At 40.0% G+C, this 72,089-nt stretch overlaps 1 protein-coding gene across 2 annotated transcripts; it reads left to right on the top strand.

Annotated features, from left to right (window-relative positions):
* The first annotated feature begins 12,487 nt into the window (after window positions 1-12,487).
* On the top strand, window positions 12,488-53,195 carry Qpct (glutaminyl-peptide cyclotransferase). 2 transcript variants are annotated; one of them, XM_051177886.1, is made up of 7 exons: window positions 12,492-12,694; window positions 24,214-24,360; window positions 29,408-29,686; window positions 34,924-35,100; window positions 36,951-37,050; window positions 38,439-38,555; window positions 52,601-53,195. In XM_051177886.1, the coding sequence occupies exons 1-7, from the start codon at window positions 12,575-12,577 to the stop codon at window positions 52,744-52,746; spliced, it is 1,086 nt and encodes a 361-aa protein (XP_051033843.1). In that variant the 5' UTR covers window positions 12,492-12,574; the 3' UTR covers window positions 52,747-53,195. The 2 variants fall into 2 exon arrangements, with proteins under 2 accessions (XP_051033844.1, XP_051033843.1); XM_051177887.1 differs by lacking the exon at window positions 24,214-24,360 and having other exon boundaries at window positions 12,488-12,694.
* The last annotated feature ends 18,894 nt before the right edge of the window (window positions 53,196-72,089 follow it).

Here is a 72,089-nt window from a genome sequence, read left to right as displayed (position 1 = left end):
AACAACATGTTCAGGTTTTCGCAGCAATACCCCACTCCTGGCACTAATTTCTGGCTTACTTAGGATGACCATGGCTGCTATAAAACAGCTTGAGGAGGAAAGGGTTTATTTCACTCACTTCTATACTGAGAGCAATTAGGGAGAAACTCAAACAAGGCAGGAACTGGTGCAGAGATTATAAAAGAGAGCTGTTTACTGGCTTCCTCTTCATGATTTGCTCTCCCTTCTTTCTTATAGAACCCAGGACCTCCATACCAAGAGCCCTCCCACATTAATCACTAATGAAGAAAATGCCCTACAGGCTTGCCAACAGCTTGATTTATGGAGTCAGTTTCTCAACTGTGGGCCCCTCCTCTCAGATGACTTGAGTTTGTGTCACAATGACACAAACTATCCAGGACAATCACAAAATGATAACCATGAAAGGAGCAAAGACACATTTTTCGGGGAGAGGGAGAATGCCACTCACAGTGAGAAGACCATGGATGGAGAGAAAAGACAGAAGTTCCCAGAAGCTGTTGGGGTCATTTTATTCTGGGGGCATTTTCCTGTCTTTCTACTTCAACTCAGTTGCTTTTATCTCTACTTGGGAAACAGATATGAGTTTAGACTTTGTTTTGGATTTCTTAAGGTAATTATAATAGTCCTGGCAGAAACAAAGATGTTCTAAAGAGACACTTAAGTCTCTCAAGGTACCAGACTATTCAAACAATGGATCATGGATCCCAAAGAAATGAGAATTTCCCTGGGAATCTCACTATGGGAAAAGAAAAAGTGACAGCCATAGGGGTATTTTGACTCCTGGAAAGTCATAGTTCTAATGACTTGTCAGACTAAGTTACATGATGAGACCAAAGCCAATGGTAAAGAAGAACACACAGTGACCAGGACTGCGTAGATGCACAATGCCTTGGCCTTCTATTTAAACTTAGGACCCTTGAAGGAACTGTGTAATTTGTGGCATGATGGGGTAGAGGGAGTCATTAAGCCTCTTCCCAATGTAGCCAAATGGAATAAATCTTTTTCTGCTTATTCTTGAAAATAAGCAGATTCCTTGAATATTCCTACATATTCCTTGAAAAATTACTCAAAGGAAGAATGTTCCATTTTGAAAAGTTAGAAGGGGATAATTAACAATATCAGCAAAAATCATTCCAACAATATGAGACTGGGAGGAAGAGCAATTTTTTCCAGCGAAGACAGATTATATTCTTTGTAGTCTGATCAATAGAAAAACTTTGCAATTTCAGAGTGTTACAACACAGACAAATAGATTATAATTCCTTGAAAAGTTCATGAACAGTTCCAAAGCAGAAGATAACTGAGTGCCTCATCCATGACTTTAGATTAAGTTATATTTTGGTATGAATTAAAAATATTTTTTATCCCTCTTCTAACTGATACTAATAGATACTTGATCAAAAGAGGGAAAGCAATGCAAAAGCAAACATTCTGCTTAAAACCTGGAAATAAAATCATTTCAGAGATGTCTGGCAGTCAAAGTTGAATTTAACAAATTGAAGATTGTATTTTAAGGACCACTTCAATTTTCTCATTTGAAGTGATAACTGCTTATAGGATTGCTTTGTTTGGGATGTAATTTGTCCCCACAAGGACTCGTGTTGAAGATTTTCTGTCTGTGTGACATCAGGAGAGGGGATGAACATCTAAGAAATGGGCAAGTCCAAGGTAATTAAGGTTGGTGGGGGTAGTAGCCTGGGAAGAAATTGCTGTAGTCTTGGGTAAGTTTTTTGCTTTGTTTTTGTTTTGTGAGCAATGCTGGAGATGAAACACAAGGCCTTGTACATGTTGAGCAAGTATTCTACCATGAGCTACACTACTAGACCCTGGTACCCTGGTGAGTTATCAAGAGAGATGGGTGTAATAATTGGTATGCAAGGGTACGATCAAGCCCTTGCTATGCTCTGGGTTTCTGTCTTGATGTGTGACCTCTTCCTGAATTGGGCTCCTGTCATGATGTCATTTGTCATGTGATAGTCAAGATCTTTTCATTGGTACAGGAGACCACTTATTGAACATAACACCAGTAACACAGACACTGAGAAGTTTCTGTAAGGCAAAGGACACAGTCAACAAGGCAAAACAGCAACCCACAAAAAGGGAAAAGGTCTTTACCAACACCACATCTGACAGAGGGAAAATTTCCCAAATATACAAAGAACTCAAGAAGCTAGTTAACAAAACACCAAATAATCCAATTAAAAATTGGGGTACAGAACTAAAAAGAGAATTCTCAATAGAAGAATCTAAAATAGCTGAAAGCTCTTAAGAAAGTGCACAACATCCTTAGCCATCAGGGAAATGCAAATCAAAACAACTCTGAGATACCATCTTACTACTGTCAGAATGGCTAAAATTAGAAACACCACTGACAACTTATGCTGGAGAGGATGTGGAGAAAGAGGAACACTCCTCCACTGCTGATGGGATTGCAAACTTGTACAGCTACTTTGGAAATCAGTATGGTGGTTCCTCAGGAAAATGGGAATCAGTCTACCACAAGATCCAGCAATCCACTTTTAGGCATATACCCAAAGGATGCACACTCATATCACAAGGACATCTGTTCAACTATGTTGATAGCAGCATTATTTGTAATAACTAGAACTTGGAAGTAACCTAGATGTCCCTCAACTGAAGAATGGATAGAGAAAATGTGGTACATTTACACAATGGAGTACTACTCAGAAAAGGAAAAACAAACAAATAAACAAACAACAAAAAACCAATGAAATCTTGAAATTCACAAGCAAATTAATGGAACTAGAAGAAACCATCCTGAGTGAGGTAGCCCAGAAACTGCAAGGCAAACATAATTATGTACTCACTCATAAGTGGATATTAGACATAGAGCAAAGGATAACCAGCCTACAACCCACAACCCTAGAGAAGCTAGGAAACAAGGAGGACCCGAAGAGACACATACATGGTCCCCTGGAGAAGGGGAAAGGAACAAGAGCTCTTGAAGATATTGGAAGCATGGGAGGAGGGGAGTAGGGAGGGAGGTATGAGAAAGAGGAGGGGAAAAGGGAAATGGGGAGGAAAATATGAGGGGTTCAGGAAGATTGAGTTGGGGGGAAGAATAGAGGAGAGCAAGAAAAGAAACACCTTAATACAGTGAGTCATTATAGGTTTAAAGAGAAATCTAGGTTGGGCAGTGGTGGCACACACCTTTAATCCCAGCACTCTCAGGAGGCAGAGACAGGCAGATCTCTGTGAGTTTGAGACCAGCCTTGTCTACAAGAGCTAGTTCCAAGACAGGACAGCCTCTAAAGCCACAGAGAAACCCTGTCTCAAAAAATCAAGAGAGAGAGAGAGAGAGAGAGAGAGAGAGAGAGAGGGAGGGAGGGAGGGAGGGAGGGAGGGAGGGAGGGAGGGAGGGAGGGAGGGAGGGAGAGGGGAGAGAAAGAGATATCTGGCACTAGGGAAATGTCCAGAGATCCACAAAGGTGACCCCAACTAAGAATCTATGCAATAGTAGAGAGGTTACCTTAAATGCCCTTCCCCTATAATGAGATTGATGACTATCTTAAATGCCATCCTAAAGCCTTCATCTAGTATCTGATGGAAGAAGCAGACATCTACAGCTAAGCACCCAGCTGAACTCCTGGAATCCAGTTGTAGAGAGGGAGGAGTGAATGAGCAAAGGGGCCAAGACCATGTCGGGGAAACCCACAGAAACAGATGACCTGAACAAGGAGGAGCTCATGGATCCCAGTCTGACAGCTGGGGAACCAGCAAAGGATCGAACTAGGCCTCCTGAACGTGTCATTTGGGAGGCCTGGGACCTCTGGGAGTGGAACCAGTATTTATCCCTAGTGCACGACTGGACTTTGGGAGCCCATTTCCTATAGTGGGATACTTTCTCAGCCTAGATAAACGGGGGAGGGCCTAGGCCCTGTCCTAAATGATGTGACAGACTTTGATGATCCCTCATGGGAGGCCTCACCCTTCTTGGGGAGTGGATGTAGGATGGAATAGGGGTTGGTGGGGTGTGTGAGAACACGGGAGGGAGAAGGAACTGGGATTGTGGGATTGGTATGTAAAATAAGATTGTTTTTAATGTAAATAAAAAAAATATATATTTTTGTTTCAGAAAAAAAAAAAGGAATGGAAGACTCTAGGTTCTAACTCTCTCCTTCTTTGACAGAAGAATGGATGTTGTTCTAAGGGATTGGGAGGAGAGGACACCAAAAAAGCAGAGAAGAGCCTGTTGTCCTGACTTCAATTTCTGTCTTAACCTGATCTCTGAACATGTGAAAAGCATTGGGAAGATTCACATGAAACCTGGATACCTAAGATTTCTGAGGATCATTTAAAAAACTGACTGGATTGCAGGAGGAAATATTTTAATTCCCCTTTTATCACTGAAAGCCATTGTGGACAGACTTGGGTGGAGAAACGATATAGGCTTCTTTGATTCTCCATGACCATTACAAAGGGTGGCATGCTTCAGTTTGAGGTTTGATCAGGGTCCCCAAAAAGTGGGGAAATGGAGAAGCAAACTGTCCCAGGAATTTCAAATCTAAATTGCTTATTTCATAATTTGTCTATCTTTTTACTTTTACCCCCCCCAGGATCTTTACTAAATAACTACTATGTACTATGATTTCTAATGTTAATATTAATAGGATAAGATTTTTGCTAATGAATTTCTCAAATATGTGGCTCAATGCCAGGGATTCTTAGTCTTGGCTGCACATTAGAATCACCAAGGCGGTGGCTTTTCGACAAGCTCATGCCAAGACCACACACTAGAAACAACTCTAATGTGTGTGTACAGTTAGAACTTTTGGCTTAATGTATAATCTCTCCAAAGTAGAATAGCTTTGAGAACAATGTTTCTTAGATATTTTGGTCTCAAGAGCATCAATGTTAATAACAATTATAGAGGACCATAAGTAGCTTCTATTTATGTTCATGATGCCTGTCAATGATTGTTATATTGAAAAGTGAAACGAGCATTTCATAAATATTTCATTATGGATTTATTAAAAATAATGAAAAAGTTTCACATTACATAGAATTTTTTTATGAAAAAAATCCTCTAAATTTTCCAAAACAAAAAGATTTTTGCAAGAGCATGGCATTGTTGAATATGTTTTTTTTTTTTTTTTTTTTTTTAAATCTTGAATGTCCAGTTTCTTAGAAGTCAGCTAGAGTCTGGTATTCACATTCAACCTGTTATTGGTTGAAGTATGTAAAGAAAACTTGGCTCCACACACATGTGTAGTAAGAAGAGGGAAAAATTTTAATAGAATTTTCAGATAACTATTGTAAATCTGCATTATTCAACTGAAATATGACAAATATGGCCTAAAAGTCAGTTGTTATTTAGAATCTCAAACCAAATGGGTAAACTGCTTTACTTCATTAAAGATAATGCAACCTGGTCTCATTGACTTTGAATGTATCTTTTCTTTGTGATTTCATAACATGTTGATTGGGAATCTATTAAATATTGATTCTCTGAATTATGCAAATATTCTAAATATTGAACATTTCAAATTATAATTACACTTTTAAAAACACTGATTTCCTCAGGGAAAAATTGCTATGCAAAAGGAAACTATTGAGGTTATGCTGGCAAAAACAAAAGAAAAAGCTCTCAAAACACATTTTTGCATGAAAGGTCCAATGTTATCATTGGCAACAAATACTCTCAGTTTATTCATTTTAAAACAAATGCCTGCCAAATATCCAAGTATGAATACTCCTAATTTATCAGTCATTGTTCTAATACCACAATTAGAAAGTGGTATTTCACGAGAAAAAAAAAAAAAAAAGCAAAAGCAAAATGCATCTCAAACAATAGCATAACTGCTTTCCCTGAGATAACAGTTGCCCTTCAGGTGTAAGAGAATTACTTTATTTATACTTCCCTTTTGTCATGCCGCATACAAAAAGGCTGGATGTGACTGGATTGAATAAAATCTGTCCTGAAATGATGCTTAATGGAAAAAAACCGAATGAAGTGAGATGAACTGGATGCTTTCCCTAGCTGACTGTATTGAAACTTTCCAGGAGATTGTTTAGTTGGGGGATTCTAAACACAGCCAAAAGGTCTTCACAAAATGGAAAGACAGAGGTGAGCACATGGGAAGGTGTTAGATTTGCAGAAGAACATTTGGGAGAAGACAGTGTTGGGGACCATCTCCATCCTCACAACCTCAGGTCTCTGAGATAGAAAATAAGCAGAATGTTCAGCAGATCATTCCAAGATACGGGCTTGCAGTTTTACAACCAGTTAAAGAATAGCTCAGGATGCTTCTCCTTTATGGAAGTCAGCAAAAAGTGTTTTTCCCCACAAGGATCATCTGAGTGCTGACCAACAACACACACAAAGACACGACTCAAAGGAGGAAGAACTACAAAAATGGAGCAGGAAGAACAAACAAGTCCTGAGACACTGACAGAGTCAGGAATATTTCATGTTTTTGTCACTCAGCTGGAAAACCTCCAAAGATAAAGGATGAGTTAGAATGTTGAAAAGAACGCTGTCCCAGTGATGGATCAAATTAGCCCTGGATTGCTGCTTATGCTTCCATTGGCTAGCTAACGTTAAAAACAAAACAAACAAATAGAAAGTTAAAAGCAGTTCTCCAAAGGATTGAAATGTTTCCAACTTAATAACTGTGTTCTAGGACAAGGATGTAGACAACTTAAAAAAGTACAAAACCAGCATTAAAATTTTTTAATTTTACTATGTCTATTATGTATTAAAATTACTAGGTATGCAAAGGAATAGGCATATTCAATCCATGATAATTAGAAAAAACTGCCAATAGAAAAAGATACGAATGATAAGTGAGCAGAAAAGGATAAATAGTTCTTATAGCTAGATTCCATGGATCTAAGAAGGCAGAAGGATATGAACATACAAGGGAAGATATGATGGTATAAAAGAGGATCTGACCCCATTGTGTAAAGGAATGTCTGAGATTTAAAAAAAAAAAATTAATGAGGCTAGGAACAGATTATATACTACAAAAGAGTGGTAAACTTGAAGAGAAATAAAAGTGAAAGAAACAACAACAACAGCAACAACAAAAACCAAGTAGCAAATAATACCTAAGAACCCATTTGGAAAACTTTAAACAAATGACTGTGCAACTGGAGATCCCAAAGGAGTGTATTATATATTCAGGAACAGTGAGAGAACAGACATATTTGATGAGGCTATAGCTGAAAAAATTTCAAACTTTACAAAAACTTAAAATCCCCGACCAAAGAAACTTAGTATATCAGAAGCATAAGACCATAAAGAAAATTCTACTAATGAATTACACAATTAAATATAAGACTCATGATTAAAAGAAGACCATGGGTAGAGAGATGTCTTGTGGTTAAGAATGCTTGCTGCTCTTCCAGGATTCTGGAGTTAGGTTTTTAGTACCCACATAGGGTGCTACTAGTGGAATCTAGCACCCTCCTCTGACCTCCGTGGGCACCTACATCCTTCTGTATACGTGTGCAAGCTAACACACAGACATACATATGATAAACTTTAAAATATCTGTTTTAAAAACAGTGTTATAAGCCGGGCATGGTGGTGGATATGTTCTTTAATTCTAGAACTCAGGAGGTTGACACAGAGGGATTTTAGGAGTTCAAGGACAAACTGGTTTACAGAGAGAGTTCCGGGGTTCCAGGATCTATATAGGCATACTCTGTCACAACAATAAAAAAAAAAAAAAAAAAAAAAAAAAAAAAACCGAAAGAAAGAAAAAGAAAAAAAGGGGGAAATAAGAAAAAGAGAAAAAGAAAATAAAAAGGTAGAATGATGTTTGCATGGAGGTAAAAAGATGAGAATGATAGCAGACTTCTCAGAAGTAAAACTATCAAGACAACATATTTAAAGCACTGAAAAATATCAGCCAACATAGATATTATACTCAGAGAAAGTAACTAAAAATTGATAATGCTAAAAAAGACCTTTTCAGCATACAGAGATAGAGAGAACCCACTTATACCACACCTAAAACACAAGAAATAGTAAAGATACATTTCAGGCACAAAGATGAATCAGATGACTAAATGTGTCTACACAAAGAAAAGAAATTGTTAATATGTTTATAAGTTTTAGAGCATTCATTTTAATACTCTCTTTAAAATCATTGCTTAGTGAAAAGACAATCCACTGTGGGTCACCTAAAATATGACTCAAATAAAATAAAGACTCAAGAAAGGAACAATAGAAATCTTTGTAGTCCACACATGACCTGGTAAATTATGTGACCGAGGAAGATAGGGATTTGTCGATTTGTGAGAAGTTGTAAGAAAAGTTTTTCTTTTTTCTTTTTCTTTTTTTTTTATTTTTATATAACCAAGTCCATTTAAATGAAAACAAATATTTATATACAATATTTGGGAATTTGGGCGTCGTTCTTTCCAAACTACTTCCTGCTGGTAAGGGGTGCTGTCATGGGGGATTCTAAGAAGATAGAGAAATCTTGGTTGTAGTCTGCAAGGCTGCCTTGTTCAAGCTGTTTAGAATGTTGGATCACCTGGTACTCTATTTCAGGCAGTCTGGCTTGATCAAACCACATTAGTCTGAAAGGAATCCACAGCTTTTCATTTTCTGTGGAAATAAAAATAGAAATCCTTTTCCCCAGTAACTTGTCCTTGAACTTAAATATTGGAGTCAAAGCATTTTTTAAATTTAATTTATTATTTTACATGTCCATCCCAGTTCTCTCTCCCTCCTTTCTTCCTTCCCTCCCTCCCATCCTTTTACCCTCTCTGCCCTCTCACAAGCACCCTAACCACCCTCCCCTCCCATCCCCCACCCCAATTCCATATGTAGGGGAATGCTATCCAGTTGGGGTCATGTAGATCTGACAGGTCATGTGAAGTAGGGACTAGGGTTCTCTCCTGTCTCTAGATTAAGGCAATTATCCCTCCATGGGGGATATGTTCACAAGGTCCTTTTGTACACCAGGGATACATCCTGGCTCCACTGTCTGAGGTCCCTTAGACTGCTCAGTCCTTCTGGCTGAGACCCATATTCAGGGGGGTCCTGAGTCAGTCCCATGCTGGCTTCCCAGCTATCAGTCTGGGGGGCCGTTAGCTCCTCCTGGTTCAAGTAAGTTGTCTCTATGTGTTTCTGCAGCCTGGTCTTGTTCTCTCCATCTGCATCTGGGTTCTACTTCGACTCAGTGTTTATGTATGGGTGTTTGCTCCTGTTTCTAACAGGCATTAGATGAGGGCTCCATGGATAAGTTAGTTGTTAATCTCACTATCCGGGAAGGGCATTTATGGTAGCCTTTCCATGGATTGTTAGTTGGCAGCAGTCTTGTAGTTCTCTAGACCTTTCTTTGTGTTCAGTTTTATCTTCAAACCAATATTGGCTCCCTCTTTTATGTTCTCTCTCTCTCTCTCTCTCTCTCTCTCTCTCTCTCTCTCTCTCTCTCTCTCTCTCCTGTCTTCTGTTCCTAACCGGGCTCAATCTTCCTAGCTGCACGTATTTTCCTTTCCTCACCCTTGTTTTCTCCTACTTCTCTCTCCAATCGCTGCCCCCCCCCACTTCCCCTGTGCTCTGGGGGACATGTCCCTTCCCGGTTCTGTGAGGGACTTTATATGAATCTCTTAGAATACACCTTGTATCCTAGTTCCTCTGGTGGTGTGATCTGGGTCTAAAATCCATATATGAGTGAGGACATACTGTGTTCCTCTTTTTGTGACTGGGTTACCTCATTCAGGATGGTTTCTTCAAGTGCCATCCACTTGCCTGCGAATTTCAAGATACCATTATTTTTTTTTCTGCAGAGTAGTATTCCATTGTGTAGATGAGCCACATCTTCATTATCCATTCTCCAATTGAGGGGCATCTAGGTTGCTTCCAGGTTCTTGCAATTACAAATAGTGCTGCCATGAACATAGTTGAACAGATGTCTTTGTTGCATGGACGTGGATCCTTTGGGTATATGCCTAAGAGGGGGATTGCCGGGTCCTAAAAGTTTTTCAATGAGTAAAAACTCACAATTGATCCAAATCAGCCAGTACATGAGCATCTAAAGCAGGTACAAGTTCCAACATTTGCTTCCAATGCAGTTGAGTACATTTGGCTGTATAGACATGTACTGCTGGGATCTCCCTTCAGGGAAGGGCAGCTTCCTGTGGGTGCCAAACTTCAAGAGCTCTTTACTGAAAAATGTAACCAAAATCAGAGAACTCTAGGGAGAAGAAACCATTGCCAGGTGATGTGTTAACATTTTAGCTTAAGTAATTCCACAGTTTTATTTTGAACGGCTTTAACTTAGCATGCTATTGTGGTTCACTATTTCTTTCATATAGGCTTGGCATTTCTATCTTCTCTCTCCCAAAGGAGTCATATTATGAAAACATAAAAAGGCAATAAAGTAAGCAAGATAGGTTCTTCATTCTTTAACCATTCAGGAAAACCCATTTCAGGTTGGCTTAGTCATGGAGAGGAAGTATATTAGGAACTGTTGAGTACTGAACCAAAGAAAGCTTCTAAAGTGGTCTGATTATAAGAACTGTCCCTGGATGTCCTAAGGAAACCACCTACCATTAGTTAGGCCTAGGTATTTAAACTGCCATTCAAATCCCAGACTGGAATATAGGGAATGTAGTTTCAGCAATCTTGTAGACTAGCAAAGAGACACCTCCATTATGTTTTCCCTTGCAGCTCCAGAGGGTGGCAGGACAGTGTGTTCCTAGTTCTCCTTCTTCTTAAAAATACCCAGCAGCCAAGGAAGATGTGTGTGTGTGTGTGTGTGTGTGTGTGTGTGTGTGTGTGTGTGTGTGTGTGTGTGTGTCTGTGCTTGTGTCTGTGTGCATGTATTTGTGCCTCTGTGTGCATGTATATGTGCCTCTGTGTGTGTGTGTCTGTGCTTCTGGCAGATTTCATTACCATCAACTTTGATCCCTAGGAAGTACTTCCTCGTGTCTTTGTTTTGTTTTTTCTAGGAGTTCTGTGTGTAGCTGGGAGGCAGCCTGAGACAGAAGGAGCTGTTGACTTTACTATGGAAGAAGAAACCACCTTCACACTTTAGGCCAGAAACTTACAGACAGGATACACCCCACCCCACACCCATTTTTCTTTTCTGCAGTGCTGAGAGTTGTAGCCAGGGTTCAAAGTACTCTCCCACAAAACTACTCTGCCAGGCCTGGTTGTTCCCACTTCTACTGTGTGTTGTGTTGGGAACTGAACATAGGTACTTTACAGTGAAACCATAGCTAGACAGGTTTTTCATTTGTTTGTTTTTATTTTTAAGGCAGGATTATCTGTATAATTGTGATTTATGAAGCAGAATAAACATCACCCCTGCCCCAGTGTAAGCAAGAGATTGTTTCTATTATATATACTCTATATCATAATCCACAGATGTGCAATCCCTTATATAAAATAGGATGATATTTGCATATAAAACAGACACCCTTCCATAGACTTTAAATCATCCATAGCTTGCTTATTAATAGTCAATGCCACTCAAATAAGCATTATATTCTTTAAGGAATACGGGGGGGGGGTGTTTGTTAACATACAGCACAGATACAAATCCCCATTATTTGCTGTGCCATGGTGGCACATGTCTTTAATCCCAGGACTCAGGAGTGAGAGGCAGATGGATCTCTGAGTTTGAGGTCAGTCTGGTCTACAAAGTGACTTCCAGAACAGTCAGAGCTGTTGCAGAGAGAAACCTTGTCTCGAAAAATAAAAGCAAAACAACCCCACAACTCCTTCCTTCAACCTAACCCCCATTATTTTCTATAGAAAGAATTACCTTTGGAGTCACTATAATATTTTCAGTCTCATATATTTCAGTTGTTACTTCGACCTTACTTGTGGTCTGTCTCTTAAAGGAACGGCAACTATTTGCGAGAAAAGACCATCAAGATGGAAATGGTAGCTTCCAGAGGAAACACTTCTACTCCAGGCTTTTAAAAAGGAGGTCTTAGTTTCCACAAGGGTCAAAAGGGGTGAGCAGATTAGACAGGAGGGCCTAAAAGGGACCTGGGACAGTGTCTGGTACAGAGCACTGCACAAATGCTGTGTCTGAGTCTCATCCATGAAGAGGTGCCCCAAACCACTTACAGTCCCCAGGGCCTGTTAAATCCTTTTCCTTTCCATTACTCCTTATAGCGCTGGTGATCACAGAAAAGGTTTTCTCACGCCCGTCCTTCCTTCCTTCCTTCGTTCCTTCGTTCCTTCCTCCTTCCTTCGTTCCTTCCTTCCTTCCTTCCTTCCTTCCTTCCTTCCTTCCTTCCTTCCTCCCTCCCTCCCTCCCTCCCTCTCTCCCTCCCTCCTTCCTTCCTTCCTCTCCAAGATAAGGAAATGGCTTTCTTTGTTCCTTGGATTCGGAAGCTTGCACATGTCACACAGGGCGTCCCAGTCCTCTGGCTTGCTGGCGTCTGGGGGAGGAGGGCTGCTGGCTTCTGCTGGCGCAGCACAGCGGGAGGCCACTGGAGGAGATAGGGAGGCGGGCGCAATCAACCCAAGGGTGGAGAAGGGGGAAGGCGACAGAAGCGCGTTCCCGGGCTCGTGACCGCCGGCGGCCGGGGAATCTGTGCCCACACACTTGCAGAGATGGCAGGCGGTGACGGCTGGCGCATCGTGGGCACCCTCCACCTGCTGCTGCTGGCGACCGTCCTGTCCCTGATAGCCGGGAGTGGAAGCCCTGACACCACTGCCTGGACTCAGGAGAAGGTGAGGGGCCACTGCAGCATGCTGTACTTAAGTAGCTCTTGGAGGGTGACAAGACCCGGCTACCTCCTCCCGGTCTAGAGAGAGGCGGGTCAGGAAATCTGTCCCCCTACCCAGGCATCCCTTCCCCACCCAGTACCTGGGAACCAGCGCTCTCTTTCCCAAGCCTGGGCTCCAGGGGTGGTCTCGGGGCTGCACTGGAGACGCCTCCAGGCTGGGTGATGTCAGCCGCCCCTCTTTGGCAGTGCTCTGAAGGGGGTGCTGATAGACACAGGAAGTGTGTCTTGCTGGCTGTGTAAGAACAGGGGCATGGGGGCGCCATCGCCCACTGGAGGCCAGCGATCCCCGCGCTCCGGGGACTCCTGGGTACCTAGACGAGCTGGAATCCCTAACTACTGTTTTCAAGGATTGCACCGTGGGGATCGAGTTCCCTTGTGGATTCAGCGCCAACGTATTGTTAGATATTTAAATTTAAAAGGGGGCGAAGGGTGTTTTCAGATAAATGAAATGAGTTGTGGAAATCTCACTTAAGGAGTTTAGAATAAAAATGAGTTGCCAAGTAGCTCTGTGCGAAGAAAATAGAGTCACAATTATTTCCTTTTCTTGCTCAGCGGTTTTGAAATCACGAAATGCTAAGGGCAGTGCTAATGCTGATGGCTTGGGAGTAAAATGGGATGCCTTTAACGAAACTAAGAACAGCAGCAGTCTAGGGCTATTTTGACACTACTAAATGACTGTCTTAAAAGCTTTCAGTGTTTCTGAACGTCTGAAAAGTTCATTCCCAGTCAGTCTCATGAGCATGAGTATGAATGGCCCACTTCAGGGAAGCTTTGCCTTAGCCAGCTTCCCTTCAGGGCTCCCAATTGACTCCATTTACAGCGGGGTGGGGGTAGCATGCATGGGTGAGGAAAGTCAACTCCAGTCACTCCAGGATAGGTAAAACAATTTCCCTCCCACAGAGGTTCCAAAGTGCTGTGCAAGCAGTTGAGCAACACCCTTCTCTTCACTGTTTTGGGTACCTGGGAGGCCAAGCATTGGGAAGGGAATATTAAATCCAGAATATGGCATCAGGTTACATGTGTCTTTAGGGTAGTTCTAAATGGGTGAGACCATAGGGCCTGCCTGCGGGCACGTGTAGTAGGCAGACGTGTTTCTAGGTGGGAGAAAGAAGATTTTGTGATTCTTAAAATGGTTTAAACTAATGAGAAATGTCTTTTGAAATGTGAATTTCTATTTTCTTTATTTTAAGAAGCCTCTAGGGACAGTTTCACTGGGAAAGCAAACACTCTCAAATGGCACAAATGACAGTCATCCATGACAATTCTCAGTTAATAGCTCCTGCTTCCTTTCATTAAGTCTGCTGGGCTGCCAGCTTCACTTGGTAGCCTGGGAGATGATCAGTGTGCACTAAAGTACACGCCTTCCTGTCTTTTATGATGCTCGACTGTTTTAATCAGATGAGGTGAGCTCTTGGTGCACCGGTCTGCCAGCAGGAGAAGTGTGGTAATGAAAGCATCAGTTTTGAAATCCATTGCCTTTGTTTGGAAATAAAGGTGTGTCTCTTAGTTGCATCTAAGGGGCAAAAGCAGATCAACCCTCATTTATGGCTGTGTTTAGAACTGTGATTCAACGATTCGAAACCTAGAAACATTATAAATGATTACACTCCCAGATGGGCCCTCATATGTCTGTATATTAAAGACATTGACATATGGGTACCAGTTGTCAGGTGTATAAAACTATCTCACTTGAATTTCATGGTACCCCATGGAAGAGTAAGTTTATCTCATTTAGATACCAGGAAACAGTATTATTAAACTAGTGAATTGAGGCGCTAGAATTTGGCTTAAATTCTGTTCTTTCCTGATCTCTCTCTCTCTCTCTCTCTCTCTCTCTCTCTCTCTCTCTCTCTCTCTCTCTCTCAGGTAGACAAGTATTGACCAAGGAACAGTGTCTAGATAGCTCAGGTGTGTGTGTGTGTGTGTGTGTGTGTGTGTGTGTGTGTGTGTGTGTGTGTGTATGTGTGGTTTGGAGGACAGAGGAAGAACTTTCTTAATCCCAGCTTTAACCCTAACCCTACCTCTCTGGGCCAAGCAGACCCTAAGTGGCATTCCCAATAAGAAAGCATGTTTGGGGCATCTTTTCTTCCCCCACCCCTAGATTCTGGTTCCTTGACTTCCCTTCTCCAGTTTTAAAGTCATCATGATGCTGAGGGTTGATGCATATCTAGAAGGACTGTTCCTGAATTCCAGCCCTTCCCTACCCCTAGCCTGGGTTCATAATCACAAATTTAGTTGTTTAAAAAAAATAGTCTCATTGAATCAATTCTTCTTTAGAGGAAAGCTGCTGGCTGTTGAAAAGCTTCCTGTGTTTTAGAAGGAGTGTTAGGTTCAACAAGCTAAATGGGGCAGCTTCACCTAAAGTGTCCTAGCTGTGCATGAAGTATGACTCAGTCTAGAAAACTTCAAAAATACAAAAAATGCATTCACAGGGGTGAGTAACAATGGTTACATTTCAGGTTATTATAAGGATTGAATGAACTTGTGTAACAGCACAGAGGTTATCTTACCTTAAGTGCTCAATACATTTCAATCATTTAAAAAAAAACATACATAATCATTTTCCAGCTGAGTCCTCATTGTATGTATGATTTAGTATGAAATTGATAGCATGATGTGAATCTGAATGTAAGCTGATAAAATTCCCTGAAAGCATAACTGGGTGATTGCAAAACCATCACCTGTGGATAATTTATTTCTTTGCCTTGGATGTTGAGGTTGCTTTTAAATCTCTATCAACAAAGCTGAGATGCAATATAGTTTAACGGGAAGAAGCATTCTTTATTGTATTGTGACAGAGTTGAAGCAGGAAATCTCAGGTCACATTACAGGTGGAGAATAAAGACTTTGAGGTACCCAGAGCAGGCTCTTGAAAACTGTAAACTGCAATTGCTTCTGGACCACTGCTCTTTGCAGCTGTTCACAGGCATTTACTTCTGGAACACATCTTGTGCTAGAAGTCCTGGGATTTCCCTTTCTCCAGGGCTCTCCATGCATCCCCATCCACTTCTCTATCTGTGTGACTTTTCTGGAAGCAGAAGACTTCAAGGCAGGGACAGAGAGGTCAGTGAGGGCCTGGGTGTTAGTAGATGAGAAAGACCTACTGTCATCTTGGAGTCTTTATTGTCTGGTGGGTAAGAACCAGGATGTCCATTTTACAGGAAACTTTTCTTAGACATAACTGCTAAACAAGGAGCTAAGGAGCTGGAATTGGTCCCTCAGTTGCTCTGTTTGTTTTTCTGTTCGGATTTTAAGAAGCAAACCTGCTCCCATGGGACAAAGAAAGTAGTATCTCAGTTTCCAACTCCCTCCCCCTGCATTTGAACTGTCTGTGGCTCCCACACATTTCCTGAATGCTGGTCAAGTGGAACTTACAGGTAGCAAAAGTTTAATCTGATGGCCATCTGGAATGCTCATAAAAGATAGAAGCTTGAATTTGCCATATTTCTGCAATGCTCTCCCTTACATTTAGTGTTTTGGAACTGCAAGCAAGGTCACTTCTCCAAATTATGTAATGAAACCCTCTGGCTTGGGACCATGTGATTAGAGGGAGATGTTTCAGGCTATCTGGTTCACAGGTTTGTTTTAGTGGAAAGATTCTTGTCACCTAGAGCAGACTGCATTGTCCTTTCTGCCTGGATGAAAAGACAAGGCCAGGGCTGTAACAGAGCCTTGTTTCCTCTGAGAGTGTTTGCATCAATAGAAACTGCTGAAAAAACTACCTTTCAATTGAAATAAACTTAGAGTAATTTTGGGTCTTACATTTGCCATTGGGCTTAATGCCATTTACTTTTGTTAGTTTGGGGGCAGACAATCACTGTGCAGCTCTGTCACAGGAATTCACTGTGTTGACCTGGCTGGCTTCAAACTTGCAGTGATTCTCCTGTCTCTGGCATTGGAGTGCTGGGGTCACAGGTGTGTAGTCCACACTCACGTTTCATCATTGTGTTGGGTTCTGCCCCTGTCCTCTGAGTCTATCCTTTCTTCCCACTTTCACCTTCTTCCTCATTCTTGTTTCAAAACAAGTTTGTATAGCTAATGAGTTCTCAGAGCAAGGTTACTTTAGTCCAAATGCTGCGAACCTTTAATTTAGTTCCTAATGTGGTGCTGACCCCCAGCCATAAAATAATTTTTGTTGCTACTTCATAGCTGTAATTTTTGCTACTATTATGAATCATAATGTAAATATCTGTGTTTTCCAATGGTCTTGGGTGGCCCCTGTGAAAGGGTCATTCGACTCCCAAAGGTTGAGAACCACTGCTTTAGTTGAAGGTGTGCTGTTTAGCATGTACAAGCTATATGCTTTTCCTGTGGGGGGGGGGTGGGCTTTTTGGGAATGAAGGGGCTTGCTTAATTGACCGTAATTTTTTTGCTTTCAGTGCTCTTAAAGAGCTAAGAAGTTTGTCATTTCTGTGATGTTGCAGATGCATCTGCTCCCAGAAAAGTAGGGGGAAGGATCTCTTTATTGAAGCGCACTTCTGAAATCAGCCATTTTTGTGGTTTAGCTCAGGAGATTGAAGAGTAGGTACTTGAAAGTCTCATCATTCAGGAACATCCGTGGGTCTGTCTACCCAACTCACTGTCAGCTACTAGGAGTTACTTGCCCATCTAGCTTCTTACACAGTATCTTTAGCAGTTCACGGGTGTGATGCTTAAACACAGATCATCAATTTGACAGGATGTAGGACCACTTAGGAGACAAAGCTCTGGGTCTGTCTGTGCAGGAGTTCCTAGATTGGGTTAACTGCCATGGGAAGACTCATCCTAAATGTGGTTTCTATCAAGTGGTTTCTGTCAATCCACGTGCTAGAGTCCTAGACTTATGAAAAGATAAAAACAAGCAAAGTAGCAACACTCACCTTCCTCTGCTTTTTTTTTTTTTTTTTTTTTTTTTAATTTTTTTTTTTTGAGACAGGATTTCTCTGTGGTTTTGGAGGCTGTCCTGGAACTAGCTCTTGTAGACCAGGCTGGCCTCGAACTCACAAAGATTCTCCTGCTTGTGCCTCCGGAGTTCTGGGATTAAAGGCAAAAGCACCACCACCGCCCAGCTCACATCCCTCTGCTTTCTGACTGTGACCTGCTGTAATGTGACCTGCTGTCTCTTGCCGCCAGCTGCCATGTTTTCTCTGCATCAAGGGCCTTCAAACTGAGCAAGCAGAACCTTCATTTCTTTCTTTTTCTTTTTTTCTTTTTCTTTCTTTCTTTCTTTCTTTCTTTCTTTTCTTTTCTTTTCTTTTTTTGTTTTTGTTTTTGTTTTTCAAGACATGGTTTCTCTGTGGCTTTGGAACCTGTCCAGAACTCGCTCTGTAGATCAGGCTTGCCTTGAACTCCACAGAGATCTGCCTTCCTATGCCTCCCGAGTGCTGGGATTAAAGGTGTGAGCCACCAACGCCTGGCTCAATACCTTCATTTCTTAAATTGTGTTTGTTTGGATCATGCCACAGCAATGTGAAAAGGAACCAATATAGAGATGCTCCAGGAATATTTATTTAATCCTGTTTTTCTTGTCTTTTGAGATTTTTTTTCAAGCTTCTATGAAACATGTACTTAAGCATAACTTTGCTTTCTTTTCACTGTGGACATGAAGTGAAGAACTCTGGCCACAGTGACTGTGCTGGCTCTGGAGTGGAACAATGGATAATGAATAGAAAAAGAGCCACTGATAAAATAGGTGTGTAAATGTGTAAATAAGAATGTCTATTCATTTATATATATATATATATATATATATGTATATATATATATATATATATATATATATATATATATATATATATACATATATATATATATATATATATAGTGTGTGTGTGTGTGTGTGTGGTGCCGTCAAAGGACAACTTGCTAGAATCATTTCTCTCCTATAATCTAGAACATGGGAATTAGACTCAGTTCATCAGGCATGGCAGCAAACACCTTCAACCACTGAGACATCTTGCTGGGCCCTGAAACAGATTTTGACATGGGAGTTCTTATTTGTTACTGTGGCTGAATTCATCTGCCTTAGTATTTATGAAGACAGAGGTGTGAATTTTATTTTTCTATGATGGAAATATAGTTATAGCCAAGATAGTTTTAGAAACGTGCTTACTTTATATGTCCACTGCTTGAAATTACCCATAACTACTGGGTGCTCAATAAAACACACCCTAGTGACTCTAGGGAGAGACAGATAACTAGCCCTCCTAGAGCTCGTGACTTATATGAAATATAGACATTAAACACAACAGCTGAGAAGTGGCCTCCAGGCTGCAGTGTGAAGAAGGCAAGAATTTTGAAGGTGAAGAAGAAGGCAAACAGTCTGAAGAGCAGAGTGCATTGCTGGATTGCCAGGACCCTAAGAGATAGAACCTAAAAATACTTGGATGCTAGGTCTTGGATGTTAGGTACTGGATGCTAGGCACTAGATATTAGGTCCTGGATGCTAGATGGCCAAAGCATAATGAATGGGAGCCAGCAGCACACCATAGGGCCTGCAAGGCAGCTGGAGAGATAGACAGGTTTTTCTTGGGTAGTTAAGGAACAACCGTGGAGATCTCCTCTTCTCCCTCCATTTTCGTTGTTTCTCACTTCAAATTTCAATTGTTTTGTCTTTTACCTTCAGCTTTCTTCTTCAAGTGCTGTTTAAGGTCTAACATGAGGACTTAGACCCTGGAAGAATGTAAAGGCTTCAATAATAAATTTGTTTAGGAAATATACTTGTCTGTTGTGTAGGGCTACATAAGGCCATTTTCATCCAAGTGTGTAATGTACTTTAAACACATTCTATGTCCCATACTCTGCAACATCCCCTACTATATACATCAATTTATTTATTTATTTATCCCCTTTGTTCCCCAGTTTTGTTTCTATTTTCGTGTCATCATATGAGTTTATGAAGTCTCTAGTTGAATCTTTCATCCCTATGAATGACACAGGAAAGAAATATACTTCTTTTTTTAAAGAAAGATTTATTTATTAGATAAACAACATTCTGTCTCCATGTGTGCCTGCTGGCCAGAAAGTGATACCAGAGCTCATTACAGATACTTGTGAGCCACCATGTGGTTTCTGGGAATTAAACTCAGGACCTCTAGAAGAGTAGTGAGTGCTCTTAACCTGTGAGCCACCTCTCCAGACCAGAAATATGTTTTTTGACATGTGTGCCACTGTACCCGTGTGTAGGTTGCAGGACTACATGCAAGAGATTGTTTTCTTCTTCCACTGTGTGGTCAGGGGATTGAACTCAGGTTCCTGAGACTTGGCAGCAGGTGACTTTATCCATCTCCCTGCCTCCCAAATATACTTTAAAACGTGTTATTCCCAATAAAAAACCAGAAACCTTAACATATTCAGGCACAGTGTCAACATTCAAGGATAAAGGGAAAGTTCAGAGATGAGCAGAAGAAGGAGCACTGGTTGGAAACCCACCCACTAGGATACTTTTTGTGAATTCACCTATAGCTCTCCCTGTAGCTGTCTACAAATCTCAGTTTACACTGTTGGAGAACAGATTATCTCTAAGTGGCTTATCCTGGTCTTACTTTCTTTTTTTCTTTTGTCTTTCGAGACAGGGTTTCTCTGTGTATTTTTGGAGCCTGTCCTGGAAGTCTGTAGACCAGGCTGGCCTCGAGTGCTGGGATTAAAGGCATGTGCCACCACTGCCTGGCCCGGTCTAATATTCTAGGCTTTTTTAGTGTATGACAGAGAAAACTAGAACTTTGACTATTTACTAGGAAATTTATGTCTATATTATATTTATATCTATATTCAAATTCCCTTTGGGTATAGCCATTATTTCCATTTTTGCAGATGAAGAAATGGAGCCATAATGCAGTTAAGTAACACAGCCAAAGTTATAGCTAGTGGTGGGTGCTCCCTTAAGAGGATATAATCTGATCAATCAGCCTGTGCTCTTTGCATGATAACCACTGGAGAGCAACACTGGGCCATCTCAAAGTGTAGAGGGACATAAGTGATGAGGCAGCAAAGTCTTTAATTCTTCTGTGTCTTACTAGCTGCATGGGGATTCATATGCAGTGAATTACCTGCATGATTATTTGAATATATCCAGTTAACACTAGTCCTGGAAGGAACTGAAAGATGGGCAGAGTTCTCTCAATTTTTGTTTCGAATTCCAAAGGACTCAATGTTCTTATGTCACCCTCATCATTCTCATTAGGGAATAGATCATTTGATCAACAATTCATTTCCCTTTGAGGAGGAGAACCACTTCTGAGTTACTGATAAACTTGTGAAGAGTGACTGACTTGTCAGTTTTAGTGTCATAAGAAAATGCAGCATGTATAAGGTCATATTCAGGATATACATTTGCACATTAGGTTCATTAGCTTTTAAATATATAAGTGTACTGAAGAGTATTGTGGAAGATTAGTTGAAGCTGTGTTATATTTGTTTATGCTGTGGAATATTTGTTTAATGATGCCAAGTTGTTATATTTGTTTAACGCTATGAAGCTGTGTTACTTTGCCTGCCTAAAATGCCCTATTGGTTTAATAAAGAGCTGAATGGGCCAATAGCTGGGCTGGAGAAAGGATAGATAGGGCTGGCAGGCAGAGAGAATAAATAGAAAGGGAGAAGAGGAAGACACCTGCTGCCAGCCACCCAGCCACACAGCTTCACAGCTAGCCACAGAGCTAGAAGGAAAGAAAGGTATTTAGAATAGAGAAAGGTAAAAATCCCGGAGGCAAAATGTCACTGGGATAATTTAAGAAAAGCTGGCTAGAAACAAACCAAGCTAAATCCAGACATTCATAAATAAGAATGTATTTATCTGGGAGCTGAATGGCAGGCCTCTAAAGAGTAAAATTCAAGAGTATTATTAAACCGTAATAGAATATAAGATACTTTTACTGATGATTTAAAGGAGTTCTTATTTAGCTGGTTATACAGTTGTCAAACCCGGGTTGAGAGGAATGTCATCAATCCTGACTTTACGTTGATAGAAATAGATATTAAAGGCTAGGAAGAAGGCCCAGTGTATAAAGGTGCTTACTGTGCAAACAAGAGGTCATGAGTTTGAGTCACCAGAATCCATGTCGGCCAGAGAGCTAGTGTATGTAGTAGACAAAAACAGCAAAGACTTTTTTTGTTTGTTTGTTTCGTGTTTTTGTTTTCATGAGACAGGGTTTCTCTGTATTGCTTTGGAGCCTCTCCTGGAACTAGCTCTGTAGACCGGCTCTGGCCTCGAACTCACAGAGATCCGCCTGCCTCTGTCTCCCGATCAACACCTGAGGTCATCTTCTGACCTCCATATATACACTATGTCACACAATGCACATGAGAGAGAGAAGTAGAGAGAGAGAGAGAGAGAGAGAGAGAGAGAGAGAGAGAGAGAGAGAGAGAGAGATTTAAAATAAAATAGATTGCAGGCATATAGCTTTTAATTTTTTAAAAATATGTATGTATGTATGTATTTAATATTCTGGCTGCAGTTTCCCCTCCCTCTTCTCTTCCCAGCCCCTCCTCTGAATTGTTTCATTTTAAAGCCTTGTTCTTATTTTATTTTATGTGTGTTGTAGTTAGGTTTACTATTGCTCTGATAAAACACCATGACTAAAATAATACAGGGAGGCAAGGGTTTATTCAGCTTATGCTTCCAGGTAACAGTCCATCACTGAGGGAACGTTAGGGCAGGAAGCTGGTGGCAGGAGCTGATGTAGAGGCCATGGAGTGCTGCTTACTGGCTTGTTTCCCATGGCTTGTTCAGCTTGCTTTCTTATAGAATGCAGGGCCACCAATCCAGGGATGGCACTAATCAGCATGGGCTGGGCCCTCTTCCATTGATCACTAAATGAGAAAATGCCCTACAGGCTTTCCCACAGCTCAATCTTATGGAGGCATTTTCTCACTTGAGAGTCCCTCCTTTCAGATAACTCTAACTAATCTATGTCAAGTTGACACAAAGTTAGCTAGCACAATGTGTATATGTGTTTTGCCAGCATGTATGTCTGTGTATCATGTGTGTGCCTTTTGCACACAGAAACCAGAAGTGGGCATTGGATTCCCCTAGGACTAAAGTTTTATATGATTATGAGCCACTAAATAGGTGCTGGGAATTAAAACCAGGTCCTGCCAAAGAGCAGCCAGTGCTCTTAACCACTGAGCAAACTCTCCACCCCCAGGAATAAAATGTTCTAGTAACTATGTTAAAAGGTGAAATTAATTTAAGCAATTATTTCATGTATAGTATGTTAAAGATTGTTTTGGTATATAACCAGAAAATATGAATAATTTCTTTTTAAAATAAAAATGTCTTAAAAACTGTTATGTTTGCCAGGTGTGGTGGTGTACTACTTTAATCCCAGAGTTGGAAGCCAGCCAGGTCTACATTGTAAGTTCTAGATCAGCCAAGGATACATAGTGAGGCACTGTCACAAACCCAAACATAAAACAAATGAAAATAACAACAACAATACATCACCACCACCAACAAAAATGAAACAAAATACCACCACTACCAACAACAAAAATCCCAATCTCCCCAACCTGGTACATATGTAGCACTTAGATACATTTCAAGTCTTAATAGTCTTGTATGGCTAGTGGCTTCCTATACTGGATAGTGCAGCTCTACAGCAAACCTGTTTACTAGTGTTTTCTGGGGAGTGATTCATTAAGAGAATTGGCTGATGTGACAGAGTCTGTATAGATGGCAGGTGCAAGTCTTGCCTGCAACTTCTCTGACAGGCCATTCTGAATATCCATACTGCACTGCCTTTCATTGAACAGCACTAACAAAGTGTATTTCTTTATTGTCTGCAGCTTTTTAAGTACTAAATTTTCTTCAGATAATAGTCTGGATTGTTAGTTTTGTGTTTCTTGTGTTGGTGTTTTAACATAGGGTTCCTCCGTATAGCCCAGGCTGGCCTTGTGATCTTCATGCTTCTGTCTCCTAAGTGCTGATACTACATATAGTTGTTCTTAAAATGTTTTTTTAATTACAATTATTCATATGTGTGTGTACATGTATACCATAGTGTGTGTGTGTGTGTGTGTGTGTGTGTGTGTGTGTATAAACCATGGTGTGTAGTGGTATGTGTAGGTCAGAGGTCCACTTGCTGGAGTCAGCTCTTTTTTTCCCACCATGTGAGTCCCAGGGATAGAACTCAGGTCTCCAGGCTTGTTGGCAAGTGCTTATCCACTGAGCCATGTCATAAACCTGTAATTGCTATTTTAAAATCTTAGTTTTATAATGCATTGATTCAGAAAAATAATTTTAAATTACATGGGTTGTGTGGGAAATATTCTCACAGTGAAAACATACTGTCATGTCAGTGTTGCTTTTAAAACAACTTGCCAAAATCTAGAAGATTCAAGGGTCCAATTTTACAGTTGAGTCCTTAACATCCTATGACAAAAACCTTATTCCTTGTATTTTGAGGCTTTAGAGCTACCGATTGCAGAATGTAACATGTTTCTTATCACATAAAATTAGAGCTAAATAATTTTATTAAATTGCAGAACCACCATCAACCAGCACATCTGAATTCTTCATCTCTTCGGCAAGTTGCACAAGGCACCAGTATTTCTGAAATGTGGCAAAATGACTTGAGGCCATTGCTGATAGAACGCTATCCAGGGTCACCTGGAAGCTATTCTGCCCGTCAGGTGAGAACGCAGCACACACCTAGAGGCTGTAAGTGCTTTGCTTTACTGTGGGGCTTAAGATGATGGCTAGAGTTCTGAGTTGTGTAATATCTGGACACATCATCTCATTACTCACTATTAGGAATAACCAAGACAATCTAACACCTGAGAATAACTGTCTCTTCTGGATTGATTGATACCCATGTACTGAAAATCGGTTTGTGTGTGAAATTACAGTAATGGCTAGAGCAGCAACAATATAGGATACTAACTCCTCCACTCTTGGTCACTTTAATAACACACCTCTAGCTTGCTAACCAACTTTTGTGGGCTCTAAAAACCAAATTTCAACAGTTTTTATAGTGCTTGCTTAGCAGATCTGGGGCAAGGGCAGGAGTGAGTCACTGAGGTAGCCATCTTTCCTTTTGTGGGAAATTATGGTGTTTCTTTTTCTTTTTTCTTTTTTCTTTTTTTTTTTTTTTTGGAGGGGGCTATGGACAGTGTCTAGAGTTGAGCTTCTCAAACTTTGACCCACAGTAGAAACATTGGATATTTTGCAGACAAGGATATACAACAATGTATTTAGCTGTAACAGAAGTTTTTGGAAAACTATTCATGGTCATCACCTGTAATTTGCTTGGATATTATAAATCCTATTTTGTGAATTGAAGGAAATGCCCATGGTGACCCACTAAACTGATTTCTAGGTTTATTGACTTTACTACTGCTGTTCAGATGACACTGCTGGAAAGAGTAAATAAACCATAAGTTGGGCTAGACCTTGAACTTCTCAGTGTTGTGTCAGTCTGCCTGAGCAACATGAAATCTACCTCTTCATGTCTGCTTCTTCAGACTAATCCCATTCTGAGGACAGCTTTGGAAGGAACAAGACTGGCCTGTCAAAAGCCTCTTATTGAATATTCTCCTTGCTCAGCTTCTTAGACAAAAACCCTGCCAACTACTGCTGTGCCTGCATGTTTCATCAACCCAGCTCCCAGCTCTCCTTTATCTATGGTGTAGTTTCTGGGTAGCCTGGACAGACCTGTTTGTTGGCTTTTTGGCCTCCTACTTCCACTTGAATAGCTCCTGTAAATGAGACCCTAACAAACTTAGTTCTTTTAGCCTTTAGAAACACTGTGGAATGATGACTGACAATGACAATGATGGCTAATTTTCATCCTTTCCCTCACTTCCTTCATATGTGTGTGTGTGTGTGTGTGTGTGATACATACATATACACACACATATACATATATATATACATATACACATATATAGTCTATCTGCAATTGGGCTGTCCTAAAATCTACTGTGTAGCCCAGGCTCGACTTAAACTTGAGGTAATCCTTCTGCCTCACTCTTGCAGGATGTATTATTGGAAGTTAAGTGTACTAGCAATTTGAATTCAGATCTGCTTGATTTTTCTATCACTGGAAGTTTGGGAGAAATTAGATCAATGATAAATGAACCCCAATAGTGTCACCTGTGGAACACTGGAGAGTGATGTATACATCATTTACCTCACAGTCTTCTTAAGGCTCATGTCCTAAGAACTAACTTCCTTCCTTTTTCTTACACTCCCCCCTTTTTTTCTTTCTTTCTTTTTTTTTTTTTTTTTTTTTTTTTTTGATACAAGGTTTCTCTGTGTAGCCTTGGCTGTCCTGGAACTCACTCTATAAACCAGGCTGGCCTCAAACCTAGAGATCCACTTGCCTGTCTCCTGAGTGCTGAGATTAAAGGTGTGCAACACCATTGCCCAGCAAGAATTCTCTTAAAGGGTCTGAATCCTCAGTTCCTCATTAGGAAACAATCCACATCACTTTTCTGATTTTCTCACCCTATGAGTTCAGAATGCTACCTACACTCAGATATACATATGTATACCTGAGGCCCAAGCTCCTTTTTTGTGGACTCTGGAAGGTCATAAACATAGTGAACATCCTTGAGCTCTGTCTTCTATGGAATATGTAGCATAAGCAGCATGCACAGGTATTGTTATGATTTAAAAGATGCCCATTCAGGAGCTGGAGAACGGGCTTGGCATTTAAGAGAGCTTACTGCTCTTACAGGGATCAAAGCATGGCTCCTAACACCCACATTGAGGGGCTTACAACTGCTTAGAACTCCAGCTTTAAGAAACCCATCTCCTCTGGCCTTATGTGCACATACCCACACATAGATACATTCCTACACAAAATTAAAAATTAAAAAAGAATGTCCAAAAGTAAATATCCATCTAAAACTCTTGCATTCACAGTAGAGATGCACATGACTATGAGTTCTCTTAGAGATTAAAAGGTCTTGGAGAATTGTTTCTTAAAACTTGCATTTATTTAAAAATGTAACTTATTTACAAAACAAGTAAATCTAAGGCATTAAATTGGACACACTTCAGTAATTTCTAGTGTAGTCACAGAAAGTAAATTGAGTGACAAGGGTAGCAGATTCTCATGAGGGACAATCAAGATCCTTTTCTAAAAGAGACAAACCAAAGAAATCAGGGCTTCACAGTGAGTTGTGGGAAGTCAAAACTGAACTCAGTGAAAGGTATGCATATTGCCAGCGCATCGTCCTTAATGGGGTGCCCTGTATCTTCAGCTTGGATCCCAGAGCCTGTGTTGGGAATAATTCAGAGAAGTCTACTGTGACAGAGTCAGAGCCCTGACAATCACACATTTGCAGACTACTTCCTCTGAACAATCCTGGTCTACTGATGATGTCACAATTCCTCAGATACTTAAAATCAGAATTTTAGTTGGATTAAATTAGACCTAGGACCATTCACTAATGTTAACCTAGAACAACTTCTGCATTACCTCACCCAAAATCAGAATGCCAGATAATAGTTTATCCAACCCTTTCACCCCTCATCCTTCCTAGGGGGACAATCCCTTTGAGTCAGGGAGACATCGATGCCTAAGGAATATTGTGGTTTGGGGAATCCCCCTTTCAGAGACTTCTGTCTGAGACTTAGAGACTAAATAAATCTGAAAGCTGAAAACACTATGAGCCATGGTATCCTAATTTAATCTTAGTTACCAAGATAACTGAAAATATTTATGCTGCATGCAGAAAGGATCCTTCAGGGACAGCTATCTGAGGCTCTTTCTGACTTTTATTTTTTTGTGGATGTTGGTATGCATATAGCTGTTAGAAATCATGGCCAAGGGTGGAGAACTGGGATGAGAAACGAGGCCTTGGGTGAGGCTTCTGAACAATGCTCACAATTCATTTCCAAGGCTACTATCGGGTTCAAGAAGCCATTTTATGGAACAGTTTGTCATCTGAACACCAGATGTTCTGGAGTTAAACAAAGTCTAGGAATAATCCATTTTCATCTTCTTTGGAAAATCTCATCTTAGATGCACAGTGGTTTCTTTCTCTCTAATCAAACAACCCATGTTCTACATCATGTTATTTTTACATATTTTCATTACATTATCTCATGTTTACTGTTACAACCAGCTCCTATGCCCTGTGATAGACTTCTGGGAACAAAGCATAGTATAGGAATTGTAGGGCATAACAAAATCAGTGCGATAGAAAAGGTGGTTGTGAAAAGGCTTTAGATGTTTCTCTTTATGACTGGAACGAAGACAATATGTAGAATAGCAGGGAAAAGGAAGGTGAGGGATTCAAAGAGCTGTTTAGGACAAAGGCTAACTGAATAACTGCACAGGCCAAAGGGATTTGTCTGTTTGTTTGACTTTTTCAAGATCGATGGTGCATGTGTCAGAGCCTCCGCCCCTCTGTTTAAGTTCCCCTCTCCTTGGAACCTTCCTGCTCGTTTGTCCAAAGCTCTTTTTGCCTGTGTGTGATGTTACATCAGCAAGCCATAGGCCACACATGGTTTGGCCAGAGTAGAAAATCCTGTATTTCTTTTGGAGGAAAAAAAATCCATCCATTTGTTTCCAGTTATTGTGAGTTATTTGTTCATATTTGGGGCAAGTTGTCAGTTATGATAATGACTAATTTGTGTTTGATGTTGAAAAAAATTTTTTAATAAGGCACCTTACAAAGATGAATACAATACTAGAGGGGGAATAAGGAAATGTAAAGAGACAGAAGAGGCCAAGGAAAAATAAGGATGGGGGAAAGACAAAATGAAATAGCAATGAGCTCATTCCTAACTTCTCATACCAAAAATTTTAGATTTTAAGGAAGACTTTCAGTACCTGGCATGGTGTTTCTTCTCCACTTCCTGCTTCCTGCCTTGGCCATTGTGCTGCTCAGAAGGCCTGGAGTGGCCATGAGGTGGTGCTGAGTGATTCAGGTCTGGACCTACCTTGGATATAAAAGGAAAACTTGGGTCATAGTTGTTTATTGATTTAAACTTTAGGCAGGGTCTGACCATATCTCCAACCATCCGTTGCTATGGGAACTTTCTCTACAACCCTCAGTAGGTAGGTGCTTGTGTCTTCCACTAGTGTTCACTACACATGAACTGTTTGTAGGACTTGGAGCACATTCTGTGCATTACACACACACACACACACACACACACACACACACACACACACACAGAGCTGCCACTGAGAGCTTACAGTGGAGGCTTATAGATTTGATATGCTTAATTTCTCAGACTACCTCAGCTTTTTAAAAACGTTAATAGCAGTTTTTAGTAGTGCTGAGCTGGATTTGTCCCCTGACCATGATAGATTTTTAAATGTAAAGTATGTCATTTTCCCCACAAAAGACCCCCACCTTCAAATATGTGTGCCTGTATGCCGGTGAGGTTTGTTCAGTCAAGAAGTATGTAGAAAGATCTACATCAGATTGCTAGTGTTGGCAAATATTGACAACTGAATGGGATGGATAAGTTAGGACTGAGGGAGATAGGCCTCTTTTTTCCATGAGAAATTATTAATTAAAATAACAACTACTAGTAATGTTATTATTACCAGTAAGCATACAAAGCGTGTATGCCAGTAATCTTAGCATTTAGGTACTTAGTTTCAGTCCAGCCTGGGCTACAGAGTGAGACTCTGTTTCTAACAGCAACCAAAGATGGCATTACATATAATTTCAGAGACACAGATAATCAGTGAAAACCATTTGTTTTGATCAGCACATCATGCAGCGAATTCAAAGGCTTCAGGCTGAGTGGGTCGTGGAAGTGGACACCTTTTTGAGTCAAACACCCTATGGTTCCCGGTCCTTCTCAAATATCATCAGCACTCTTAACCCAGAAGCTAAACGACACTTGGTCCTTGCCTGCCACTATGACTCCAAATATTTACCTCAATGGGACGGCAGAGTGTTTGTGGGAGCCACCGATTCAGCTGTGCCATGTGCAATGATGTTGGAACTAGCTCGTGCCCTGGACAAGAAACTCCATTCCTTGAAGGTAACTGCTTTCTTTTTGTTGACTCCTAGGATTAAAAAAGTCAGCAGCAACTCTGTGAATTCTGGAATCCTTGGAGGGGAAGATCATTTGGGAATCAAAGTTTTGGGGTACATTTTAAAATAATTTGTTAAAAAATGTGAGATGGAAGGAGTGGTATTTGGAAGATTACATGCGTTGAAATGTCTACCATGGGCAGTTAGTCATTCACAGATAGATGACAGTGGGTTCATTAACTGACACTTGAAATCTCAGACTTGAATATATATTTAATTGAACACAGTGCTTCTTTGCAAATAATGAAGTAAAAGGAAGGATGGCACAGGCTAAAGTATGAGGTTTATATTTTGTAGTGAGCTGTGCTTGTTTCTCCTTATTTACACAGTCGTGAAACATCACAACCTTCTGTGTTCTGGAGTTGGGGGAGGGCTGTGGAAGACCTCCAGCCTGTGGGTAATTCAGACATACCAAGATGAAAGGCATAAGACAGAAATGTGTTCTTATTGTATCTGTGGATCAGGAGCTTAGTTTTACATAGCATAGATGCTATGCTATGCCGGAAGCTCAGAAAACTTCTGGGGAATCTCAGATTTTATTTCAGTCTCTGTGTTCATAAGGGTGTATTAGGAGAAAGTGCTACACTAGATGAAGACGTTTTATTCTGATACTGGTCATAACAGTAAACATGGCAAAGTGAATACAAAAACATTATTCATGGGCAGCAAATGCCTCTTGCTATCCTTGGCATTATAAAGTGTCCAGCTGATACAATGAGAGTAGAGAAATAAAAGGTTTATCTTGTAATGGAAGTAATAGAGATTTTTTTTTCTGTTTTTGCTGGATATGCAGAACTTGAAGAAAGCAATGATTGTTTATATCCCTTTCACATTTTGTTTTGTTTTCTGAGCCTTCTATAATGCCTTTGTTCTGCCTAGCCCTGCTTTGAACTGGTAAATGTCCCTAGCAATGGGTGAGGGAATCCATAAGGAGACATGCCATTTTAACTTTTTATACTTACATTTCTAACAGAAGGACATGGAATGGATGAGGTGTGACTTAAAGGCATAGTTCTTCTTGGCACAAATGTTCCTCTTAGTGACCCACTTTGCCTTCTTTCCAAGTAGCACACACCTGCTTTCAGTATGAGAAATAGGAAGGGTTATGGTGGGTGTTGTGGTATATTCCTGTAATCCCAGCTCTTGTGAGGCTGAGGTAAAAGGATTGCCATTTGGAGACCATCCTGGACTACACAGTAAGTTCCAGGTGAGCTAGGGCTACATAGTGAGATCCTGTCCGACAAAAGTAATAACAATAGAATCAGTAATAGCAAAAAGAAAGGAAATAGAAGGGACTGGATTGCTGAATGGGGATCCTCAGCAAATTATTTGAGTCGATGTATGCCTTCTCTGAATTACCTTTTCTATCAGAGTTAAGTGGTGATATGAGCAACTTTTAGAATGGGCTATTTTCGAATGCAAACTGTATCAGATTTATTCACAGCTGATTTTAACTTAATTATCACCAATTAGGCAAGTGGTGGAGGGAAGTACTCTGAATAGTAGATGCCATTACTGTTCCAGTTCCCTGCAGCCCTTCCCACCCACATCCAGCTGTATGGCAGCAATCACATATTGTCATCTTGTACCTTGTACCTTTGCTGTGGCCTCCCACTGTAGCCAGTGACACATCCATGTCCCTTGGCTGAGGACATCTTTATTGATTTGTCTCGGATAATGAGATGGTAGGAATATGAGGTGTCCTCGGGGAGCTCAAGGAGATTAGGTAAACATCATGCTCAACAGTGAGATCTTCAGGTGTTCCTCCATTCCTAGCACCAGAAGGCCAGCAGCAGACAGAGGACTGCAGGATCTTTCTCCAGAAAATGCAGATGCCACAGAAAAGGATGCCAAGGGGGCACATGTGGCAATCTTAAATGAGAACATTTAACAGACACCAGATTGCTCTTAAGTGACTGCAGTAGAGCCAACCAATTTGTGTCTCCAGTGAACAATTTAGTACCGTGTTCTTCAATACAAATGAACACCAGGTGTGGCCAGATACTGGCAAACAGTTTCCACTGTAGAAGAAAGCAAGAAAAACTAAGAATGCAAATTGAAACAGGGGGCAGAAGATGGTTTGACACTACTTAAAAACCATAGAGACCAGAGAATTTATATTCATAGAAGAAAATGGCGTATTCAATAGCAGAATAATTACATCATAGCAAAGACCTCTTGGAAATTTCAAATTAAAAATACTATTTTTTAAAAAATCCACATAGAATTCTGAAGTAGATGAAATTTTTTTTTCTAGAAAGAAGGAAAAAAAAAATAAAATGATGATGAACTCGTTTGTGGGATCATTCCAGGTCGTATAAAAATAGCAAGAATGAAAATGACACTGGACTTTTCAATAGCAATATTGGGAGCTAGAAAACAATGATGTTATGCCTTAAAAAAATCATTTGCCACATGAAATCATAGACTGAAAACTCTTTTTACACGTTTAAAATGTCAATAATTTTCACTATTATGCACTGTTTTATTTTAGAAGTGGTATCTAAATTTGCTCCAGCAAAATTAAGAGGAACAAAACCAGGAAACCACAGAAGATGAAATCCTGGGGTTGTAGGTACTGGAGAAGAGAGGCCCCAGGGTGGGGGTGAAAGGTGACCAGAGGAAGTGAGCAGTCAGTTCAGGCTGGAACAAGTAGAGAGAGAAGGCTCCAAGAAGTGTGCATCCATACAGAAAACACCAGTTTGACTGATGAGGATCAAAAATATCCAAGATGTTTGACAATGTATTGTTCTGGGAGTCTTTATGTAGAAACAAACAGGGAAGAGGGAGGGAGGAACCTCCCAGTGGCTTTTGGTCTGAGTAATTGCAAGGGGGCAGAGTTGCCATCTATTTACTTGGGGAAGAGTATTGATAATGTAATTTCAGGGGTATAAGCAGCTGACTTTTGACAATTCTGCCTGGGATGTCTGTTTTTAAAAGAAATTGGGGCATATGTTACATACATACATGCACACATGTTGTGAGGTGTCTAGTAAACACCTGTGTGGAGATGTTAATTTGCCATCTGGAGATTTGATGTGAGCATGCACGCATTCGCGCGCGCGCATGCGCGCGCGCACACACACACACACACACACACACACACACACAATTCAGAATAGGTACCAAAGGGATAGATGCTAGTAGAAATGAGAAGAGAACCAAGGAGAAAGTCTCAGGGCTCTTTGATATAAGAGAGGAGACATGAAGGAATCTACATTGTCTGGGTCCATTCACTCTCAGATTGAGTATTTCACACTCTTCCTTTTTCTAACCTGCAGTTCCTTATGTCACCCATCCTGACTCCCAAGGAGTGGCCTTGATTTCTTCTTGCCAGTCTCAGAAGATACTAGTCTCCCCACATATGCACTAAATTTCATCTCCTCTTGGGTGCTAGAGGGCATTGCTGTAGCAAACACTGTTTCTCTTACATCAAGATTTCTGTCTTTGCTGGATATTGTTTTCCCCTATTCACAGGAAAGCTTGCTGGGGGTGTTCCATATTTGCACTGTGTCAGAGTCACTGTATCAGAGAAAGAAATGAGGATGGGTGATGTAAGGAATTGTAGGTTAGGGAAAGGAAGAGTGTGAAATATTATGTGAGAGTGAATGAACCCAGAAAATACATATGACTTACAAAATGCTGTATCAAAATTTCTGGTCATGGATTTTTTTCCTGAGACAGGTTTCTCTATGTAATATCCCTGACTGTCCTGAAATTTGCTTTGTAGTCTAGGCTGATCTTGAACTCACAGAGATCCACCTGCCTCTGCCACCCAAGTGCTGGGATTAAAGGCGCGGAGCCACCACTACCTGGCTTCTGGTCATGGGTTTTAAGCTAGCAAGTGGCATGGCTATTTTGTTCTGGCCAGGTCCAGCATCTTGAGAATAATCACAGAATGGGTAGGGAATGGTACTCCATAATATTGTTATCTCATGAAAATGTGACTATGGAGAGGCAAAGGAATGATAGTATGTCTAAGGGAAGTACTGAAATGATTGCCAGGAATTTGGCCAAACATGGAATAAATAAGGTCAGTATAGGAGTATAGCTGTGAAAAGGTGATATTGAGTGGATTTGGGAATTCTGGTGAGATTGAAGGACTTCAGGGTGTGAATATCAAAAGGGCTGATCTCTATAGGAAAGTCACAGACAGACAATAAAAAAAAAAAAGTAAAACTTTTTAGTTTGCTCAAATACTGTCTCTCACAAAGCCTTGCTTGATGCCCCAAGGACTCCATCTCTCATTTCTCCCAGCCTTCAGCGGATGAATGAGCCTGTGGGCATGTTATGTACCATGCTTATGTCTGTATTTTATCTCTCCTAGCTCTCCAAATGTATAGGCTCTGAAGAAGACTACTGTAATTATTTTGTTTGTGTCCCTACATCATTCCTAGGGAAGACTCTTGAACTAAAATTCAGTAACACATTTCACACTTCAATGAGGTGAGAAGTTATTTAGATTGGGTACCAGGGAGGCTCACTCCAAGGTGGAGCATCATCTGATGGGCATTCAGGTCAGTGAGTAGGGATCAACAATAGCAGCAGGGAGAGGGATGGAACTGGATTAGGAGGCATGAGCAATGGTGTTGCAGGGCAGGTTTTACAGTAGCCTTGGCTACTCTGGGGAGTGGTGGAAGTGGTGGCCCTGGAGAGGCCCCAGTGCCTGAATGAGGTAGTCATGGGATATAGGACACTCCCAGGAGGTACAGACCAAGAAAGGCTGCAGCTGGAGGGACACAGTATCATGCCACTGTGTTCATTACAGCAGCTCCATGGACTAATGATTCGATAGAGAGTAAGATCAATTGTAAGACATCTAGTTTTAGAAGGGGTGGGATTTGCATGGTTTGATGATGTTAGAAGCACAAGTGGTGTGATGTAACTTTTGGCATATCTTCATTTGCTTGGATATCTTTATTTCATGGAACATCTTTTTGGCCATTTACTAGTAAAGAATGTGAGTTTTTAATTGACTGTAGTATTTTTGTCCCCCCACCCCCACTGGTGGTCACCATGAACCATCTTGATAAAGTATTCACAGCTATCTGTAAAGATAACCCCAGGTCAATATGTCCTCACCAAGTACTTTTTAATATAGTTTGGGAGTCCGTGATTGGTCAGAGTTGGAGTTTCTGTTGGTTTTGTTTTATTTTTAAAATTGCACTTTTGTTTTTTAACCAGGATGTCTCTGGTTCCAAGCCAGATCCCTCACTTCGGCTAATTTTCTTTGATGGAGAAGAGGCTTTTCTTCACTGGTCTCCTCGAGATTCTTTGTATGGATCTCGGCACTTATCCCAGAAGATGGCATCAACTCCACACCCTCCTGGCTCAAGAGGCACCAACCAACTGGATGGCATGGTTAGTCTGAGTTACCTTGGCTCTGTAGCTCAGTCCCTGTCTCCAGAGAAAAGGCTGTGAGGACCAAGTAAAGACCTAAGAGTGCCAAAAAATCCTCAGAGCATTGTTTATTGTAGAACATTCCTTGGGAAGCACTGGATTTTTGAGGAATTCCAGAGCTAAAAAGAATGACTCTGTGTTAGAAGCTGTGTTTGGCTGAGCTTAATTAAGATGATGTGAAAATCAGATTAAAGAGCCATTAAATTCAGTATAAGAGCACCGTCTCTCTGCCTCAAATGCTGTGTGGTATGGAGAGGGAAAGCCTTTCCCAGCCAGAGGAGGACGGGAACCCCAGGGAATGGAGCAAAGAGGAACGAGTGAGGAATTACCCAAGTGCTTAAAGCAGTATAGTGACTGTAGTATGGATGTTCAATTCCATGTGGTGGGTTGATTTGGTATTTTTGATGTGAGTGAGGGTAGAGACATTTAAGGATGTCTTAAAATCCTGCTGCTATTACTAAGTATCCAAGCTCAGTTTTTCCTTATTCTGTGCCCTGCCCATAAATCATATCCTATGACTCTCTTCCCATACGTGATCTTCATTTTGTCACTAAGTCCTCATCAACTCCAGCTTAAAACCTTGTACTATGCTTGGGACTTCCTTCCTCCCAGTGTTGCCCACATTATTCTTGACACTCTCCCTAACCCCTCCACTCTGTGTGCATGCATCCCATTGTTTCTCACATTACTGGCCTTCACCCTGTAAATCAAATGAACAATCACTGTCATCTATGAGTTTCCCAAACATCCTCATGTGAACATGACTCTCTCAGGTACATTGACAGCTTGTCATTGATCAATGACATATAGTTAGTACTCCACTCATTTACTTGTTCCTGAGTGGCTCAAAAGGGTCCAGGAAAGGAGGAGAGACCTAGATAATTAGTAGTTATTTATCAGTCCAGATATATGACCCACAGTGATGAAAGGACCATTTATTTCTCAGACAGAGATTTATCTAATCTCATGAAATGTTCCTATTTCAAATAAGCATTTTCCCAAATGAATGAATATGTGTATCAATTATTTATATATATATATATATATATGTGTGTGTGTGTGTGTGTGTGTGTGTGTGTGTGTGTATCATGTGTGTATAGAATCATGAATTCTGAAAACATTTATTCAATGTATGGCAGATTTCACTCTAGGTAGCTACCCGCACATTATTCCATTTACCTACATCAGGAGTACTTAATCTAGGGTGTGGTCTTCAGGGAATCCTCAAACCTGATTTTGTTTTATGTGTCAAATAAGCTAAGGAATGTTGGTTTAATATGGAAGGTTATAAATAGAAGATGTTACAGAGTAGCTGGACTGAGAGCCTTGCTTGCTACACAAGGAAATGGCAATCCATCAGCATGATGTATACATGCTTTAGAGGAATTTTTCTTGCATGCTGCATAAGTCATAGCTTCCATCCTTATGCACCCCTATTATTACTGATTAAAGTTTAAATGCCTAATTATAATGGCATAGGAGACCAGGGATGTTTGAACCATCTGAAAACAAAGCAAATCTATTCTTTTCAATTCATGAAATATGCATCAAATCTGCCTTTCTAATCTATCTTTGGTTACATTCATCTGGTGTATAATACATCACCATTCATCCATGTTACATAAAGAAGATCTAAAAAGTTCTCTAAAATGGTTAGCAAATACTGTTACTAAACTCTTTGTCCATTTATATAGCTCCCTGCATGATTCTCAAGTATTAAAATGTGTTTAGTTTTGACTGTTTTTCTCTATTAATGGATCTGAAACATGCTTTGGTGGTGATTGTGATTAAGTGATATTTTTCTCCCTTAGGATCTGTTGCTCTTACTAGATTTAATTGGAGCTGCAAACCCAACATTTCCCAATTTTTTCCCTAGGACTACCAGATGGTTTAGTAGACTCCAAGCAATTGGTAAGAACCACAGTTATTATAAAGCAAAATGTTGTTTTTTCCTACTGACAAGCACTGTGCTTTAAAATTCAAAATTTATGATTTTAAGTGTGCTCTTTAAATACTAACATTCTTGGCTGGCTTTTGTCTTACCCTACCAATTAGTTTATTATTCCTAATTTGTCAAAAGGCCCAGTGTATTTTCCTGCATGGAATTCTATTTTGAAATGCAAATATCAAAACACTACATTTATAGAGTCTTAGAAATGATGCCAAGAGATACTCTTGCATTTAATTTAATTTTCACCTGTTTTTGTCACCTATTTTCTTCTTTGTCTTATTTTCAAGGACTCCCTTATTTCCTTTTCCAAAATGCACATTTCAATAAATTGTGATTATTGTAATTGAGATTAAAATCTATTGTGCTATTCTTCTCCATGGGATTTACATAATTAACTATGTCTTTAATTGTATAAGAAAAAATGTACCTTAGAGTTAAGGAAATATAAATATTGTTAAATAGGAATATTATTTCAGTTGGTAGTTGGGGTTTCTCAATGTCCTTAAACTCTCACTCACTACACAAGCTTGCTTATTTGTTGGTACAGTTTTACCCTTGTATTTTAACAATCACAAAAACGACTAGCTATCCTAGGGAGTTCTTTTTCCTTGTTTCATAATCTCATGATCTTTTGCCATCTTGTAACAAACATCATGTGGGCTATGTATAACATGAGCTGTGTGTTACCAGATAACAAGAGCGGTGGGTTCTCAAATTTAGTGTAGATCAGAATCCCCTAAGTGCATGCTAAGACATACATTACAGGGCCATACCCCAGAATTTCTGATTCATTAAATCTGAGGTTGTACCAGCTAATTTGCAACTCTTAAGTCATTCCCAGGTGGTGCTTGAGGCCACTGATCAGAAACCACATCTTGGAAATCACTGATATAGGTCACAGTAGGTGTCTTCCCCCCCCCCCCCCGAGTGGCCAATTGATATACTTCATCCTACTCTGTTTGAATATTCCACTTTTAAGCCCAACATCCCTCTGTATGCATTCCCCAAACACCATTTGGACCTATTTATACCTGCAACAGAGTTTTCCCAACACTTTTGGCTCTTATTTTCTCCTTTCTAATCTTTCCATCATTCTGTTGAGTTTCTACCTTTAAAGAGGTTCTCACCAGAAAAGCCAGAGTCATATGTGACTCTTTGCCTCTAATCTCCTCCTTCACACAGGTGAAGTCTAAATACTTATTGTCATAGATGTGGCTATGTTTGCTGATATATATCTAAAGAAGAATTCTATATGTGATAAGATTTCAAGCTCCCTAAAGAAGGATGGATTCTGAGTCTTGATCAGATAAAACTAAATGTTCACCTACTGTCTGATTGTTGTCTGCAGAACAAGAACTCTATGAATTGGGTTTGCTCAAGGATCATTCTTTGGAGAGGAGGTATTTCCAGAATTTTGGTTATGGAAATATTATTCAGGATGACCATATTCCATTTTTAAGAAAAGGTAACTGTGTGTTACTGTCCATGTGCATTTTCCCTTCTGTACCTACTATATTTATTATATTTTATGTGTTCTTTGAAATTTTAACACAATATTATTTACACATTATTTTTACCTTTTATTTTATTAATTGTACATAGCGAATTTCATTATGATATTTTCATATACGTGCATAATGTAGTGTGATCATATTCATTTCCCTTTGCCTCTCTTGTTCCCTCTCTCTCTTGTTACTCCCTCCCCTTTTCCTAATTAATCTACCTTCCCCTTTCATATATTTTTAAATGACCCAGTAGGTTTTATTAGCATTGCTTACAGGAGAACAGATGAATGGTTATTCACAGTCACCTTACCAGTACCTGTGCCACTGACGTATGTATTTTCCTCCCCCAGCAACCATTATAAACATCTATAAGTCCTCAGAGAGGAGTGAGATCTCATTAGATATTCCATCCTCCATGACATGATGTTGTGGGTCCAATCTTATGAAGATCTTGTACAGATTACAGATGTTGTGAGTTCAAGAGTGCCAGTGGCTATGCCACGCTACCATTTCACGCCATCCTTCCCATCCTTCCCCATTTCTTCCATCCTTTGATATTCGCTGAGCCTTAGTTGATATAGATGTCTAATTGATGGCTTAACATTCAACAGGCATTTATTCTCCTCATCTCAACCAGTAATGCGTCCATGCAGTTGCCATTGCCCAACACTAAAATAACCTCCCTATCCCTCCAAATTTTACTTAACTCCCTGGTATCATTAGGTTGCTTTTCTTTAATTGTAAAGGTTTCTAGATCTCCAACTGCTGCATATATTTGAGAAGCAAATTGAATATGAATAGTATTGGTACACTTTGAATCACTAATCTCATGATTCCTTAAGGTTGATCAAATTAAATTTATATATTAATGTTTTAACCAATGTGTTTAAAAGATCTAAAATAGTCAATAAAATTAATTTGAATGAGAGCTTATCTTTAAAAGGAAATATACATATTTTCTATAAAAGATTTTTGGCCAACATGTGTCTTCTGGTTATATATCTACAACATAGACATTAGATAATTAAACCAAATTAAATGATAATGATACATCTAGACACACCCTTACCTCGTCTGTATTGATGCCAGGTACTATTCACGTGTAGCTTATAATAGTTTAACATCCCTTTATCAGGTAATTGGAGAAACAGACCCCCCCCATAACCAAGAAGTGATTTCCAATTTATACCCACTGGGAGATGGGAAATAATTGTTTCCCAACAGAGTGACAGTGAGTATATTAACTGCACTCCAGGGCATGCCCTATTTGTCAACATTAAATGGATTCTGTGTTTTGTGTGTGTATGTATGGTTTTTTTGCTTATTTTGCTTTGATATTTTTGCCTTTTAGTTTGTTTTGATATTTTTAGAGATAGAAAAAGAACATGAGATTTGGAGGGTAGGGAAGTGGGGAAGGGGAAGAATATGATTAAAATATATTGCATGAAAAAATTAAAGAAAGTAAATACACAAAGTAAAATGAAACAAAAGACCTTCCCTTTACCAGCCTGTTCTATTTGGATTGTCAGATGAAATGATGGAGCCCATTATTGTTCATTGACACAGGAGAATAATTGGCATGAAATGTTCTTTTCCTAGCCTTGCCCTATTCAGTAAATGATCTACATTTATCCAGTGGCCCAAGTCAGAGTGTGAGAGCTGTCCTTAATTCTGCCTTTTCTCCAAGTTCCATTTCTGTGTCTTACAGACATGTGTGTTTAAGTCTTCAGGACAATGTCTGAGTTGGGCTTTATATACACCTCTGAACTTACACTATAATTCCTATTGTCCCCATTTTGAATCAATCTAGAAGTGGTGAGTCATTAACTATAACAAATCGATTAGTTCAGCCATTATGTCAATCACTCATGGATTCTTTTGTGTGTGTGTGTGTGTGTGTTTGTGTGAAAGACATCCTAAATTCTTTTTTTTCTTTTTCTTTTATTTAATTTATTATTTTTCATGTCAATCCCAGTTCCCTCCCTCCCACCCTCCCTTTTACACTCTCTGCCCTGTCACATGCACCCTGACCACCCTCCCCTCCCATCCCCCCACTCCAATTCCATTTGTAGGGCAATGCCATCCATGTGGGGTCATGTAGATCTGACAGGTCATTTGAAGTAGGGACTAGGACTTCTCTACTGTCTCTAGGTTAAGGCAGTATCCCTCCATGGGGGATGTGTTCACAAGGTCCTTTTGTGCACCAGGGATACATCCTGGTTCCATTGTCTGAGGTCCCTTAGACTGCTCAGTCCTTCTGGCTGAGACCCATATTCAGGGGGGCCTGAGTCAGTCCCATGCTGGTTTCCCAGCTATCAGTCTGGGGGCCCATTAGCTCCTTCTTGTTCAGGTCAGCTGTCTCTTTGTGTTTCTGCAACCTGGTCTTGTCCTCTCCGTCTGCATCTAGGTTCTAGTTCGACTCAGTGTTTAGGTATGGGTGTTTGCTTCAGTTTCCAGCAGTTATTAGATGAGGGCTCCATGAATAAGTTAGTTGTTGATCTCATTATCCTGGAAGGGCATTTATGATAGCCTTTCCACGGACACTCAAATTGTTAGTTGGCAGCAGTCTTGTAGTTCTCTAGACCTTTCTTTGGGTTCAGTTTTCTCTTCAAACCAATATTGGCTCCCTCTTTTATGCTCTCTCTCTCTCTCTCTCTCTCTCTCTTTCTCTCTCTTTCTCTCTGTCTCACTCTCTCTCCTGTCTTCTATTCCTACCCTGACTCAATCTTCCTAGTCACACGTGATTTCCTAACTTCCCCCTCTCTTTCTCCTACTTCTCTCTCCATTCACTGCCCCCCCCCCACTTCCCCTGTGCTTTGGGGGACTTGTCCTTCCCCCTTCTGTGAGGGACTTCATGTGAATCTCTTAAAATACACCTTGTATCCCAGTTCCTCTGGTGGTGTGAATTATAGGCTGGTGATCCATATATGAGGGAGTACATACCATGTTCCTCTTTTTGTAACTTCATTCAGGATGGTTTCTTCAAGTGCCATCCACTTGCCTGCGAATTTCAAGATTCCATTATTTTTTTCTGCTCTGTAGTATTCCATTCTGTAGATGTGCCACAACTTATTTATCCATTCTTCAATTGAGGGGCATCTAGGTTGCTTCCAGGTTCTTGCTATTACAAATAGTGCTGCTATGAACATAGTTGAACAGATGTCTTTGTTGCATGGATATGGATCATTTGGGTATATGCCTAAGAGGGGGATTGCCGGGTCCTGTGGTAAACTAATTCCCTTTTTCCTGAGGAACTGCCATATTGATCTCCAAAATGGCTGTAAGAGTTTGCACTCCCACCAGCAGTGGAGAAGTGTTCCCCTTTCTCCACATCCCTTCCAGCATGAGTTGTCATTGGTGTTTCTAATTTTTGCCATTCTGGCAGGAGTAAGATGGTATCTCAAAGTTGTTTTGATTTGCATTTCCCTGATAGCTAAGGATGTGGAGCACTTTCTTAAGTGTCTTTTAGCCTTTTTGATTTCCTCTATTGAGAATTCTTTCTTCAGTTCGGTATCCCATTTTTTAATATGGTATTTGGTGTTTTGTTGACTAGTTTCTTGAGTTCTTTGTATATTTTAAGAGATCAGCCCTTTGTTGGATACAGGATTGGTGAAAAATCTTTTCCGAGTCTGTGTGCTGCCGTTTGGTCTTGTTCACTGTGTTCTTTGCCTTACAGAAGCTTCTAAGTTTGAAGAGGTCCCATTTAGTACTTGTTTCTCTCAGTGTCTGTGCCCCTGGAGTTATGTTCAGGAAGGGTTTCCTATACCAATTGTTCAAGGGTACCTCCTACTTTCTCTTCTAAGAGGTTCAATGTGGCTGGATTGATGTTGAGGTCTTTGATCCATTTGGACTTGAGTTTTGTGCATGGTGACAGACATGGGTCTATCTGCAGTCTTCTACACACCCTCATCCAATTGTGCCAGCACCATTTGTTGAAGATGCTGTACTCGCCCCATTGTATTCTTTTAGCTGTTTTGTCAAAAAAGCAGGTGTTCATAGGTGTGTAGGTTAACATCAGGATTTTCAATTTGATTCCATTGATCTACATGTCTATTTTTGTGCCAATACCAGGCTGTTTTCAGAACTATAGCTTAAAGTCAGGAATGGTGATGCCGCCTGAAGTTCTTTTATTGTATAGGGTTGTTTTGGCTATCCTGGGTCTTTTGTTTTCCACATAAAGTTGATTATTATCCTTTCAAGGCCAGTGAAGAAATGTGCTGGGATTTTAATGGGGATTGCATTGAAACTGTAGATTGTGTTTGGCAAGATTGCCATTTTTACTATGTTTGTCCTACCTATCCAAGAGCATGGGAGATTTTTCCATTTTTTGATACCTTCTTTAATTACTTTCTTTAGAGCCACAAAGTTCTTCTTATGTAGGTCTTTCACTTGTTTGGTAAGTGTTACCCCAAGATACTTTATGTTGCTTGTGGCTATAGTAAAGGGTGATGTTTCTCTGATTTCTTTCTCTGTCTCTTTGTCGTTTGAAAAAAAGTAGGGCTACTGATTTTTTTTGAGTTTATCTTGTATCCTGCTACTTTGCTGAAGGTGTTTATCAGCTGTAGGAGTTCCCTGGTAGAGTTTATTGGGTCGCTTATGTAAACTATCATATCATCTGCAAATAGAGACAGTTTGACTTCTTCCTTTCCAATTTGAATCCTCTTGATCTCCGTTTGTTGTCTTATAGCATTAGCTAGAACTTCAAGTACGATATTGAAGAGATATGGAGAGAGTGGGCAGTTGGTTTGCTGTATATTGCTCTTATTATGTTTAGGTATGTTCCTGTCATCCCTGATCTCTCAAAGACATTTATCATGAAAGGGTGTTGAATTTTGTTGAAGGCTTATTCAGCATTTAGGGAGATGATCATATGGTTTTTCTTTTTCAGTTTGTTTATATGGTGGATCACGTTGATAGATTTTCATATATTAAACCATCCCTGCAATCCAGGGATGAAGCCTACTTAGTCATGGTGGATAATTTCTCTGATGTGTTCTTGAATTCGGTTTGCCAGCATTTTATTGAATATTTTGCATCGATGTTCATCAGGGATATTGGTCTGTAGTTTTCTTTCTTAGTTGTGTCTTTGTGACTCTTGGGTATCAAGGTTATTGTGGCCTCGTAAAAAGAGATTGGCAGTGAAACTTCTGTTTCTATTTTGTGGAACAATTTGAGGAGTATTGGTATTAATTCTTCCTTTAATGTCTGGTAGAATTCTGCACTGAAGCCGTCTGTCCCTGAACTTTTTTTGGTTGGAATGCTTTCAATGACTGCTTCTATTTCATTGCGGGTTATAGGTCTATTTAAGTTGTTTGTCTGTTCTTGATTTAATTTTGGTAAGTGATAGTTATCCAGAAATTTGTTCATTTCCTTTGAATTTTCAATGTTTGTGGAATACAGATTTTCAAAGTATGACCTGAAAATTGTATGGATTTCCTCTGTGTCCTGTGTTATGTTCCCCTTTTCATTTCTGATTTTGTTAATTTGTATGTTCTCTCTCTGCTTTTTTTGTTAATTTGGATAAAGGTCTGTCTATCTTGATTTTCTCAAAAAACCAACTCTTCATTGCATTGATTTTTTTGTAGTGATTTCCTGGTTTCTATTTTGTTGATTTCAGCTCTCAAGTTGATTATTTCCTGGTGTCTACTCCTATGGGGTGAGTTTGCTTCTTTTTGTTCTAAGGCTTTCAGTTGTGTTGTTAATTCTCTAATGTGTCTATCCCCTGTTTTCTTCATATGGGCACTTAGTGCAATGAACTTCCCTCGTAGCACTGCTTTCAAGGTGTCCCATAAGTTCGGGTATGTTGTGTCCTCATTCTCATTGAATATTAGAAAGTCCTTAATTTCTTTCTTTATTTCTTCTTTGACCCAGGCGTGGTGCAATTGCACATTGTTAAGTTTCCATGAGTTTGCAGGTTTTCTGCTATTTGTGTTGTTGAATTCCAATTTTAAAGCATGATGGTCCGATAAGATACAGGGGACTATTCCAATTCTCTTGTATCTGTTGAGGTTTGTTATGCCACCTAATATGTGGTCGATTTTAGAGAAGGTTCCATGTGCAGCAGAGACAGTATATTCTTTTGTCTTTGGATGGAATGTTCTATAGATGTCTGTTAACCCCAGTTGAGACATAACTTCTGTTAGTTCTTTTGTTTCTTTATTGAGTTTCTGATTGGTGGTCCTGTCTAATGGTGAGAGTGGTATGTTGAAGTCTCCCACTATATGTGTGTGAGGTTTTATGTGAGATTTGAGTTTTAGTAGCATTTCTTTTATGAATGTGGGTGCCTTTGTATTAGGGGCATAGATGTTCAGAACTGAGACTTTGTGTTGATGGATTTCTCCTAAGATGAATACAAAATGACCGTCTTCATTTCTTTTGATCAATTTTGGTTTTAAGTCTAACTTGTTAGATATTAGGATAGCCACACCTGCTTGCTTATTGGTTCCATTTGATTGGAAAATCTTTTCCCAACCCTTTACCCTGAGGAAATATCTATCTTTGAAGCTTAGATATGTTTCTTGTATGCAGCAGAAGGATGGATTCTGTCTTTGTATCCATTCTGTTAGCCTGTGTCTTTTTATAGGTGAGTTAAAACCATTAATGTTGAGGGTGAGTAAGGACCATTGATTGTTGATGCTTGTTTTAGATTTGTTGTTGGCAGGGGTATTGTGAATATATTTGTCCTGCTTTACCCTTTACTACATTTTTGTGGGCGTAGTTACCTTCCTTGGGTTAGAGTTTTCCTTCCAAAACTTTCTGTAGGGCTGCATTTGTAGATACGTATTGGGAAAATCTGGTTTTGTCATTAAATATCTTGTTTTCTCCATCTACAGTGATTGAAAGTTTTGCTGGGGTATAGTATCTTGGGCTGGCATCCGTGGACTCTTAGTACTTGTAGAACATCTATCCAGGACCTTCTGGCCTTGAGAGTTTCCATGGAGAAGTCAGGTGTAATTTTGATGGGTCTGCCTTTATATGTTACCTGTCCTTTTTCCTTCACTGCTCTTAATATCCTTTCTTTATTCTGTATGCTAGGTGTTTTGATTATTGTATGTCGAGGGGTCTTTTTTCTTTGGTCTAGCCTATTTGGTGTTTGGTGTGCTTCTTGTTACTTTCATGGCATATCCTTCTTCAGATTGGGAAAGTTTTCCTCGATGATTTTGTTGAATATGTTTTCGGCACCTTTGAGCTGGGCTTCCTCACCTTCCTCTATGCCTATTATTCTTAGGTTTGGCCTTTTCACGGTGTCCCACATTTTCTGTATGTTTTCTGTTAAGGACTTGTTCGATTTATGATTTTCTTTGGTCGATGATCTATTTCCTCTAGTTTATCTTCTGCTCCTGATTGTCTCTCTTCCATCTCTTGAATTCTGTTAGTTATGTTTGTGTCTATAGTTCCAGATCTTTTGTCTAGTTTTTCTATTTCCAGCATTCCTTTGGTTTGTGTTGCCTTTACTTCTCTATTTCACTTTTCAAGTCTTGATCCGTTTCCTTCACCTGCTTAATTGTTTTTTCTTGGCTTTCTGTACTTTCTTTACTTTCCTTAAGAAATTTGTTCATTTCTTCTATTTTTTTGTTTGTTTTTTCTTCCATTTCTTTAAGGGATTTTCTTACATCTTCTTTGAGGGCCTTTATCATTTTTATGATGGTAATTTTTGTTGTGTCTACTTTGACCAGCAAAGAAAATGCAACCCCCAACTCTTCTTTAAGCAGTTTATTCAGGAACCTTGTATAAATGCTGACCCCTGGGGCAGCCCAGCCCAGCCCAGAGCTTAAAAGCCCTTGGGCAGTCAACCCCAGAATGCCATGCGGTGAAAAACAAAAACAGACAGGTTCACATACACAGAAGCAAGCCAGATTCTCAGCTTTTAGCCAAATATGGAATTGTTTAATACAGAGAGCACTCACCATCGGGAAGGTGGAGGGCAGAAGCCAGCGCCAGCCATCTTTAAGGTGCGGCACTTCGCAGCTCTCTACAGTTCCCCCTTTTTATTTTATAAAATGCAACAGGCAAGAGTAGAGGTCTGATCTCTGACACCTAGGGACCTTTGTACTGATCCTCATCCAGATGTCACCCACCCAAATGAATACCAGACCTGTCCAATACCTTTTTCTCAGAGGCGGGGCCTGGGGTATCAACCTGCATGCAATCAGACATGCTCTTCTCGGATCTGCTAGTGCTGACCTCAAGTGCAGTGCTTCGCTTCACATCCTGAACATGAAGATGTTAGTTCTTAATGGTAGCTAACCATACTTGGGGGGACTGTCCTGCTTCAATGGCTGTAAAGGTTTGAATGATCATAGCTGCATTATGCTGCTGTGTAATTCTGATCCTACACAAACACCACAGGCAAACCAAGGAGACCAACACCAAGAGGCCTGCTAATGCTCCCATACCCGTCCATTCCTTCAGATGATTCATAGCAGAAGTCAGCCAAGATGACAGTCCCGACGCTCTTCATGTTGAACTTTTCTAATCAGGCATTCTGTCACCTAAACCGGATCTTGTTGGTCCTGTGGGAAAACACAGAACCTCATGCCCATGTCAGCACGGGATTAGGCCTGTGCCAAAGGCCTGTTAGAATATCCTTCCACTTGACCATCCCTTTAGCAGGGCCATCGCAGTCTTGATGTCTATCAGCTGCAGAGCAGCCTTAAGCATCCAAATTTAAAAAATTAATAGTAAATAGGGCAAGGGAAAGCCTCTCCTTTGGGGTACGGCTGTGGCCTATTCCCCCTTTTTGTTTTTGAAGGCATTCTTTCAATGTGCGATGAGCACACTCCTCAATACCTTGTCCTTGAGGATTATATGGCAATCCATGAAGGAGCTGCACCTCCATTTGTTGACAAAAGGAGGCAAAGGCTTGACCTGTATAAGCTGGTCCATTGTCAGTTTTTAACTGCTGGGGCTTACCCCAGGCAGCCCAAGCTTCTAAGCAATGAGTTATGACATTGCACGCCTTTTCTCCAGTTAAAGGCGTGGCATATATGACGCCTGAACAGGTATCCACAGACACATGTACATACTTTAAGCTTCCAAAATCAGATATGTGTGTTACATCCATTTACCAAACTTTTAGAGGGAGCAAAACCCTTGGATTTACTCCTATACTGGGTGGGTGTTGATGAATCACACATTGAGGACAATCCAGAATCACTTGTTGAGCATCTGCTCGAGAAAGATGAAATTTTTGTTGTAAAGCTCTAGCATTTACATGAAAAGTCTTATGAAAATTCCTTGCCTTTTCTAAGGTAGAACTCAAAAATATGCATTCCATCCTAGTCCACTGATCAACTTTATCATTACCTCCACTTAAAGGCCCTGGCAGACCTGTATGAGCTCTAACATGCTGAACAAAAAATCAAGTTTTCCTTTGCCAAATTAAATTTTGTAATTGCTGAAATAAAAGGCAAACCAGACTGGCACTCTTTATAGGTCCAGCCACTTCTAAAACCTTAATGGTATTGACAACATAAGCTGAATCAGATATCAGATTAAAAGCAAAAGGACAGCCTTAAAGACTTCTACTACTATCTTTAATTCTACAAACTGAGGGGAGCCAGGCTGGAACTGATGCAACACAGGCTCCTGTCTTTCTATCATGTAGGCTCCACCGCCTGTCTTAGAGCCATCTGTAAATACATTTGGAGCCGTTGAAATAGGCTCAGATGATGTTACCTTGGGAAATATTACAGGATATTCCTTAAAAAATCCCAATAATGGATGCTTAGGGTAATGATTATCTATATTGCCATCAAATCCACACCGCAAAATGGCCCAATCATCTACTGTGGCACAAAGAATTTTAACTCGATGGCTGGAATAGGGCACTATAACTATATTTGGAGCGACTCCAAAATATTGCAAACATTGTTGGATTCCATTCAAGGCTAATTTAGCCACCTCAGTGGGATAATGTTCAATAGATTTAGCGGGACATATTTTAGGTTAAACCCAAAGTAGCGGTCCCTCTTGCCATAACAAGCCTGTGGGTTGATAATATGTAGGAAGAATGCACATAACAATGTCTTGACCTTCTGTAAACCTCTGTAGAAAGGCGCTCTGTAGTCTTTCTTCTACCATCTGTAAAGCCTTTGTTGCCTCTACAGTTAATTGTCTAGGAGAATTTAAGGCAGAATCTCCAATCAAAATATTATACAAAGGTTTTAATTCATAATTTGGCAATTTCAAATAACATCTAATCCAATTTATATCTCCTAACAATTTTTGAAAATCATTTAGGGTTTTCAAATTATCTCTTCTTAATTCTACCTTTTGTGGTATAATTTGTTTCTCACTAATCTTAGCTCCTAAATAATTTACAACTTTATCTTTCTGAACCTTTTCAGGGGCTATAAACAACCCTTTCTTTTCAATCAATTTAACTAAATCTATATAAGCCCACTCCAACATTTGTTCTTCCTTTGCAGTCAATAGTATATCATCCATATAATGAATACATCTTAAAGTAGGAAATTCTTTTCTTAATGGGCCAATAGCTTCTCCAACATAAAGTTGGCACATAGTAGAGCTGTTGGCCATGCCTTGTGGCAGAACTACCCACTCAAATCTTTGATCCAGTTCCTCATGATTATAACATGGAACAGTAAAGGCAAATCTCTCACTATCCTTGCTACACAGGGGAATAGAGAAAAAGCAATCTCTTATATCAATAACAATTATATGCCAGAAGGCTGGCAAGGATGATAGCAGTGGCAAGCCCTGTTGTACTGGGGCCATAATTTGCATCTGATTGTTAATTGCTCTTAAATCATGTAACAGACGCCATTTTCCACATTTCTTTTTAATCACAAAAATGGGAGTATTCCATGGAGAAACTGAAGGTTTAATATGTCCCAAGGACAGTTGTTCAGCCACGAGTTCTTTTGCAGCATTCAATTTCTCAAAGGAAAGTGGCCACTGAGGAACCCATACTGGCTCATCTGTTTTCCAAGTAATGGGAATGCCTCTAGGAAAAACTCAAGCCCTGTCTAGGGGAACAAGGCTTGGAACAAAATTCATGTTTAACCTCCTTCCAGACCTCTGGGCAGAAAGACTGCTCTCCAGGATCATCTAACAAAGAAGTTACATTGAGTGGAGGAGGAGGCGGTTCCAGCTCCTCCTCTGATTCTGAGCCACCCTCCCCAGAGCTTTCCTTTTCTGACTTCTTTCAACTGTTCTAACACTTCTGGCCCCCTTTCAACAGCCCTGCAGGATCTTTGATCCTCTAAGCAGCTGCGAATAAATCTCCACATTGGTCTTGTCCCTGGTCTCAACATTTCCTGTTCCCAGGCAAAGTCTGAGTTTTTCCCAGGCTTGTCCCAGCAACTAATGGTTAAATTACCATAACAGCAGGGAGCAACCCTCTCAACCTCCTGGAGGAATCTCTCTAGATTTCTCTTCTTAATCTTTAAATTCTTAGAACGAAGCAGCTTATTCAGAGCCAAAAAAATTGGGTGCGATTGAGAAGCGCCCATTGCTAAACTAGCAAAGTTTCCTTTTAAGCTTTTACTTTTGGTTCGCTGCTCAGCGAACTTTTCTCGCTCCCTCTTTGTTTACCAAGAAGAGCAAATTATCCGTTCTTGTTGTGGAACTTCCCGCTCCCTCTTTATTTACAGAGAGAGCTGACACCCGCTTTTGTTGGGATTTTCCCGCTTTTGACGCGGATTCCCACTTTAACCGGGAACTAACAGTGCACTTACCCTGACTGCTGAGAGTTCTGAGTCTTCAATGAGAGGTTTCCCCATACAGGGCCAACACCTGTCGCGTCTACTTTGACCAGCAAAGAAAACGCAACCCCCGACTCTTCTTTAAACAGTTTATTCAGGAACCTTGTATAATCTTCTGACCCCTGGGGCAGCCCAGCCCAGAGCTTAAAAGCCCTTGGGCAGTCAACCCCAGAATGCCATGCGGTGAAAAACAAAAACAGACAGGTCCACATACACAGAAGCAAGCCAGATTCTCAGCTTTTAGCCAAATATGGAATTGTTTAATACAGAGAGCACTCACCATCGGGAAGGTGGAGGGCAGAAGCCAGCGCCATCTTTAAGGTGTGGCACTTCACAGCTCTCTACAAATTTTTAAGTCGTTCCCTTCTGCTTCATCTGCTTTGTTGTTGTGTCCGGGTCTAGTTGGTGTAGATTCCCTAGATTCTGGTGGTGTCATGCTTGTCTTTCTGTTGTTAAGTGTTTTCTTGTATTGCTGTCTTCCCATATCTTCTTCCAGTAGGTGTTGTTGGGGTCTCTCCCTCTCTCTATGGTACTTCCCCGGAGGGCTTATGTGGGTCAGAGTTTCGATATCTGTAGCTCTGGGTGGTTCAAGCTCTCTAGGAGGTCTCTCCACAGGCAGGGGCCTAGGGATGGGTAGCAATCAGGCTCCAGTAGAAGACTGGTGATGGGGGTCAAAGATCCTGAAGGCTGGGACTTTGGATGTTCCTTGTGTCTATAGGCAGATCTAGCTGAGGCTTCTTTAGCAGTGGCCCTGCTATGGGGGTCAAAGATCCTGCTGGCAGGAACTCAGGGCGGATCTCTGGGAGGGGCCCGGGACTCCAGTAGAGGACCAGTGTTGGGGGGTCCGAGACCAAGCAGGTGTTAATTACGGGTGGTCCCGCGTGGATAGGCAGATCTCCTGTGTTCAGAGCCACTCCGAGAAGTTCCCCGAAGTTGTGTGGACTGTTGGCTCCACCCTCTGTCCCAGTGCTTAACCAGAGTGGTGGGACAGTGGGCAGGGGCACAGGGTAGGGGGAGGGCAGGCTCGCGGTGGGGGTGGGTGGGGGTGAATCTGAGCTACAAGAACCCTCTAGATAAGGATAGGTCACAGGAGCAGGGGGATCCAGGGCCAACCCAGGGAGTTCCCTGGGGGGAGGGTGTAGGGGAGAGGCTGCCCGAATTGGGTCCAGACTCACCTCTACCCAAGGGCTGGTGGAAGAGCAACATCCTAAATTCTTGATGACATCTTTGTTTCTCCATACCCATAACATGTTTAGGAAATCCTAGAACTCACTGACATCCTACCTTGCCATTCATAAAGTTAAGCCATATTTTTGCTCTTTTTGCAACTTTGATATGGCTTAATTGATAAGAAAGATAACCTGTGTCCAGATGTGAAAACCTGAATTAACTCAGTGACTCTTAAGCTGCCTCCTCACTGGTCTCTGAATTTTACTATTGCGTTTCAATTTTTTTCACATAAAATAGAAACATCTTTTAAAAAACTGTAAATCAAATTATGCTAATACTGTTTTAAAGCTCCATTGGTTTTCTGCCTTATAGAGTAAGATGGAAAATCTTTACTGTGCCTAAAAGCGCTTCTTCCATTTTCTGATTCTGTTTCAAGATCATCTTCTACTTCTTTTCTCAACTTTTTTCCGTGATTTGGCCACATTGGCTGACTTGCTGTTCCCTGCTCAGGGCAAGCCTCATGTCATGATCTTTGCACTTGGGAATATTGTTGCCACCATTGCCTGACTAGCTTTCTCTTGTGTTTGTGCCTCTATTTAAATGTTAGCTTCTGGAGAGGGCCTTTCTGGCTGCATATAGCTCCTTGTTCAGTTCTGCTGCCTACCTTCCATCCTTATCCCCATACCTCATTTAGTTATTGTTGAAACACATTAGCACTGCCTATGATTGCATCTTTTATGTGCATGCTTATTTCTCTACTAGGGTATAAACTCCATTTCAGCAAGGTCTTGCCATTTCCTTTCTAGAACAAGCCTTCACAGACAATAGGTGCCTTAGCATCACTTAATGGATTGAGTGACATTAGTTTGACAAACCTTGAAATACTCATACTTTAAGACATAAAGATGTGCATAAAGATGAGACAATGAATTATCAAGTGTCTTATAAAATATGGTGCTTTCTTTGCTCTCAAATATCACTTTCATATGAGACAATGAATTGTCAAGAGTTTGAGAAGATATGGCACTTTCTTTGCTCTCAAATATCACTTTCTAGTTGAGCCCTGGAAATTTGTACTGACTTACAAGTTTCTTCTCTTGAATCAGGTGTCCCAGTTCTTCATCTGATAGCTTCTCCTTTCCCTGAAGTCTGGCACACCATGGATGACAACGAAGAAAATCTGGATGAGTCAACCATTGACAATCTAAACAAAATTATCCAAGTCTTTGTGCTGGAATATCTTCACTTGTAGTATTTGAATTTAGTTCATGGTAATTGCTTCTGTATCAAATTCAAAGTCAAGGTGTTGTTTAAACAATCTGATTCTAGATAAATGTTGTATGTAAAACTTCTGTACTATAGATTAATTTTGTAGTGTTTTTGAATATGTGATCAGTGAACCATAGAATTCTATGATGGCTTTAATTGCTCATTAATTTTCATCTGGAAACAAGAAAGGAACACGTAAATAAATCAAAATAAATAACTTTTGAAACTCTTTTAGATGAAAACTTTAAAGTGGTATTAGAATCACTTATCAATACTATAGACTTTTAAACGGAACAGTAGATAGCTGTAGTTATATGTTATATAATGTGTTATGGAACACAATAAAGACATGTATTTTGACAGCCCTTAAATTTCTTCAAGAAAGCTTTGTGGAGTTTATTTCTTGGAAATTAAAGTCTGAATTAAATGTTATTTAGTGAGTTTTTTTTCCATGTCCAGAAGTGATAAAGCGGGTGTTTTAATACATAGTCCAGTTTTCTTGAGTTTTACACCTCATTTTTTTTTGTAAAAAAGATGTAGTTGGTAACAAAACAATCAAAAAGGATACAAAAGTATAATACCATTTTATTAACAGACTCACTATTGCCTCTTCAGTTTGTCTTGGTTTTTATTGTATATATTTCTTATCTAAGTATAATCAAATCTTATCTTGGGTTGAGATAAAGACAAAAAAAGATCACCAAGTGTATCCTCAAGAGTTAATGTTAAAGGTATAATAATAGTAGCACATAAACTGATAATTTTCTTGCAATTAGATTTTTTGGTATTCAGGTTTGGTAAAGTATATCATTTTATTCTCTGGAGACACTTAGGTATCCTGAATTATCTTTAGAGAAAGGAAACAATTATCTATAAATAACGATCTTGATTAAATGAACACTTCAAGAAATTGATCATTCCATATGAATGAAGTTAGTTGGGGCCAACTAACTCTCTATGTGTTTTGTATTCAGGGCAGCCATGAAATAAATATTCAGTTATTTTTCTGAGGGCAAATAGAGAGTGATATAAACTGAGGTAGTTGTAAAACACTGTTAGCTTTAAGTTTAACAACAGAGGAAGAAATGGAAAGTACTTTACTTGCTAAAATATAAGTTTTAGGTAGGAAAAGAAAATATATGATTTTAATTATGCGATTTCATAATTATGTACAACAGTATAGTTGTAATTTTAAAAAGCAGCACTCAGAAAGATGCCATGTGACAGAGTTTAAGTAGAGGGCATTATTATTATTATTATTATTATTATTATTATTATTATTAAAATGGATCATAAAAAGGGGAAAGGGGAAAGGGGATGGGGGAGATCAGCCTTCAGGGACAGGAACAGCTGGAGAGAGAAAAGAGAGGGAGAGAAAGAAAGAGGGGGAGGATGGGAGGAGGGAAGGGCCCTTTTAGAAGGGAACATAGTGAATGTACACAGGTGGTGCTCTTAGTGGCTGCAGCTAAGGGTGTATCCTGTCAGAACCCCAAGGACAGGCCACTACAGATGCCTGGATACTAACAAGAGTCACTATACTATATAAACATTGTAATTTCATATTTCACACAGATTTTTCTAGGATTTCTTTTTATTTTACAGTGCTGTTTCTCAGGTTATAAGGATGTTATATCTTTGTAACTTAACTTTAAAACTTTTAAAAGATTTATTTATTTTATTTTATCTGTATGACTGTTTTACCTGTATGTATACAAGTACACCATGCATGCGCCTGATGCCCTAGGAGGTCAAAAGACATTGTCCTTTTCTCTGAAACTTTACAGAGGGTTGTGATCCACCATGTGGGTGCTGGGAAACAAACCTGGGTCCTCTGTAAGATTAAACATTCTTAACCACTGAGCAATCTCACCACCCCACTGACCTTTTTGACCATTCTGACCTTAGTCTTATTTATGCCATTCTGACTTTGAACTCACTATGTGGCTATGTAGGTGAGATTACTTTGAAGTTTTGGCTTTGAAGTTTATGTCTGACAGTACAGACATTTGTTACTTTATGCAGGTGCTGAGGTTGTGGGGAAGGAACATCAGGGCTTTGTACATGCTAGGCAAGTACTCTGTCAGCTGAGCTACTTCCCTATCAAGAGCAAACAGTGCTAGGCATTGGTGGCGCACACCTTTAGTCCCAGCACTTGGGAGGCAGAGGCAGGCAGATCTCTGTGAGTTTGAGGCTAGTCTTGTCTACAGAGCTAGTTCCAGGACATCTTTCAGAGCAATACAGAGAAACCCTGTCTTGAAAAACAAAACAAAACAAAACAAAAAAAAACAAACAAACAAACAAAAAAAGGAACAAATGCTCAGTTGGATCTCAGCGAGTTCCTGATCTTCAAATCAAGTTCCAGGACAGCCTGGGCTGTTACACAGGAAACAAAACAAACAAACAAAAAAAGGAGCAAACAGTCATTGAACCATAATTCTGAGTGACAGACAATACTATAAGTGCCTTGTGTATTCTTTGCCAGTGCAATCCTCATACCACCTCAGAAGGTAGGTGGGATTACCACCTCTATTTTATGCTGTACAGAATAGTTAAGTGTTCTTCAAAATCATGTAACTAATATGTGACAACAGTGAAATCTGAGCCCAGAATTTGAGAGTCTGACCTTAAAGCTCACACATATTCTATGCTCTAGAACTTCCCACGACATTGTTAATGTTAAACAAAGTGACAGTTGCCTATTGAACATTTCCTAGGTCATTCTCTCGGTCTGGGTCACACTCTCCAGCCTTCGTGGCTAAGATTCACTTCACAGTGTTAGGGAGCAAAGTCATGTCACTTCTATGCAGATTCATTTATCTGCCATACCAAAGGCTATTTTTGCATCAGCCTGAGTGCAACAGAAATCAATGCAAGTGGCTCCAAAGCTAAAGAATCTAAGCACAAAGTAGGATTAAAGGGAACTGAGTTTTCCAGATTAATGTTACGTATGTAATAGTTAGGATGAGTTTGTGGAAGACATATTCCTTTTAACACCAGAAAATAAGTAGCTGTACTAATGATGCATGGTTTAATCAATAATAGACAGCAGGAAAACAGTTTTAGCCAGGAATCTGAACTTTGTTGACAGAGCAGCAGACAGAATTATAAAGCGAAATGATAAACTCCTTTTGAGGGAGAGTGAAACTAATAGGAGAGGTACTGTAACCTGTTGAATTGGCATTTATAGAATTATTTTTAGGGGCTGTTGGAGGATGTATTGTGAAAGGGAAAAACATAAGCAGCTTAATGCAACAAAAGCGTCTTTGCTTTGCAACCGAGCACTGTTCTGTATCATTAAGGGTCTGCAGGAATCCCAGGGAATCAATGAGGATGTCATCAAGGGCACAAATTTGATAGTAATCTCTGAAATTCATTTTGTGTAATTCATGCCAGTCAGAAACATTACTTTTTGAGAATTACAGTTGCAGAGGTGTTGTGCCATACACATTATCCCATACTAGGAATTTTTCATTGTGCATTTTGGAGCATTTTATAGCCCCTAAGACAACAGTATGAATATTTTGATATGAGTGTCAAGTCAGCAGTGTGTAAGGCTATTTTTCTTCTTCAAGAAAAGTGAGTTCAAAGAGGAATACTCATAAAAGAGTATTCATAACATATATATATATATATATATATATATAGCACCATGAGCTTGTTATTGTAGCTTGAGGGCTGTGGATGGAGGAGAAAAGACAGATCCTTCCAATAGAGAAATGTTTCAGACAGGAGCCAGTTCTCAGGAGAACAAAGCAGACCATGTTTGCAGCCCCAGCTCCTTAAATACTGTGTTTTGTAAAGCTTCTGTCATTCATCAAAGAAGCACATTGACTATGGTGTCCCAGAAAATCATGTGAACATTTGCCCTGTCTAACCAGTCCAGCTGGGGATTTACTTAAAGGAGGTGTGGCCAGGACTCTAGATTATTCCATTCTGTAAGAACACCATGTGAGGTGCTCCTAAAGTTCACTATATTCTGCTCTGATGAATATAACATCCCAGTATCTTCGGAAGATCTAAATTTGATGGATGAAGGTGTAGAGATCACAGAAGTAAAGAGAAGATGAGGTAGATTATTCATTAACCCAAAGCCAAACTAATGTGGGGTGTTACTTAAATTTTCTATCCATGAAGGTATAGATATGCTTCATGGTCAGCCTTACTGTGTACTTTAACTTTCAAAAATGAATGTAAGAAAATTGAGGTTTGTCTCAGTTTCAGGGCTGGGTGCATGGAAACTCTACAAGTAGTTTTGAAGTGGTTTGACTTACTTCTGCCTTTAGTAGTGTTACTTCTCTGACATCCTTTTTTAGTCTTCTAAAAGTAAAATGCTTGTTATGCTGCATGGAGCAGAAGTTGTGTATAAAGCCACTGTTACAGAGAAGGGTGATATTGGTTAGCTAATTGAGTAGTAGAGTAGTAGCAGATATTCCTGAAGTCCTCTTACCCATGAAAATTGGCTCTAGAATTTTGGCAATACCCCAACAGCCATAATTTATGACGGTCTTGAAGCACACTGGATGAAAACACTACCTGTGTCTTAGCTGGATCCCTCAGCCTCAACTTGGTTGGCATGCTCATGCAATGTGAAGAAGTCATTGTATTATGCTCGTATATCAAAGGCAATGAATGGAATATCGCCCAACCTCCCAACATATACAAATTTTCCAGTGGAGAATTTAGACTATTTGATTATTAATATTAAGATCACACACACAAGAAGAGAAAGCAAAGTGGCTTAAAAACAAAATACTCAACATCATAAACACTACCAAGGTAACAAAAGTAAAAATTAAAACCAATAAAGTATAAATAACATTATTTATAAATAAACCTGGGAATGTTTCTGTCTCACCTGCTTAGCACTGTGGGTACAAGAGGTCCTTCGTGTGCATGAATTTAATATTTCTGGATTTGGCTAAGCAAGACTGACATATAGTGAATGATGTTGCTGGAGCGATCAACATAGAGATGTAATGAGGGCATGTCACTGCTGTTCTCATGATGCTTTCAGGAACCCATTTTCTTGTTAAAATGAATTCCACATCTATCCTCCACACTAACTGATCTTGCTGGAGACTTAATTAAAGCAATCTAGAAAAATGATGAATGCATGCATTAGATATGTAAGCCATTTTCACCTTTTACTGATAGAAGAATTAAAGGTTTTAAAATCACTTTAACTCTCTAGATTTTATTTCTCTTTTTAATGGGGCAAATTATATAAAACAAAGGTAGTTAAGTATTTAGGCTATCTCTTTTGATAATATTCATGATCCACTTTAATTTTGTTAGAGTTACATCATGTCAATTAATTTATTGCCATAGTTTTTGATAGACATACCCATGATGTTGATGTATTATTATTCTCATTTTCTAAGGAAAGGAACATAGATTATTCTCTGTTGATGCTAATATTGGATTTTAAGGACTTTAATTAGCAATATGTGGAATAGCTTCTTTAAGGTTGATTATAAAGGCATTAGTAAAAATTTCTAGTTTATTATTTTTCATTGTGAGATAGGACCACTTTGCCTTGGGAATTGTGTGTGTGTGTGTGTGTGTGTGTTGGAACATGAGGGTACTTGACTTAAGCGCTTCCTAAAGGCAAGACAGATGTTAGCCCAGGTTCATATTTCCATAATTTTAGTTTTAATGAAAGGAGAGTGTGTCCAATGAACAGCATCTCCCAAAGTCTTAGACTTTACCACTATAGATTCAAATGAGGTCCTGGGCCTTTGGTGATCCAGTCTTGGACGGGGACACACTGGTTGAACTTAGTTTCCTCCCTACATCTGGGAGATGTCTGCATCAAACTGCAAGATGAAGGTGGGACAAGATGTGGTTTTCCAAAGGAGTAGCAAAATGATGCTTTATAAACAACAGCAAAAATGTCCATTGGAGCAAGCAAGTTGGGCAACTTATTGCAGATCCTAAGGTATGGACTACCATCTTGTCCTTCTCTTATCATACAAACCATGTGGGGATATAATAGTCTTTGAGAATGAGAACATACTTAATATTTCATCCAAGTTTATAAAGTATGAGGTCAGAGTGTTAGAAGATCACTACAGGAGTTGTAAAGCACCCAGCTCAAACTTTGTAAATATGAATTGGAGATTCCTAAATTAAGTTGCCTGCATTCATCCTCTCTCGCTCTCTCCCTCCCTCTTATGCCCTCCGACCACCCTCACATCCCACCCCCCCACTCCACAGGCAGGGTGGGTCACAACTCCAGTGACAAATTTCTACCTCCAAACATGTTTACATTACAATTCATAACACTAGAACATTATAGTTATGAAGTATAAACAAAAATAACTTTATGGTTGGGGGTCACCATAACATAATGGACTGTATTAAAGGATCACAGCATTAGGAAGGTTGAGAACCACTGATCTAAGGGAAGAAGGTCAAACTTATTAACATTTCAATTCGTTAGAAGATGGAGAAATCACACCATGTCAGAAACCAAGAAAAAATTAGGACCCAGAAGAGTATACCCAGAAAGGTGAACTTCCCTGCCATAGGAAACAAACAGTGATGGAGGAGACCTGGTCCAGGCACCATTGAGTCCAGGAAGACTGGAAAGCTGAAGACTGAGGGTAGCTCAGGAGAGAAAGGTTTGTTGATGTTGACTATGAGTGTTTCAGTCCAGAAATTCTGTTTAAAATCCTAGTTGAGCCAGTATTTTGCCTCTTAACCTCAAAAGCATCTGTCACTCCTCAGATGCCCATACATGTCACCAGGCCAATGGAGAGGGTGAGCTGGGTCATAAGTCTCCTTTGAGGTCATTGTCAGACTCCTGCATGGGCACAGCAGAATTGAGCTTGTTAGTCAAGGACTGAATCTACTTTTGTTGAAACTGAAAACTGGCCTTAGAAATTACCAACATTATGAATTTTGTCTTCAGTGTTTCCATTTCACATTCTTAACATTCTCTCAGTGATACAGGGTGCTCCAAGTTTGACCCAGCTGGACTCAAGAAGGATATGGTTTCTCCAATGGCTGCCCAGAGGGTCCAGGATAAGATACACAAAGAGACCAAGGCATAGCTACTGACCTCACTAATGGTCTACTCTGAGAAGCAGTCTTTAAAAGAGACAGGTATGGAAAGCCAGTTCTCATCTAATGCAATCCTGACCACCTTGGAAACATTCCTTGTATTTGTCTTCCTCTCTTTTCTTCACCACTTCCCACACCCTTCATTTTTGTGGGGGGAGGGGGTGGTTTGGAGACAGGGTTTCTCTGTATTGCTTTGGAGCCTGTCCTGGAACTAGCTCTGTAGACCAGGTTGGCCTTGAACACACAGAGATCCACCTGCCTCTGCCTCCCGAGTGCTGGGACTAAAGGTGTGAGTCACCAAAGCTCGGCTCTACTCCCTTCATTTTTACTTCCCTGGAATTGCACCCCCTCTTACAAAACATTAGCCATAAGATTTTTCTGAGGCTCTGGTTTCTTGGGAACACACCTGTTAGCCAGTTTCGTCTTTTTATAACTAAAATAAAAGGAGAAAGGACATCACTTTCTCCTTTCCCTTTCTCCTTCCAATCTTTCCCATGTTCCCCTTCACTCTCTTTCAAAATGATGAATACTATTTCTATAATTATACATACATACACACGCACACACACACATATATATGATTATATATACGCATAATGGGTACTATGTATATGTATGTATACAATATATGTCATAATCACATATGTAATGATATATATGTATAAATATATGCTTGTAACCTGCTGAGCCCATTTTTGTTGCTTGTGTGTCTATAATTTCATGGCTGACCACTTTGTACTGGATAATCAATTAGGGCACTCATCCGTGGGAGAGGCTAACTCTTTCTCTGTCAGCAGTCACTAGTAGTTCTGTAGTTCTTCTTCTAGGGGTGGGAGCTTGTTAGATTCTCTCTTGGTTAGCATGTCTATGTCATTGTTTAGATCTCATTTAAGCAGCCATGTTACTGAGGTATCATGGGTTTGTCTTCTTTGTCATTTCCAGGAGACAAGATCTCACAGCAGACTTGCTGGTCTTGTAGCTCTTATAAACATTAACGGTAGAGCCTTAAGTCCAAGAGTGTGTTGTAGATGTCCCTACAGGTCATTGATTTTGCATTATGAACAGTTGTGGTTTTCTGTAGTGATCTCTGTTTGATGTAAAGAGTAACTTCTTTAATGGGGAATGACTTATACTTAACTGTGAGTGTAAGGTTAAATTTTAGAATGCAGTTAGGAATAATGCTGTCCCACTAAAGTTGTAGTAGTAGATCCTTCTCCAAGGTCCATCACCCCAACAAATCCCATGGCGTTGTCAAAGTTTTTAATATCTGGAATGGATTTCTCTACTGTTGAGTGGGCCTTAAGTCCAATTAGATACCTGATGGTCACTACCAAGATATTAGTGCCACTATTACATACTGTGGATAACTTGCTATGTTGGTCATTGTTGCAATAGAGTGTTGTGCTGTTATGCCACAGATGGGTAGGACTATAGCACACTAATAAGAATCTGGAAAATAATAAACTGATGGATGTTTATTCAGGGAGAAATCACTTACACCAGAAACAGATGTCTGCCGCAGCCTCCCATCCCAAGGATACCTCCGGATGCTTTCTGTCTCCGACTAGGAAGAGAGTGAGACCTAGTCCCCTCAGGTCTCACTCACACCTGTCACCACGCCCCCAATGGGTGTGATCAGTGCAACAGATGTGGGTGGGGTGGATATCTCACTATACAGGACTATTGCCTCCCTGACTTGGCAGTTTACACAGTATGTTCTGGTCTATGAAAGCTAGAACACAGAATGGAAGCTTTCAGGATAAATCCAGCTTGAATCTTCAGAGTTCTATGTCTGAAGTACATTGTTTTTTCAACAATAGGGCTCTATCTTTAACTTCTCAGAGGCAACTAAGGGTTAACAGCAATAGTGTATATTGTTTTGGGAGTCACTTGGACTACCCTAATAAACATGAAACAGAGGTTTCTTATGACAAGTGAATCCCTTTTTGTTTTCATGTTTTTTAATAATGCTTATTGATATTATCTCTTTGCTTGTTTGTATAGTTAGTTCTTTCTCCTCTAGAATGTGAGCTCACTTTGTTTAATTGCCTTCTAAAGCCTTGGTGAGCAGCTCAGCACTTGGCACATAATAGATACTTACAAAATACCCGTTGGATGAATTTTACATGTGAGGAAATGTGTCTTTCTCAATCTTGTGCCTTCAGCTAGGGTGATCCACTTGTAAGTGACATAGGCAATACAAACTAGTCTTTGGTATTATTAGTGTCAATCATCTTTGCAAGTCTGCTTTTGATCTTGATCTTTTTTTTTATTTCTCATCTGTTACCTGCAGCAAGAGCATCCTCCCAGTTGGACTTGTGAACACTCTGCACTCCATGCAATAATCAGAGAAATATTTTAAAGTCATGAATGCCATAGAGCATTATCACTATTTTGCTGGATATTCCTGGTGCCATTAAACTGCACTAAGAATTAATAGGGATTTTGTAATATGGATTTACTCAAAAATCACTTTCTTCCATCCTTTGTCCATTATAGCTCCATACACTTCTTTGCTGTTCTTGAACTTGTTCAGCTCTTACCTGATGCAGAGAGGTTTATGGACATTGTTTTCCTATATACACACTCCTCTTTTACTCTCAACTTATTTTTTTGTCTTTTCACAGAACTCTTCCTTCATATGTCCTTTTCATATATATATATATGTGTGTGTGTGTGTGTGTGTGTGTGTGTGTGTGTGTGTGTGTGTCTCTTGACATTTGGTTCATTTCCTTTCTTACATTTATTTCAAGTTGTCATCACTTTTGGGGAAATCTTTACCAAGATTCATCCATATTATAAGAGCAAGGAGGACAAGTTCGTTTTTATAATTTTGGTTGTTGAGCCTAGCCTTCAATGACTAACCCGTCTCTCCAGTTCTGGACAACATCATTCTTATATTCATTATTTTATTCCCTAGAAATATCAGTATATAGCATATGTTTAATACATTTTTGGGTGATTGAACAAATATTCATGCGTTCATCCACCTTCTGACTTATTGCCTTTAGGGCTTTTTAAAATGGTCCAGCCTATTATCAGAAGTCACCTCATAGAAAATGCAGCAATTTTTTTTTCCTGGTTTTGAACTCTTGTTGAGAAATCCACAATCCTTGGTCTGTGCCTTTGGTATTCTGTTAGAAGATGTTGGGTTCTTTGCTATTTTTGTCTACTAGCTGCCTTGGGCAATTACTCAACTCAGCTCCAATTATTGTTGTCCCTGTCATCAACAGAGGCTTGTACTGTGCTGTGGTTGAACCATAAAAACTCAAATAAATTTATATAATGTGATGGCTTGGGATCATACATCAGACTTGGAGAATGCATCCAGGCCAGTACCTTTCATTGTATTTTGCATCTTCATTTCACATCAAACCAACTCATTTTGGGGCTTCAGATAGGTTCCCCATAATTATTAGAAATAAAAAGAAACACGTTGTTGGCTTCTGGCTATACAGATTAAACTGTAAAGATATGGCAACTGGGGGTCAAATACAACAACATGATTGAAATGAGGTACCAAGGGACAGATGCATCCACAGACCAAGGCTATCCAGCACAGAGTGCTGGGCTGTCAGTTTACTTTGCCTGACTCCAATCTCCAAGCTTTGGATCCAGCCTACAGTTCCAATTTGAGTTTGGGAGTCCTGCAGCAGAAACATATTTGACTTAACAGTGGTGGCCACAGGGTTCAGTAGATGGAGGATTTGTATGTCCTCTTCTTGTCTCTCTTCACCTCACTCTTTCAGGAAGATGGCTGTTTAAGAAATGCCATGGAAGAGAGTTGAAAATTATCTGTGTGAAGAAATAAGGTGGAATTGGGCATGGTAGTGCATATCCATAAGCCCTGAACCTATAAAGTGAAGACAAGGAGGAACAGGTTCTTAGCTACATACTGAGTTTGTGGTTAGCCTGGGCTACATAAGATGCTGTTTAAAAACAAACAAACAAACAAACAAACAAACCAAATGATAATGTGTGAAGAACACAGTTCTGAGTATCACTCATCCCTGGAGAAGTTTCTGGATGAGACACACACTTGGACAGGAGCAAAAGGTCAAAGGTTCACAGGGGAAGGATGATGGAGGAGGGGAAGTGGAAGCACCTCCGGGCTTTGAGCAAGAAACCTGCCCTCAGCTACTCATCACGGCAAATTGACCTCCTTTTGGCCCCTGTGTATTGGTAAGGCCTTTGGGTTTAGGCCATTTCCTCCACTAGCAAGAACTGAGTCTAAGAAACTTTGTAGAGGCATCTGTCAAACCTCAAGTGGAGGTTTACTGACTCATCTTCATGCCTCCCTCCCACATCTAGCTCTGAGCAAGGAAACCCCCCAGTGGGGGCTGCATTGACTGCCTTCTGCTTCTGGACCATTTCCTTCCTGTGAGTGGGATGGAAGTAGAAGTAGGTTTTCTCTGTCTTCATCATCCTCTTTCACATCCCCTCTTCCCTTTCCCAGAAAGCTCTATTTGGAGTGGAAAGGGAAGCACCACTTGTCTTATTAAAAACGTCTTTCAAACTCAGGGTCTTGAGACTGGAGGGATAATTCCACAGATGAGAGTACTTGCTGCTCTTCCGGGGGACTTGAGTTTGGTTCCTAGCACCCATATGATGGCCCACAACAGTCTATAACTCCAGTTCTAGGGAATCTTAATGCTCTCTTCTGGGCTCTGTGGGCACCAGTAATGTGTGTGGTACACAGACATACACACAGGCAAAACATCCATACATAGTAAAAAATAATACTTCCAACTCAACCCTTTCCCCCAAACCAGGACATCACTATGTAGGCCTGCAGCACCCTCTGTAGTCCAGTTTACCATCACATAGGATTACTGCTTTAGCCTCCCAAGTTCCAGGATTATAGGCACAGGCTATCCTGCCCAATTAAAACCCACTTTTTAATTGAGAGATTAAAGTTATATAATGTTAAGATTCTAGGTTACAAGTCCAATTGTAGAGTTGAAACTTTGAAGCTATTTCTGTGTTATTGATTGCTGCATTTGCTACCTGCTTAGAGTAACTCCTATAAGGTTGTAGTACAGGACTTACTAGGGACAATAGGCTTTTCATCTCAAATTGGAGAAAGCTCTAGATTGTGATTTTTTTGGTCCCTTCACTGAGTTGAATGCCCCATCTTTGACTTATGGCTGAGATCCTCAGCACTGATGACACCCTTTTATTTTGTCACAGGAGCATGCTGAAGCATTCTGTCCTTCTGTGTTTTGATGGTGTCAGATGGGGGTACAATCTGATCAAACTCTCATAGCTTCAAGTCTTGGAACAGTACCATGTGTTTACAGGATAGCAGTGGTTCTCCCAACTGCTTCTAGGTTCATATATACTTAGATTAAATGTCAGTGTCCTTAAAGTAACCTCCATGACTCTTTGAGATCTATCCCTTCTCATGCTCTGACTTTAAGTCTTTCTTATTTTTCACTCTTCATCAGCTACCCTGAACTAGTTGCCATTACTTTCATACCTCAAGCTTAGTGCCTGCTGTTTCTACTAGTTCCACAAGCCTGCTTCACCTGAGATAGGAGAGTCTTTTTGTTTTGGGGATTTCTTTACCTTATGCCTTTGGTTTGCCTTTGTTTTGGCCTCACCAAACCCTGACTCTTGTTTCTATTTGGACTTTTGTCTGTCCCCATCTGCTAACACCAACAAAGTGGCTATTGATATAGGACACTGGCTTCAGTTTAAAGAGATTCAAATGTCTTTTGGATATAGGTAATATTGAAAATTGTTTTATTTCACTGGAAAATCCAGGAGAAATACCCAGCTAAAAGGTAAACTATTTCCAATAGAGACTACTATTTATCTCCTGATATGAAGGTGTCCATAATAAAACCAGCTAACAGGATGTTAGTACATAGAAAGGATAAAAAGGACCCTGTGTCCAAATCTTTCAATAAGAACTCCAACATCATAGTTTTAACAGGGATTCCTCAGCTAAATTCTGTTAGATAATGTAAGCATAAATTTAATGATGATTATGATATTAAAAAAACAACCTCTACATGCTACACAAGGTATAAATGCTGTCTTATGTTTTCTATAGGGTTTACCTCAAAATTTACAAGGCCTGATGGTTTATAGTATGAACACAGTACACAGGTAATATTAATTTGTGTGTCACCCCAGGTGTGTAATTTGGACTCAATCCTTTCTTACTAAAGAGATGTTGCACAATACCTTCTGAGCTAAACAATTACCACTGTCAGAGCTCCAGCTATATCTCCTTAAAATAATTACAGATGGATTTGCTAAATGGTGATACTCCTTCTAACCAGGACATAGTCAAGGTCATTGGACCGTGACCTACATATCCAGTCACTCCTTGTATGCAATTAGGCTCTAAATATGCGACATCAAGGTTTTCTGGGAATATGGGCTAAAAAACGAAAATGGAGAGGAAGTTCACCTATACAGCAACAAAAAATTGCTATGTATATGAGTAAAGGCCCCAAATATTGCCTAATATCCCCATTTAGAAAAAATTTCTTACAACAAATAATGTTTATTTGTTACTGTTATGTATCATGATATTAAATGTTTAATCAAGAGAGATGTTAAAATGGCTACATGTAATTATGAGTGTCTACCTCTAAATACCCCCCTCAATTTCTTGGTTCTTGTTAACCTAAAACTTACAACAAAAAGTTAATAGTTAAAAATCCATATATAGGCAATCTTAATTTGCTACTACGTGCCACATATAAACTCCTGAAGTTATAATGTTCCATTCATGTTAACAAAATGTGACTTACAGATGTATGTCTAATCATTTATATCTTTAACTTTGTTAAACTGTAGCTACTTAAAAAACTAGGTAATGTATTAAACTGTAATGTTTTATAAAGGTATATTATAAAAGGATAAAAAAAAATGAGGTTCATAGTCTCTCCTTGAACTATATCTTTGGTTTAAAGTTTATTTTGATACTAAAAGAGCCTCAATTCAAAATTATAATTCTTTTTCGAGAATTATAGAGAATTCGAGAATGTGTAGCCTTGTCTGCCCTGGAATCTGCTTTGTAGACCAGGCTGGACTCAAACTCACAGAGATCTGCCTGCCTCTGCCTCCCAAGTGCTGGCATTAAAGGTGTGTGTCACCATGCCTGGCTCAGGAAATAAAATTGTGAAATCCTAATCTCACAAAAATTACTTATTGTAAGCTACTCAAGATAATTAAGACATACAAGTTAATGGTTCATCCCTTATAAATGATCAAACTTTTTAATGTACTGAAAACTATGTAGCAATACTAAATCAAATATAATTCATTTACAGAGACAAGCTTTGAGAGACCAATTTATATCTCCTATTATTATAGCTTTCTGTATATGTTGTCAAAGTCAAGCTTGAAGCAAATAACTCAAAACAAGTTTAAAGTAAACTTAAAGTTAAAGTTTCTTTAATGTAAAATAATATCCATAATAAGGTATACTAAAAAACTGGTCTGGAAAATAAATTTGAGTAAAATGAGCTAAATTTACAAACACCTTCATGGAGGGATGTCCCCAAGCTCAAGTAGTTCCCTTGAATGAAGCACAATCCCATTAGGATAAATTGCTCTATAGCCTCATTTCAGGATAAGGATGCATGGGAAAGTAAGACCTGCTAAAGGTCATGCTGCTCCTGTCTCTGTCTGTATAGATCTGACCAGCTCTGTCTATATAGGTCTGTCCAGCTCTGTCCATGCTCTGTTTATAGGCCTGACCAGCTATGTCTGTACTGGCCTGAGCAGCTCTGGCTCTGTAGGCCAAACCAAGAAAATAAACCTCCTCCTTATCTATAGGGAAGATAAATTACTCCCTGTGTTTCACATGACAGGAGGACAGCTTTTCTTTCCCTGTGGAGGATCTTAGAGTCTACACCCACATCCTAAAAGTCTCAAACAACAGAGAGGTGAATAGCAATTACTCTGCCCTCTATGTCAGCCAGAGTGACATATCAGGATGCTGTGAACTGGAACAATTTGTACCTAAGCCTAGCACCTGACTGGTTACATGCTAGTTCAGTTGGCCATGTCCTTTACCCTGCTTTCAATTCTTCCACTTAGCAAAAGCTAATTCTAGGGTTCATATCCTAACCACCCACGTTCTGTGATTATAGAAGGCTGTGGGATAGTCTGCCATCAAACTCACAGTTTTGCCTATTTATTCAGACCATCAAAGTGGTGTCCTTAAAAACTTTCTAAACCATCTAAAATGATTCAGTTCCTCATGACACAAGACTTTGCACAAGCTATTTCTTCTGTCTAGAGAAGTCTCCTTCCTAGCAAGATAGGTTCTTGACTATTTTTTCCCTTCTGATTCTTATTACAATGTAGTCTTGCTGTGAGTCTTTCTTGAGCCCTCTATTTAAAACTGAAATCTTGATTTCATTGTGCTGTATCCTTTCTTTAATCACCTTCTAAAATACTTCATAATTTATTTAATTATTTTTAATATTTCTTATCTGCTTTCCTTTTTCAAAATACAAACACTACTAAGGTCGTTGCTTTGCTTTGAATGAGTTAATTGCAATGGAATTAGGGACATTTTTACAAGGGGTCATAATGAAAGGTGGACAATAGAAGCATGCAGGCATTTGGAATTAGAACTGACACTGTAGTCTATACTGACCAGTTCAGCAGCCTTCTGGGGTCTGTTGTGTTGTCATCCGTTAAAAGGCAATTTCACTGAATGACAGTCAGAAACCCTCTTACGTAAACCATGTGACTAATTGTAACTTAGAGTATCTTTTCTTCCTTGCCTTAGCTATTAAGAGGATAAAAATATTTCATAATGAATGATACTTCATTTTTCACCTATGCAGACATTTTAAAAAATGGAAGGAAAAGTGAAAAGTTCCGGGAGAAATATTTTAGCCATAGCTGGGTGGGAGGTAGAGTTAGCATGAGTCAAATGGCAAAGATGTGTTGGTGAATTCTTTCTGGTCTTTGCCTGTTCTGTAGACACAGTCACTCCCACCAATGGGCAGAGACACTAGCAGAGATGTGGCCTTTAGATATTGATGGAGAGCCCATTAGCAGATGGTTTCAAAACTATAACCTTCAGGAATGCTCACACTTGCCTTCACATTTCTGCTTCGGGTCTCAGACGCTTTGGCTTAAATTCTGGTCACTCTGCTCCTTGTTGGCTTCCCCAACACACTGTTTCAGGTGAAGCTTTGCCTCGTGGATTTGATGGCTGCAGAGAAAAGGTGATCAGGAGTTCTCATTATGATGATCAAGTGTGACTTTCTGTGTCTTGGATTTATCTCATGGTCTTGGGTTCATCCTATGTGAGATGTCTCTGTCTCCCACTTCTGCTCCCCAAAGGGGTGAACATTCATTTTCCCCAGAAGTTCAAAGGTTCACCAAGTACAGTTTAGAATCTATAACTTGGCTGTTGAATAATAGGGTGGACTTCAAGCTTGTGGTTACTAGAGAAGGGGAAGTGGTGTAAAATGGGAACAGAAACCTCAGCGCAGTCCCTGGAGACAGGAACCACATTGGCTTAATGAGTGGACAGTGGATCTTACTGTCCTTGTAAGTAAAGTTTATGGTGTTTCTTGTTAGTTGTCTGGGTCAATCATGGTGTTTTTCTGGGCCTTGATATCCTCAGATGCAAATGGCATAGACTCAGTGTCTGGATTTTCAGGGTTCCTTTGAGTCTAAGAGCCATGCACACTCAGAATACTGTTCAAGAACTTTACCTTTGGACTTGGAGCTGAGTTCAAATATGGTTCCTGCAATACAAAACATGTTCAAGGGCTGGTTTTGGTGGTGCACAACTTTAACCCCAACACTTGGGAGACAGAGGCAGGCAGATCTCCATGAGTTCAAGGCCAGCCTGGTCTACAAATCAAGTTCATAGGGCTGTTACATAGAGAAACCCTGTCTTGAACATCAAAAAATAAAAACAAAATCACCAATACCATCACCACAAAAAATAAATAAATAAAGAAAAATAAAATAAAAAATAAAAAAAAACATACATACACACAAAACAACCATGTTCTAATTTGAAAAGGATATATTTCATTTATTTTTTCAGCGTGGCTACTAGAGATTTTACTTCTCAGGATTCTAATTAATTAAGTGAAGTAACACTTTTAATAACAGCTGTGTAAGCATCTGTAACTTAATGATTTATAAAAGATGTTTGTGGCTATGACCTCAAGTGAGACTACTTTCCTTTTGTTATTTTCATGTAATAATAAAGGAGTGGGTATCCATATAACGCATCCTTTGTTCTTATTCATCCACCACTGCCCTTCCATTTTCTCCCCTCAATAGCTGTTCCTTCCTTGTTCATGTTACTTATAGCCCTCTGTCCTTCCTTGTTTGCCTCTCTCCCTTTCATCTCCTAGCCCTCCCCTTCCTCTCCCTCCCTCTCTTATTCTCCCTCCCTCCCTGCAGGGTCCTCCAATAGGTGGGGCTATGGAAGGACCCTTCCTGTCTCTTCCTGGGGCTGAGCAGAATGGAGAGTGTCAATGAGCCAGACCCCCTTCCTGAGAGAACCACACTGAGTCAGGAGCCTTGCCAAAGCAGGAGCTCATTTTATTGTATATCAGACATGCACTTACATAGTGTTGAGAAAGAGGGTGGGGACCTCAGGATCGGGTGAAGTGTAAGGGCCAATAATATTCACCATAGCAGTGAGCAGAGGCATGATGGGAGATGCCATTATGTATATATGTTTCTCATTCTGGTTAATGAATAAAGACTGTTGGCCAATAGGAAAGGAAGATAGGAGGGACTAAGAGACAAGGAGGAAATAGGAAGTAGGAAGAAGGAGTCAACATGGAGAGTCTGGAGAGACTAGAACCGCCAGCCGCCTCTCGCTGGTAAGACCATGTGGAAATACATAGAAATGGGTTAATAATTAAGACAGAGCTAGCCGATAAGAAACTAGCAACTGGCCAACAGCATAATATCAAATACAGAGTCTCTGTGCATTATTTGGGGCTGGAGCGGCGGCAGGACAAGACCGGGCGGCAGGCAGAAAAAACCATACACCTTACAAATGGCGCCCAACGTGGCTAATGATAACTTCCACTTAAAATTTAACAAATTTTGCTGAGTCACTCGTATGTGGAAGTTATATGCCAAAGAGAGGTCGCCAAACTCTAGCCAGGCTCAGGAAGTTCCACTAGGCCTTTCATCCCTTCCTTCCCCCTGATGTGGAATAATCTGTGCACTGTGAAAATGTGTTGTTCTTATTGTATATAAGAAGCTGATTGGCTGGTACCTAGGTGGGACTTTTGGGGCAGAGTGAATGCTGGGAAGAAGGAGAAGGGTAGAGCCAGATGTGAAAGAAACAATATGGAAAGTTCACAGGTAAGGAAGACAAGCCTTGGAGCAGCACATAGATTAATAAAAATGGGTTAACTTATAAGAGCATTTATAATTAATATTAACTCTCTGTGTAGGATGGAAAAGTCCGATTTCATCTCTCTCTCCACACACACACACACACACACACACACACACACACACACACACACACACAGAGTAAATATGATAGAGAACATGCAATATTTATCATGATTCTGCAACTGACTTATTTCACTCAACGTAATGATCTCTAGTTCCACCCTTTTTCCTGAAAATATCATGACTTCATTCTTTTTATTTACTTATTTTTTTTTTTGAGTCAAAGCATTCTTTTTTATTTAATTTATTATTTTACATGTCAATCCCAATTCCCTCACCCTCCCTCCCTTGTCTCCTTCCCTCCCTTTTACCCTCTCTGCCCTCTCACCTGTACTCTAACCACCCTCCCCTCCCACCCCCCACCCCAATTCCATATGTAGGGCAATGCCATCCAGTTGGGGTCATGTAGATCTGACAGGTCATGTGAAGTAGGGACTAGGGTTTCCCTCCTGTCTCTAGGTTAAGGCAGTTACCCCTCCATGGGTGATGTGTTCGTAAAGTCCTTTTGTGCACCAGGGATACATCCTGGCTCCACTGTCTGAGGTTCCTTAGACTGCTCAGTCCTTCTGGCTGAGACCCATATTCAGGGGGGCCTGAGTCAGTCCCATGCTGGCTTCCCAGCTATCAGTCTGGGGTGGGGGGCGTTAGCTCCTTCTTGTTCAGATAAGCTGTCTCTATGTGTTTCTGCAGCTGGTCTTGTCCTCTCCATCTGCATCTGGGTTCTACTTCGACTCAGTGTTTATGTATGGGTGTTTGCTCCTGTTTCCAACAGGTACTAGATAAGGGCTCCATGGATAAGTTAGTTGTTGATCTCACAATCCGGGAAGGGCATTTATG

The sequence above is a fragment of the Phodopus roborovskii genome, unplaced genomic scaffold (assembly GCF_943737965.1).
Source record: "Phodopus roborovskii unplaced genomic scaffold, PHOROB, whole genome shotgun sequence".
Taxonomy (NCBI): Eukaryota; Metazoa; Chordata; class Mammalia; order Rodentia; family Cricetidae; genus Phodopus; species Phodopus roborovskii.
Note: the sequence above shows the minus strand (reverse complement) of the source record. Positions and strands in the feature narration are given on the sequence as shown.

Excerpts from the sequence above, each read along its gene's own strand:
- Qpct (XM_051177886.1), top strand. The coding sequence starts at position 12,575 with ATGGCAGGCGGTGACGGCTGGCGCATCGTGGGCACCCTCCACCTGCTG. Across the intron at positions 12,695-24,213 it reads CTGCCTGGACTCAGGAGAAG|AACCACCATCAACCAGCACA; the intron begins GTGAGGGGCCAC and ends ATTAAATTGCAG. Across the intron at positions 35,101-36,950 it reads CCAACCAACTGGATGGCATG|GATCTGTTGCTCTTACTAGA; the intron begins GTTAGTCTGAGT and ends TTTCTCCCTTAG.